Source organism: Lygodium microphyllum, chromosome 30, assembly GCF_053477565.2.
Source record: "Lygodium microphyllum isolate KBCC chromosome 30, Lygodium_microphyllum_v1.1.10, whole genome shotgun sequence".
NCBI lineage: Eukaryota > Viridiplantae > Streptophyta > Polypodiopsida > Schizaeales > Lygodiaceae > Lygodium > Lygodium microphyllum.
The window spans coordinates 3,741,147-3,813,235 of NC_141164.1; the positions used below are offsets into that span (position 1 = coordinate 3,741,147).

Below are 72,089 nucleotides of genomic sequence, written 5' to 3' on the forward strand. Positions count from 1 at the left end.
GATAAGAGTATCACAGATGTATATATTAATACCATCACTTCACAAAACTAAATGTTGATCATCATGGCCTAAAGCTATATGTAATAAATCTTTTTTTAGGTTGTTGAGACGTTCAATTATTCAATGCATGTAAATTCCCTCATGTTGCATTACTCCCCCCCCCTACACATGACACTTCCCTTCATGCAAGGCTCTTCATGGATCTTTGCACACTCAGCTCTGCATTTAATATAGGATGGCTAGGGAAGAGGGATGAGTAGATGGCAGATGAGGATCCTGACACAAATGACTCTATGTAAACAAAGGAAGGCAAGCAAGAAGAAGATGCATAGAGGCATGGATGTAGCATAACAAGCCTTCAATGGGAGGGAAACAAGCTTCAATTAGAGCTTTTGAAGGTTAGATCTCCATCAGGACCTAGGAGGAGGCCTACCTTCATTTGGAGGTGAACCCATAAGTGGTATCTAAGATTTTGACAAGCCATCTCCAACACAATATGGAAAACAAAAAAGACGGGCCAATAAGGAAGATCACACTTGATGCTAACAATGTTTGTGCAAATGTCCTTAAGCTTAACATTAGAGCCATTTTGGTATTCTTCTCATAGGGAAACCCCTACAACCTATAGAGGCGGCTGCATGGTTTAACAACATTATCAAAGGAGAGGGCACAATGGACCAAATAAACTATGGAGGTAGGGGGTCTTTGAAGTGGCCTTTGATAAACAAGAGGCAGTACAAAAACTTCAAAACCAAGGAGTGTATTTGTCACCCAGTGGCAATCTCTGGAGATGGGTCATAATCGACTCAAGAAGGATTGTGTTGTGTGTGGGTGGAGATTCTAGATCTTTTTACATATTTGTGTCTTATGCTTTACCGTACTGTGGTTGGTTATGTCATGCAGTTGGCTATGACTCTTCTTCATGTGGGAGCTTTTGCATCCTTGGTTGCCACCACTGATGTACTTGCAGATGATTGTCTTTATGAGCAAGTTCCCTCCATTGGGACAACCCTTGACTCCTTGAGCTCCGTGGATGCTATGGATAGTCCTATTCATGATGACTTGGATTCCTCATCGTCTTCTACAGGTTCTTCAGTTAAAGATGTTGTATGCTTCCATTGTGGAAAGCTTGGGCATTTTAAAAGAAAATGTTTTAGACGGATTAGAGAGCAGCAGAGACAGGGATGAACTCGACATGAGTAGAGAGTCAGCGATGGAGCGTGTATTACCACTCTTTCTATTGGTGAGGTACATGTAGTTACCCATGATGATGCAATTGAGCATGTCCTCCTATCATCTAGTTTCCCTATAGCTTACTTGCTCAATGATCAAGCCCATGCCTTTGATTGGCTTTTCGACTCTATGGCATCTTGTTATGTTACCCCTCATAGAGCATGGTTCTCTTCTTACAAGGAGGTTGATGGATGTATTGATCTGGGCATTGAGCAGTCTTATGCTATTATTGGTACAGGGGATATACACCTAGCTTTGGCTAATGGGACTTCTCTTATACTTAGGGATGTTTTACATGTTCCCATGCTCAGTAAGAGCTTGATTTTTATCAGTCAGTTGCATAATGCAGGATATACTATTTCTCTTCAGGATAGGTCATGGAAGATCTATCGTGGTTGCTTGGTTTTGGCCAAAGGTTCTAGAGTTGGTTCCCATTACCTAGTGCATGTCTCTCATGTGGGAGATTCTATGGTTGCAGTTATCCGAATACCACATGCATTGTTATGGCATTATCGCCTAGGCCATATGCACCATAGAGAGATGAAGATCTTGTCTCGTTTAGACTCATTGCTGCCTCCTATGTCACTTATAGATCTTGATGCTTGCCTTGATTGTACTCTTGGTCCTTGCACAACCCTCTTGGCTTATGGTGATCGTACGAGGCATGCTCCTCTAGATCTTGTCCATTGTGCAGTATATGGACCTATGTCTTCCCAGTCACTTGGTGGAGCGTCGTACTTTGTGACCTTTGTTGATCATGCTACCCACCTTGTTTGGGCTTTTCCCTTGGTGCAAATTGAGGATGCTGCAGATATGCTTGATAGATTCATGGATTCTGTTGGTAGCAGGCCTAGGTGCTTGCAGATGGATTATGAGAGTCATGCTCTCTCTCCCAGCTTTTGGACCTCTTGTCAGTAGTATGGCATTGATTTCTTGTGCCCACGGTATTATGAGATTGCTCATGGCATGTGCCTGACCTTATAGGCAAAGGTTGCTTTTATGCTTACCACAGTTGTGTTGTCTTATGCCTTTTAGGCTAAGGCCCTTATGACGACAGTCTATTTTGGTTAACAGGATGTCGTGCTTAACCTTGGATCAAGATGTTGGTGGTTAGTTGCTAGACCCCTTGCAGGTTCATGAGAGCCATTTTCTTGTAGTTTTGCAGGCTGGACAACCAGCCATATGTCAGTCTTTCACTTCGCTGAGGCCACACGTAGACTTGAGACCCTGTTCCAGGATGTTGGCTCTCTTTCAGTGATTGAATCTGGAGAGTTTGACTGCTTTCCGCTGTTTTGTATGCGCCATGTTGATGCTATTCGTGACTCTAATGCTTTACAGCCATGCACTGACAAGTTGTGCTTGCTTCATGAGAAGCATTCTTGGATTGCTTCATTGTATGGAGCTGTGGGATCGCTAATCTCTTGGATGTCATGGACTCGGGGATGTTTGACTCTTCTTCTGTAGAGGGTCCCAACACTTCTTGCACAGCTCGCTTTCCAATTGGGCGTTGGGTGAGATGTCATGATTCCTCACCTTGTCCTTTTTTTTTTTCCCTTTGTTTTCACTCCCGAGCCACATTGTCCTTTTAGTGGGAGGCTATTGGGGTAAAAGGCCTCTGGGCCTGCCCATGTACACAGTGACCGCCCATTCTTTATTCATATATAATATGATAGTGCAATAAGGCTATTAGTTCAGCTGGATAGCACCTATACTGTGTGTGCTCTTCTCTCTCGCATCTTCCTCTTCTCCTTCGCCACTGCCATTGCATCCCTTTCAAATGCAATGTCGTTGTACTTTTTGTCCTTTTAGTTAGTGTCATTGTCTACACACACAAGATTGTGTTTATGAGTCTAAGCTTCCATCTTGGAACCTAATTCACTTGTGTGACAGTCAGGATCTCTAAGTCAATGCTATCATGAGTCTTCTCTTTCTCTTTCATCTGCCGTAGCCATACTCTAGATCCATGCTTCTCAACAATATTTCCTTCATTGATGATCATACTCACAAAGTATGGGTTAACTTTATGTGTGAGAAAGTGAGGTATTTACTCACTTTGAAAGCTTTGGTTGAGAAGGATACAAGGTTGCATATTAAATGCTAAGGTCAAATGGAGGGAGAGAATGTCTCTCCAACGAGTTTTCTAAATTTTTGCAAAAAATAGTATATAGAGGAAGTATACATGTAGATATACTCTATACCAAAATGGAGTTGTTGAGTGGAAAAACATGCATATTGTAGAGGTGGATCATGCATTAATATTAGAAAGAAACTTGCCTCATTAGTATTGGGCTAAAGTAGTTGCTACTACTATATACATTATGAGCAGGACACCCATTGCTACTTTACATGTTATGACACTCAAAGAGAAGTTTGTATGTAGAAAGCCAAGTCTGTCCCATGTGAAAGTATTTGGATACATTTCTTATGTTCATATTCCTAATGAGTTACGTAGTAAATTGCAAAGCATAAAAATGTGTATCTATGGGATATTCTCTTGAGCAGAAGTGATATAGATGTTATAACCGTGTTACACATGAGTTGAGATAGCAGGGATGTTTTTTATGAAATGAGGAACTGGTATAGTAATGTGCAAAATGTAGTTGTGACTGATGAGCATGAGAGTATGGCTATGCAGAAAGCAAGTCAGCAATCACAGACATTGAGTGGACCACAAAAGTCTCCTAGTCATGGTTTTATTGATAAACCTTGGAGTAACAAATTGAGGTCATAGGTTACTCCTCCAAGTACATCATTGATGTCAAGAAAAGGTAAAGAACATTATATTAGAGAATTCAAGAATCTCCCAAGTGTCACTCTCAAATTAGAATAAAGATTTGACCATATGGCTAAATCTTAATCCCTTTATGATGGAACTTGGTACTATCATCTTTATAGTATCTAGCAAAAGTTTCACCTTCAAGGAAGGGGGTAACAATGTGACCAAATATTGACCATCCCATAAATTCCCAAAGTATATGAAAATTCTCAAACACCCTAATATAGTGTTAAAGAGAATGTTGACTCACCAATTACGACATATGTATCACCATGTTCCTCTCGCGTTGATGTTGTTAATTCAAATGGTTTTGAGTAGAGTTTGGATGAGCAGTTTGGGATTCCATCTATTAAAACACTTGGTGTGCAGAAGGCATAAGAGGATGCTAAAGCAACTGGTAGTAATCTAGGTCTATGCAGTTTAAGTAGTGTGAGAAAGCCAATGCATGGATCAATATATGATAGCTATGTAGCTCATCACTATACACACATGACTAAGGCTGTGTAAGATGTGGAAGCCACTTGTTTTAAGGATGTACTGGGTAATGAGTATTGGGATCATGTTATGGATAAAGAAATGGTTGCACTTAAGGATAATGACACATGGGAGTTAGTGTCTTCACCTAGATGCAAGAAAGCTATTGGATGCAAATGGATTTACAAGCACAAGTTTGATGAATCTATTCAAGATTATGATGCGTGGCTAGTTGCCAAAGGATATGCACAAACTTATGGTGTTGATTGTGAGGAGACTTTTTCTCTAGTAGCTAAAATGGCCACTATAAGGGGTGTCATAGTAGTGGCAACATCAAAAGGTTGGATCATGCATCAAATGGATATTAAGAATGCATTCTTACAAGGGGAGTTGCAAGAGAAAGTTTATCTGAAGCAACCATCTAGTTATGTGGATGAGAATTGTCTAGATTATGTATGCAGGTTTTGTAAGGCCTTATATGGGCTAAAGCAAGAAACCAAGGCATGGCATGACAGGAATGTAGAATACCTTGTGACCATTGGATTTTGTGGAGCACATACTGATCACTCACTTTGTGTTTATGAGAGTGATGTAGGTATTGTGGTTATTACTATATATATGGATGATTTATCACTGTGGTTGATAGTGAGATAGAGATTGACCATGTGAGGGTCTCCTCAAGATTAAATTTGAGAGAAAAGATTTGGGAGAGCTATGATATTTTTTTGGTGTAGAGATAATTAAAACTCTTGAGGGTATATGGTTGTCATAGAGACAATATGGGTTGGATATGTTGAAGAAGTATGGTATGGATAATTGCAAGTGTATTTCTATACCTTTGGATATTAATGCTCAACTTAGTGCATATGAGGGGTGACTTGATTGAGGATGTTACTACGTATCAAAAGTTTGTGGGAAGCCTTATCTATTTGACAATCGCTAGGCTAGACCTAAACTACACAATTAGTTTGGAGAGTCAGTTTATGCAGCTTCCATGAAAGCCACATTTGAATGTAGCATGGTGCACATTGCATTATGTCAAGTCCATATTGGAGAATGCCTTATTCTATGGTGTAGGCATACCATTGGACTTGCACGCCTACATAGATGCAAATTGGGCGGGTGGTATTTCAGACAAGAGATCTACCAATGGTTTTATGTTTTCCTTTGGGAATATTTTTGTTACTTGGAGCATTAAGAAAAAACTGATAGTTTCCTTGTATAGTACAAAGGTAGAGTATAGAGGTATTACAATTGCAATATGTAAGATAGCTTGGTTGTGCAAGCTACTTGGTCATTTGGGATAAGTGGACTAGAAGTTTATCATTTACTGTTATAACCTTAGTAGCATTCAATTGGCTAGGAACCCTATGTATCATGCATGGACCAAACATATAGAGGTCCATTACCATTTCATTCAAGAGCCAGTTTTGGCAAGTGATATTGATTTGGTTTATCTTAGCACAAAGGATTAAGCTGCTAACATTTTCACCAAGGACTTGGGAGTTGAGAAGATTCAATGCTTTAGGACTATGCTTGGAGTTCAGAAGCTCATGCTAAGCTTGAGGGAAAGTGTTGAGATGTCAAGCTCTACATGAGTGGCATCCACTACGCATCGCAATGATATGGTAGGATATTATTCACTAGCATGTTAGGTGATTGACATGAGGATATGTTAGTGATTCTAAAGCTGGACTATACCCATGTGGGATCCATGTAGTCCATCCTTGGTTATTGCACATTCATTGTGCTAACTTTTCTTTCCTTAGCAGGTTCACACTTAGTGACCACATGTATATACGTTGTGGTATCTTTATATCAGTCTTTTATAATGTTGTTGACTTAGTTTTTTTGTATGGAAGAAGAAGAAAGAATAAGAAGAAGATTTTAGCCCTATCTCTCTATGTGCTCAAGTCTCCATTGCTTTTGTGTGTGTGCTCTTGGTCTCTTCAACTCTCTTCCCTCTTGTTTGTTTTTATCAACAAGCTAATCACAGAGGAGAACAATGTTATGTCAACTCAAAAGTTCTCCCTTGAAAAGTTGGAGGCTGTTATAAGAGGTTTAGGTATAGGAAGAATTAACCTCGTTATGATGGAATTTCTCATAATCTTTTATAAGGAGAAAGGATGGCTTCCAAAATCATGGATGAGAAGCATTGTCACCTTAGTGCTAAAGCAAACTATGTGCATCCAATTGAATTATTGGCAACCCATCTCACTAATGGAAGTCATTTACAAAGTCTACACAAAGGCCTTAGCTCACACATGATAGGGCATATCATTTGGAAATATATAAATGCACATCAGTACAGATTTATCAAAGGTAGGAACCTACTAGATAATGTGTTCAATGCCTTGATGGCTCTAGAGTGGGCCTCCATCTTAGGTCTGAAAATTGTGTTGTTGTAGTTAGATGTCAAAAAAGCATTTGATAAGGTAAGCTACTAGGAATATTTGAAGCAAGTTATGCTATAAATGGGATTCCACCAAAAAGTTGCTAACCTGCCACACATACTATTTGAAGGAGGGCAAGCTTTTATCTCAATCGATGGGTCTCTCATAGAACCAATAAAAAGAAAAAGTGGAGTGAGGTAGGGCTGCCCATTGAATCCCCTACTTTTTGCTTTTGCTACACATCTGATGTTGTGTTTGGACAACATGGCACAAGAAGGGAGTCTTGTAGGAGTAAAATTCCAGGGCAAGCAGTTAGTGGGACAGGGGTTTGTAGATGATCTCTTAATGTTGTTACAAGCTAGTAAGCGGAATTTGGGAAGTGCAATGATGGTGTTAGAATGGTACAAAAAGGTGGCAGGGTCTAAAATCAATATACGCAAATTATGTCTAATAAGACTAATAGAGGATGATTTGTTGAATCTAGGTTGGAGAGGAAAGATGGTCAATAGGGGAGCAATCTTTATATACTTAAGTTTCCTAATGCAACACATGGGTATTTCACATGCAAGTGTCGATGTGGGGTTATTGAGACTATGGAGCACATGTTTCTTAACATATATATTGCCAACCAGTCTTGGATGTTCATTTTGACTCGTTTGCCTCAACAATAGTGTAGTGGGAGCTCACGATCAACCGCCAAAACCCACGGACCGCTTATTGCTTCAAGCGTTTCGAGCTGAATGATAATGGCTACCTCTCACATAGCCTACGCGCTCTCATGCCTACCGGGTGTAGTGAGCTTACCTCCATGCCAATCGAGTTGCCTCCTCTCCCACACACTCTGGTAGCTCCACGATCCAAGTGCAAGCTTCAAAGAAGCTCGATCCTCCCGCTCCAAGCTCCATCGCCGCGAGCAAGATAAGAGAAGTGAAGAAAAGAGAAGAAGAGAGGAGAAGATGGAGAGCTTCTCCACCCCACGGTCCCTCACCCTCACACACTCACTCCCTCACACTCTCATACTCCCTCTCTCAAGCACAAGCTCAAGCAAGCAAGAAGAAGAAGAAGAAGAAGAAGAAGAATAAGAAGAGAGCTACTTTTGGCCACACACAAGAATGAGCTTCTCATTCCACTTTTTGGCATTTATACATGCCCTACTTCTCCTTGGGCGGTCATCCCCTTTTTACATGACCGGCCATTGGCCTAGGTCCTCTTTTCCTATTTCCTTCCTATCCTTCTTGCTTCTTTTCCACTTCCCATCTATCTTTACAATTTGCACAGGAGAGAGCCTGGCACTCTTTTACAAGATTTCAAGGTGCGCCTTTGTATTTTAAAATGCACCTTCCCCCTTTTGCATTTGCCTTGGACTTTTAAGATTGCCCTTGCGCTTTTGGCCTTTTCTCCTCTTCTTTCTTCAGTCGGGCTACCTTTTTTCCACCTTTGCCCTGCATCCTTTTTATTTCCTTTTGCTTTCTTCATGTTGGGGTTAACATTACCCCTCTCCTAGACGAGTGCCAGTCCCATGGCACTCTTCGTCGAAGGTAGCATGCGGAGCTTGCACCGAAGACGTGGGTGGAAGGGATTGTTGTGGTTTGCCTTGGAGGAGTTCTGATGTTGGTGCGGATGAAGGTCATTGGTGGCACTTTGCTGTTCTGATTGGCTGGTGATATGATTGTTGTAGGTGGTGATAGGGCTACTCTTTGTTGGGAATGTTCACTCAGAGCTGGTACAGGTGTTGGTGTTCTTTGGATGCTCATGGTGGATTCTGCTCGTGATGATTCTCTGGTGGTCTTGCATGATGAAGTAAAGGACAAGAGTTTAGAGTTGAGTGTTGATGTAGAGCTGACGGCGCTTTCGTTGGAGTCTTTAATACCTACAATTGGAAAACCTCTCATGTGGTCTCTCCCTAAGGGGTAGTGCTAGTCTTCTTATCGTGCACACGACATATTTTGATTAGTTTGGGAGACAGGTCGAACTCTAAGCAAGCTTGGAGTATTGTCCTGCACTTGAGGACCTAACTCGTGTATAGGTTATAGTGTGAATATTAAGTGAGTACACGTGCGTATTTAGGTATTACTTAGTTAGAAGACTGTTGGCCTAGTTCCTTGTATAGCAATGGGTCAGTGAAGCAAGGGGCTAAGTTGATGGAAAAATTAGTCGATGAAGATGGGGAGTACACTTGAAGATTGCTTGAGACATCATTATGGTCTTGTCAAGGCAATGTAGCATAATTGAGCTTCTTGACGTCTTAGCTCTTGGTAGCTAGTGGCTACTTGTAGTGCTTGAAAAGTATGGTGTACTTTTCCATTGTCTTTCATGCCTTGCTTACCACTGTTGATTGTGATGGAATGCAAAAGAATTGTGTAAGTGGTTTTGGGTGACAGGTCTAACCATAGGCGAGGCAAGCTCCCTAGGTATGTCCTGCCCTTGATGTGCCCTGAACAATTGTGGGGGATGTACAAAGGGCTAGGGGATTAGGGATGGAGCGAGCCGACCAAGGTCACTGGACGTACCTAATTTGAGGACCCCTAGGTGCGGGTGCTATGATCGTGTGTGCCTTTTTTTTCTTTCTTTCTTTCTTTTTTTTTGGTGGAAAAAATGAATACAATCAATGCCATACATTGAGGCTGTTAGCCTTTCATTTGGATTGAGAAATGTTGGGATCCAAAGGCTATGAAGAATGGATATTACATAGATGATTGTGTCACCAACCTTGATGCTAGAGGAACTGTTATTCGGATGAAGAGATACACTTGAGATTTTGCAAACCTCTTTGTAATATGTGAGACATCGAACAATTGAGGTAGCACTTGGAGTGAGATGTGCATGGACAAGGGCAGAGCATCTTGCGAATTGAATCCTGGATGATGAAGAGACGTTCGCCCTTGTTGAGAGTGTGGCTCCTGCCCGAACATAGAGTTTGGCCAAGAAGGAGGAGGTAATCGATGATTATGCTTTGGCCATGCTCAGTTGCAATATGTGCTTTCTGCAAAGGTGTCCTTGGGTTCTCATCCAATGGCACTTCCGTCATGGCTTTTGTTTCTTGGTATTCCTGTCACTTCCTCCATAATGGTTCTTTGTGGGGTTGGTGGTCTTATGGTGACTTGGATATTAAACGCTTCTAGGCATTGACCTGTGCCATTCTACATTCACTTGGAAAGGCGTGAGAGTACATGCAAGTCGCATGCTTCAACCATAATGCAAATGTCTAGCTAAACAAGACATCGCCAACCTGAATCCCTTAGTTTTGACTTGATGCGTATCACCTGCACTTATTCATCATTGCTCATGGGGTGTGTTGGCCTTTGCTTCTTTTGGTATTATTTACATAGTCACAAAACACGTTGTTTATTTATGTACATGTTCATGAAACTATGTCACTCCGTGAGGATAAAAACCAATTGTAGAACTCAGGATTGTACTCGAGTGTGGCACACATATCTAGCTTCTGTGGTAGCCTACTTAGCAATAATAAATATTTGGCAACATCGAGTAGCATGGTGCCTTGTCCGAGTTACTAGAAACAAGTAGCTCCTCCTCAGTGAGAACTTTATCAATCAAAGGGCTCTCTAGGCTAGTTCCAGCTAGGTCCTTACCTCGAACTGTAGCTAGAATCCGAAATGAAGTTGGTGCCACATAGGTCGTGTCTCTTTGGGACCGCCATTTGGCCAGTCGCTCCTCTGAGACTGTCATGATTTGGGCTCCAAATTCGGCCATTGTAGCGCAGTTTTCAAACCAACGTTTTTCAAATTGGCTTCTACCCTTTGATTGTCGCTTTAGTTGCTCTATCTCTAAGAGATTTGGCTGGCAGAGCATTTCATTAAATGTCACGGTTAAGCGTAGTTCGTCAGCCTCCTCGTCAGAGATGAGTTGCATGCATTCATGTAAGAGCTTGTCATAATGTTTGTCAAGATATTCTTGCTCTTCCCACGATAGCGGATAAGGCAAATATTCCTCAAGCTGCTCCCTAGGAAATGTGCCCATGTCTACATGAACATAGAAACATGCGAATAATTTCAGTTTAGTGTCCCACTCGGTCAAGCACTCTGCCACATCTCTATGTTCTATGAGGGCTTGCTCGGTTGCTATCTCATGCAAAGTTCTAAGGGTTTCCTTAGGCTTTAGCATAGCTGGGGGCTCAGGCCTAGATGAGCAAGATTGATCAATGCCAGGATTGCTTATGCCTTCGAGGTTTTCATGTTTCTCATGAGGCTTTATGGTAGTTGTGTCATGGTTCTCCTCGGATGTGACCGGCGTGGTCTTAGCATCCTGTTGTGATAGTGTTGTATCCACTCTTGATTGATCAATGTGAGTTTCTCTATCGGTGGATTGAGTGTCACAAGCAACAATTGACGGTAATTGTTGCTTTGATTTATCAGAACACATGGATGTGTCTGAGATTTCACTACTGTTAGGAGAGATGGCAATGGGTTTATCTATGGATGAACCAGACGCTTTGTTCATCATCTCTTCAGTACTCTTAGTCCCAATCTTCTTGTCATCTGCAGTAGCTTGCAATTGTTGTTGTTTTTGTTGTTTTCTTCTCTTTCTCTTGGGCACTAGAGGTGTATCCTTTAAGGACTCAAGATCCTAAACTAGGTCAGTAGTTGATGTGCTTGGTTGGGCCTTAGCATTCTCTTTCTATGGCATGTCGTCATGGGATTTTGCTACGGCCTTACTAGGTTGAACAGCCTTGCTAGGTTGCGAGGGTTCAACTACCTCTCTTTTTGGAGAGTCTAGCTGTCCAGCTAATTCTCCTCTGTTCAGCCCCGCATTCGATTGCATTGACAGTTGCTCCTGGTTAGGTATTTGCTCTAGATTTTTGTCCTTATCTATTAGAACTTGTCTCCATTGCTTCTTGCCAAGGTGAGTGTTGTGTTTAGAGCTATTGTTCTCTTGCTCTAGAGGTTTGGGTGACTCTAGTGTAGAACCATGAGACGGTTTAGGGTTTTTGTCATGTAGGCTTGGAAGAAACCAATGGAAGAAGTCAGGGTTCTATTGATGGGAAGCATAGAGATCTAGGATTACAGGGTCTTGAGTGAGGTAGAAGACATATGCAATGACATCAAGTACCATGCTCCCTACTCCTAGCCTGCTAGCCACGTGTAGATCTTCTTCTAGAAGCACTTTATTATACAAGGGATGTTTTTGGACAGTGGTAGAAAGCTGGGCATCATGGGCAGTTGCCAACACTCTCAATGAGGTCAGGGCAACGTACGTGGAATCATGTATTGATGTCCAAAGGGCTTTCCTTTGCTCAGCAAGTGTCATTAGTCGGTGGCCAATTTTGGCTGCCAAACTTTGGTTGGAGTACCAATTTTGTGCAAAGGTACCTTGTCCTTTCCCTTTTTGTTTGATTGCTTCAAGATTTTCCTTGTTTGTCTCACATAGAGCTATATAAAATGAGGGTATCAAGCGCAATTCTCTAGCTATGGCTTTTGGGATGTCCTTCATGACTTCTTCAACAATAGTTGCATAGCAAAAACAAACATGCTGCTGCTCACACCAAGTCAGTGGTTCAGCTATGAGCTTTGTGTGCTCTGGTGTTGGCCTTCCAATGTCCACATGGACGCATGCACGTGTGATGGCTGTCAGCTTGTGATCAAGCTTCACCATGCACTTCATCTTTGATTCATTGGTCAGATGCACCATTTCTTTGGCCAAGTCTTCGAGAGATTTATCCTCAAGCCTATGCTTTAGGTGCTTTGGAAGGATTGGAGGTGTCAAGGATGTTTATTGTGACATCTCTTCCAAAGGTGAATTGCTAAGGACATGTTCCGCAATGGGTGTTGTCACGGCCAAAGGTTGTGGCTGTTGTGGTCCCTGATTCGAAGTAGTGGTGGCTAGTTTAGTGGACTGGCTACCATTGGTAGACTGCGGTGTCAAGTCCTTAGGCAGATCAGAAGTGGTCGTGTCTTTTGTTGCCCTTTGTGCATTCACTTGTGCAGATTGAGCAGTGGCACGAGGCTGCTGTTGCTATGCTTCCTTGTCCATTTAGGTGAAGAGGATGTAGGAGATTTGGGACTCCTATGTGGGCTTGGCACTGACTGGAGAATTTGCTCGTGATTGTTAGCTGATTCTGTCATTAGCTTTGTTGAGCAATCAGCCTTATCATGAGCAATGTTGTGCATGTGGTGCTCATTATCCTCTTGGGAAGTCAAAGGCTCCTTGGGCACCAGTGGACCTTTTGCATGCTCGACAGTTACCTCTGATATCTGCTTGCTAAGCACGCTAGGCTGAGGATCTAATTTTTTATAGGTCATGTTTGGTTTCTTGATTTCAATTGTGAGGGGCTCAATCGCTCCAATATTTTTGGTTCGAGACTTGGATTTTTGTTTAGGTTTCCTCCTACGCCTCTTTGCTTTTGACATAATTTGGGCTTCTAACACAGAGGTGGTTTAGCAGGGGGTTTTGGTACCCAAATCCATCGGTTGCCTGCATAATACCCCTGAGCACGAAGCAACGCCTTGGATATCCATCGTGGCGTTGTGCTAGCTCTCTATTGACGCTTTCGTCTATAAGGCTTGGGCTTCTTTCGTGGTCTTCTACGATATTTGTAAGTCCAAACCCTATCCTTGGCCTTGTCTCCTAACCTTTTTATTTCAAGTATGGCCTCACTCACTGGTTCTCTCCGTTCAACCTGCGCTTGCTTGCTTGGTATGTCAGAATGCTCCTTGCCCTTCCCTCGAGGTTTGGTGAGGTCACCCTTGCTAAAAGTCGTGATTATCCTCACACCTGGTAGTGTTAGGTGTATCCTATGTGCTATATAGTCGGCTTCACACTTCTTTGCATTTTTGAAGGGCCTTCCTAGGAGGATTTCCTTTCCACAATTCTCGCTATTTGGAGGAACATAGAACAGGACTGGCAAGCTTTCTGCTTCAATAGTTACAAGGATTCTGCACTTTCCTAGAAGTGCTTGTGGGTGCTCCCCGTAAGGATTAAGAGTTGCATCAGTCAGTTTGAGCTCTGGTTGACCTAGTAGAGTTCATGCTTCATAAGTCAAGATATTGAAATCTGCTCCTTCATCAATGAGAGCATCAACAATATGCTCTCTTTTTGCAGTGAGTTTGACCCTAAGATAAGTAGGTGGCACTATGTCTTCATCTTTTGGGTCTTGGTTTACAGCTTCAAGCCTTCTGATACATGCCTTTGAGTCCTTAATTGCACAGTCAGGCATGGATTCTCTACTGAGGTCTTGGGTCGTCTATGCAGCGCTGCTCAAGGTACATCTATCGTTAGGACTATCATGTCTAGTCATCCTCGCATTGATAGCTTGATGATGTTGCATTCTGCTTCGACTAGACGCTGTTTGAACACAATGTACATATGTTCTTGTGGTGTGGCCTTTTTTCCCTTGATGGCTAGATTGGCCCATTGAGGTTCTAGGGTCTTTGTTTGTCTTTGTTTGGGTATGGGCTTTTGTTTGCTGCTTTGCAAGTGAAGATCTATGCTTGTGTAGAGCCATTACTACACTAGGGCCTAATCTGAAGGACCTGTTGTGGCGCCCGTTCCGTTTTCTCTCCAGCCTACCGGTGGAGGTGCGGAGGCCCCCTCTACGAGGGTCGGGGGGGCCATCCCCCTCGGCCCGAAGGGCCGTTATGGTAAATACCATGCATGATTGGGAGGACCTCTGGTAGCTAATTTTTGAACTATTTGCTGTGGATTTTAGCCTAGTGATAGATCTATGATGTGTCTTTGGCTCTATACGATTTCTAGAGTCTATTTTGGTGGTGGCAACTCAGTTTTTGGCCAAAATGGAATTCTGGAAATTGCAGTTTTTGGGCCGAGCCCCAAATTTGGCCGGTCGAGGGCCAAGGGCCGAGTGGGCTGAGGGCCGAATCTGGATGACTGAGGGCCGAGTCGACCGCGCCGAGTGGATCGCTTAGACGGGTCGAGTCAATGTTAGGGCCGAGTTGTCCGGGCCGAGGGCCGAATGTGAATGGGCCAAGTCAGCCGGCCGGGTCGAGGGTTGAATGGGAGAGGACCAAGGGCCGATTCTGGGGTTCGGTCTAGAATGGCCGTCACTCAGACGGGCTGAACGCGGCGCAGTTTTGGCAGATTTGACGAATAATGCTTCATTTTTTATGATTTTGGTCCTGAGGGGTCACACAAACTTCTAGAATACAAGAATAGACATGAATGAAGGATTCTATACCCCTGGAATAGCAAATAACCTCCAAAGTACAAATCGACAAGTAAATCAAACCCTCTTTCCCTATTTTGACAACAGAAACCCTAATGCTTATTTTCTTTGTTTTTCTTTGTTTTCTCCTACTCTAATGCATCCAAATCACAAAGCAAATACCTACACTACTCCATCTCACAACATAAATCTCAAAAAGCAAAAAACCTACTTGCCAAGGAGATCGAATACCATCTTCAACCCCCTCACTTCCTACCTATCTCAAGCACCGGTTCGGGAAAAACCCTACTTCAATGCTTGATGTGGAGTGGGCAAGCACTCAAGGCTTGAATCCATTGGTCCCAGCAACGGAACCAAAATGTAGTGGGAGCTCACACTCAACCACCAAGACCCACGGACTGCTTATTGCTTCAAGCGTTTCAAGCCGAATGCTAATGGCTACCTCTCACATAGCCTACGCGCTCTCATGCCTATCGGGTGTAGTGAGCTTACCTTCATGCCGATCGAGTTGCCTCCTCACCCGCACACTCTGGTAGCTCCACGATCCAAGTACAAGCTTCAAGCAAGCTCGATCCTCCCACTCCAAGCTCCAAGCTCTAAGCTCCATCACCGCGAGCAAGATAAGAGAAGAGAAGAAGAGAGGAGAAGATGGAGAGCTTCTCCACCCCACGGTCCCTCACCCTCACACACTCACTCCCTCACACTCTCACACTCCCTCTCTCAAGTACAAGATCAAGCAAGCAAGAAGAAGAAGAAGAAGAAGAAGAAGAGGAGAGCTACTTTTGGCCACACACAAGAGTGAGCTTCTCATTCCACTTTTTGGCTTTTATACATGCCCTACTCCTCCTTGGGCGGTCATCCCCTTTTTACATGACCGGCCATTGGCCTAGGTCCTCTTTTTCTATTTCCTTCCTATCCTTCTTGCTTCTTCTCCACTGCCCATGTATCTTTACAATTTGCACAGGAGAGAGCCTAGCACTCTTTTACAAGATTTCAAGGTGCGCCTTTGTATTTTAAAATGCACCTTCCCCCTTTTGCATTTGCCTTGGACTTTTAAGGTTGCCCTTGCGCTTTTGGCCTTTTCTCCTCTTCTTTACTCAGTCGGGATACCTTTTTTCCACCTTTGCCCTGCGTCTTTTTTATTTCCTTTTGCATTCTTCGTGTTGGGGTTAACAAATAGTCAGAGACAAGTAGTCTGGAACTTACTGTACTCAGGGAGGGGTTAAAAGGGGACAAGTTAAAAGTGTTAGTGTGGCATACAATCTGCATTGCTACTGTGCATGAAATTTGGAAAGGCAAGATTAGTGGGGTCTTTGAAAACAAGAGGGTAGAATTTATGGTATGGTGGTATTGGCATATAGCCAAAGTTCTATGTCACATTAGCCAAATGGATCTAGCTAGAGTAAGCTTAATGTTGAACTAGATGGCCTATTTTATAAAATAGGAAGTTCTCTATCTTCGTCAATATTACTTTCTTTTGTCATCCAATACCATCACTTTAGAACTCCAAAGAAGCATTAAAATAACTTCATGCATTGAAAAGTTTTGAGAGACAAGAATGTATATGATAAGCACTTCTAGTGTTGATTTCATGTGACTATTGAAGCTATATGGTTTAATATCATTGCATTATATGCAAAATGAGTTAGATATTGTAGAGAGATTAATCACATATTTGCAAAGAATACAAGTGAAGATGCTCTTAGGTTGTGTTGATTGACTTACACTTCATGGATGTTTTGATTAGTGCTTGGCAAATGCAATAAATTTGCACCACACATATGGTGTACAAATTTCACTATATCTGACACATCACATAACATTGCTATTGCATATGTGCCCACCCTAAGTTTCACTCCTCAATATTCATATTTAGCCATTGACCTCATTCATTAAATGTAAAATGCATCCCTTTTGGACAACGTTAAAAGAGATGGTAAATTTCCAGCTATAAGAATTAAATGCACCATATGAAATCCGATATGTAAGGGCCAAGTTCATCTTGATTTTTGTAACATCCAATTTATAGGTTGCTTAGGAGTGATTTCCATCATATAGGATACCCCATGCATGTAACAATCTCAAGCACTTTCAAAACTTTTCTTGGCCAAAGGGAGTGTGCAGATCATATGATTTGAAAGGCAAAAGCTTAGATTCACAACATTAGTTTGCATGTGTAACTACTTAGACAACTTGAGGTTATTCTTGGGCACAAAAATGGAGTCATGAGTGTAAGCATAAGCCAATAAAGGCTTGGTGCCTAGGACTTGTAGCCCATGTAACAATCCTATATCTCTGAGCCTATCCATATTAGTGGGGTGTGTAGCAATAACATATAATAAAGCAATGCATGATAATGACAGTGAAACCCTATCTTATAAGGCCAATGATAGGTCCTTAGGATTGATGCATTAAGTAGTTGCATTTGAACGTGTCTAGGAAATTAGAAGTGCCAATTTGTGAGTGAAAGTTAACTTCATCATAGTTTGAAAGATGAAATCCAAATTGCAAATGTAGGAAATTACAAGTGCCAATTTGTGATTGAAAGCTAACTTCATAGTCCAAAAAAAGAACTCCAAATTGCATTGTATTTGGTGGTTTGCAGGACTTGCAAAATCAAGACATCTTGTTGAGTACCAATACTTTTGCTATAGCTACTCACATAATTAGCATATTTTGTTGAGTATACTCCAATGCTTTTATCATATCTACTTGCATAGTTAACACATCTTTTTAATATATTGAATAACAATAAGGGGCTAATATTCATTTACCCTCTAAGAGCAAACCCATCACACCTCGAACAACACAAATTTAGGGATCAATCCTTCAATGTTGCAAGCTTGGAACCATTGTCCTTCACTATTGCCACACCTACTTGCACAATCAACAAATCTAGTTGAGTATACTTAGTAACAACAAGGGTGTTCCACATTGACTTATGTAATCAACACATCTTTTCTATTAAATGATAAGTGTGATAAGTTGTATTTAAAGTAGAGAAAAAGGAAATGAAATTTTTACATGGAATGGGGCCTAGCCCACAAAACTAACCCACCATTGTGGTGGTGAACAGAGTTATTATGATTAATGGCATACTTAAAGTTACTATATATATATATATATATATATATATATATATATATATATATATATATATATATATATATATATAAGCTAGTTTTAGGGGTCGATAAATAAGGTCTCTTTGTGCTCCATATGCAAATTGTGCTACTCATGCACTTGGAGGCTTGCTAATCTAATCCTTTAGATCCTTGGCCACTACCTCAGGGGGGATTCCTCCAAAGAGGGAGTTTTTCATGTTGGAAAGAATGGATGCCATTTCCTTGACCTTTTGCTTCAAAATATATGCCTCATACTTGCTAAGCTTGTGGTAGGTCATTCTTGATCTTTATTTTTGCCTCCTGCTTGTCTGTATCCTCAGCTCAACATAGTACCTATGAAAAAAATTCCATAGTGAAATTATGGGTTTTGTCTTTATTAGATCATGCAAACAGTTTCTCATTTGTGGCCATCCAAGTATGCCACAAATAGACACCCCCTAATGTAGGTCCATATAAGGGGGGGATTGTTTGCTTCCCTTAATAGAATCTCTTTCCAATTGAGGGGATAAGGGTGGTACACTATTATAATTGAATGAAGCCAGTTGAGGCTTTTTTGACTTGCGGGGCAGGTAATGAATAGATGGGGGATAATTTCTTTCTCCTTCCCACACCTCGCACATAGGCGATTGCCTACACCTAGTCGACTGCTCATGTCCTGAATCTCATATGCACAGTGAGGAGAGTGGAACAACCCAACTTCTATAAAGCATTGTACTTGACTATGGACTCTTTCTAAAATCTATTGAGAAACAACAAATAATGTATGCTCATGTCCTGAATCTCATATGCATAGTGAGGAGAGTGGAACAACCCAACTTCTATAAAGCATTGTACTTGACTATGGAATGAATAAAATATCATGATGCTTTGTACTTTCACTTAGTGTCTTGTCAGTGTTAGTTTATTACACAAGATTGTCTTTATGAGTCCAAGTTAATCTATCTTGGAACCTAATTCACTTGTGCAACAATTGGTCTATCTTTGTCTATGTCAACATGAGTCTTCTCTTCATCTTTCATCCTCCATAGCTCCTGCCATGCTCTAGATCCTTATTTTTTAGTAGAATCTAGAGATTTTTATGCAATATCAACCAAAGCAAGCATGATATAAGGTTGGATACATTTTGACCAATTTTGATTGAAAAAGTAATTCCATTGAAGGCTCCACCTGTCATTCAGCTTTCTTACTAGATGCATGTTAGATGAGGGAAGGCTAGGCAAAGGAAAAAGCTTAACTTACGTTTTCTAGCAAAACTCATTAATATAAACCTTAAGATTGCACTAAAGGATAAGAGCGTTAGAATTAGACCAAGTATCTCTTCTATTATTTAACACTTGCAAATCTACATTGTTTAGCTTGAATTTGGCTTTATGCTATCTATCGGATAGCTATCTTTTGTTATTGAAGTCCCACAAGTCTCCCCATGTTTGGGATCCTTTCTTGTTTAATCTGGCTGCATTTTTGAATGAGGCCTCATCTATGGGGGGTATTGTTATGCTACACCTTATTGAGTCCTAGGTAGCCAAGGGCTGATCTTGGACTTTACTTGGAATTCCCAGTCTGCTTGTACCTCTAGCAAGCCTTCCAAATGCTTTTGACTAGAGGGGAGGCACATTTAGGGGAGACATTTGTTTTGGAAAGTATGACACTGTGGAGTGACAGTTTTGTGAGAAATGGGCACTAGTGACTTTGAATCAACTTAGATTATGCAAGAAAAGGATTGCCCATGTTTCATGTTGTTGCTACCATCACTAGATAATCCACGTTGCTGCTAGTGTGTTAGCCATCTTGTGAATGTCCATTATCTCTAGCCCCCCCATTTCTTGGTGGGTAGAATGTAGGTTTGTTGTTTTAGGTTGCTCTTTGGAGGTCTTTAGCATGCTAGATAATAGATGCTAGTAGGGAGGATGATATGGTTAAGTATCACAACTCTCAAGGCCATATTAAGTCTCATTTCATTCCATTTGTTGATTTTTGCATGCATTTTTGTCATAAACTAGTCCCACCTCTATCTCATTGTGACCCTAAACCCATCAAGATTCCTAGCAATCTAAAGACCTTTCCTTCCTCAATCTATTGGCATCCAACCTCAAGTAGCCATTGTGGAGGTTGTTTTATCAATGTCTTGATGCCCGTTCTATTGTGGTTTATCTTTGAGCTTGAGGCAATACAAAAGATTTCTAGACACTTTGAGAAGCCTCTAAGAGAGGTGGGATCATTGTTTAGGGTGGCATTAGTGTCATCTACAAATAGGTTCAAGATCATTTTGTTAGCTCCATTAGGGAGTTGGATTCTTTTTATTGTCCCAAGTTTGACTTGTTTCTTTATTAGCCATCCTAGACCATGCAAATAGGAGAAGAGATAAAGGGCACTGATGTCTAATTAATCTTCTGATAGGGAAAGGAGCTATTAATTCCTCATTTACTGAAATTTAGGTGGTGGCATTCCCAAAGAGGGTTGATACAAATTTCATAAATCATCTCCCTAGTCCCATGTCTAATAAGGATTGCAGCATGAAATTCCATTTTAGCCTACCATAAGTCTTATCAAAATTGACTTTTGAAAAAATAAAGTCCTGATTATTATTTTGGGAAAATCCCAACCCTTCCCAGAGATTGATTATTGCATCCAATATGTATCTCCCCATAATAAACCCTTTTTGTTCTTTTCTTATCCATTTGTTCATGTAACTGGCTAGTATTCTTAATGGGGTTTCAGCAAAGACCTTGTATGATGTGTTCAGACATGTTATTGGCCTCCAATTGTTGAGTATATCCTTGTCCTCTTTTTTGTGGATCCCCTCATTCTCAAATTCTAATAGTGCCTCGTAGTGGACTGCTACCTCCTTCCAAATGACAAGCAATGGATTAATGAGTTCCTCTCAGAAAGTTTGAAACAATTCGTTTGGGAGGCCATTAAGTCCAAGAGATTTTCATTTTGCTAGTGATGTAATGGTCTCCTTTAGTTCTGAAGGCAATAGGTCCACATTTGGCATAATAGCAATTTCCTAAGGGACTACTTTTTTGCAACATAGGGAGACCTTAGCCTTGGTTGATGTTTATTGGGATGAAGGTGAGTTGAGTTTGCTGAAAATAAAGTGGTCATGACCTAGGGACAAATTTTCATCTTGATCTTTTGCATAGGAACCATCTGGCTTTTTGAGGAGTGGAATCCTATCCTTGGCTTGCTTCTACGTTAAGAGGTGGAAGTTTTCAGGATGGTCTATTCACCTCATCTTACCACCATTCTTTAAAGAAATTTGAAGGCTTTCTGCTTCGATCACCTCTTCTCTCCTTAGTTTGGCTTTGGTCCTTAGAAGTTCCTCATGTAGGCAAATGTCGTGGTTTTCTAACCTAATCACTTCCAAGTAGGTATTAGCCCTTCTTTGTTGTCTTGTTTGGGTCAGTGTGATTGCTTAGCCTTCCATAGAAAATCTTGAGATTCTTTAATGGCTAATGTCCATGTGGGCTATCTTGGGTTGGGAAATGTATTCTCTAGATCTTAGCAATCCCTTTTTGGGTATGCTAGAATTGAAAGAGAGTAGGGTCAATGTGGAACCAACCTATCCTAATGGAGGTTGCCTTTGAGGAGTTGAGGACTGTATAGATAGGTTTGTGGTCAAACAAGGTGACAGTTTGCATCACTCTTTGTTTGCATTCTATTTGGGTCCTGAGTCGGGGAATTGAGGACTCACCGATAGGCATGGAACTACCCTATTGACATGCTGCATTTGGGGGGGGGGGGGGATGAGACTCCCCTTTGGCTTGGGAGTCCATTGGACTCCCTTGAGAGCCAGTATCCTCGAGTGGGGGATTCAGGTCATATTTGTTAACTCATTTTTTGAAGTCATCCTCATTGATTTTGGTATCCTCGAAGGACTAAGTCATCTACGAATTCTTCTTCATCGCCTTCTTCCTTTTCACTCCCTTCCTCAATTGATGAATTGCCTTCTACTATTTTCATGTTTTTTGTTTCTAGGTTAATTAGTAGATTCGAGAATCTATTCTAGTTTTGTTGAAGGTTCATTTGCTTCTTTTGTGAGTTCCCCTTCCCGTTTCTATTCTTTGTTTTCCTAGATTGAACCTTTTGAAAGCCTTGCTGCTCCTATTTCAAGGGGGTGTTATCTTGCTTTTCTGTTTTACTTTTGGTTTTGCCCGCCTCAAGACAATCTCTAATGAAGTGGCCCTACTTTAAGCATTTGAAATATGCATTCGGTAGATTCTTGTAGACAACTTGCTAGATGTGTATAATTTGTCCTCTTGGGTTCGTGATTACTATGGAATCTTTGAGTTTCCTACTAGCATCAATTTCTACCAATATTTGTGGATGCCATCTGGGGTTGAGATAAGTTTGTGGCCTCTGACCTAGTACTTTCCCTAGTGCAGTAGCAATAAAGCCTAGGCATTGGTAGAAGGGGTTTGGTAGGTCCTGGATTATCCTAATTCCTAATGGTGTAGAGAGATAGACATAGCATGTACCTTTTGCTTCAATTTTTGAATTTGAGGCTCCTGCTTTTCTACCTCCAGTTGCAGTTTGGCCTTGAGATGGCTAAGGGTCATGTCTCTTAGGCTCACCAAGAAGACTCATGTCTTGTCTTGTGCGACCTCCTCCTCGCTTTCCTTGGGTTGCCATTCTAGGTTGGGGGAGAATAGGGGATCTTTCCTTTTGCAAGAGTAGTTGGGAAGCATTTTTGGCCTTGGCATGCTTCAGAGGCCCTGTAGGACCCATAGATAAAGCTGTTGAGGACTCCATTTTGCCAGTAGCCTCCCTCTTCAGCCCCTTGGTGAAATAGAGGAATCCATTGGACACTAGGAAAAGAAATGTAGACTTGTGTGGATTCTATTGAAATGTAGACTTGTGTGGATTCTATCCCTTCACCCCAAATATTCATCTAGTCCAATCAACACATCTTATTTGAGTATACTGACAATAAGAGTGTGTGTTAGTTGTGATTTTTTGCCAGGAATCTCTGTTGCAAGCTTGGAACCCTATTTCTGAGAGAGAGACACAGAGCGAGGTAGAGAAAGAGAGAGGCAGAGGCCATGGATCCCTTCGCTCTCGCCCTCCGTCTTCCTTTTTCGGTGCTGCGGGTGCCGCGCATGCGCCTCAAGGTCCCCAGCTTCTCGTTACCGTCCCCCATGACTGTCTTCTCACTGGTTCTGCTCACCTACTTCATGGTCATCTCCGGCATCGTCTACGACGTGATCGTGGAGCCCCCTGGTATTGGCAGCAGGCAGGACCCCGTCACCGGTGCCGTGCGGCCGGTTGTCTTCCTCCCCGGCCGCGTCAATGGCCAGTACATCATTGAAGGCCTCTCGTCGGGCTTCATGTTCCTACTTGGTGGTGTTGGCCTCATCCTACTCGACCTCGCCGTTGACAAGACCAGGGCTAAGAACATCCGCCTTGCGTTCATTGGAGCTGCCACATCCTTCGTCTGCATCTCTTACATCATGAGCATTCTCTTTGTGCGAATCAAGATACCTGCATATCTCCGCTAAGCAATTGATCTACGCAATGATGGATCCCTGCAAATCTCTGACAATTTAGGTATGATTGATCCTGATTATGATCTACCAAAGGATCCGTACTTAGAGATCCTTGCCAATTTAGCCTGATTATCCTTTTGTGATCATACAAATCCAATGTGATCGCTCAACAGGATGACAGGGTTTGATTAGCTTTCACAACACTGATGAATATAATGCAATGAAGTGCTACTCAGCACAATTTTTCTTTTCCAGGACTTAAGTTTAAGCAGTGTGTCAGTAAGCAAATAGTTAAGCTCCTACATATGTCTGCCAAGTTAGGTATGATGTATCCTGATTATCCTTGTGTGGTCGTGCAAATCCAATTTGATTGCTCATCAGGATAGAGGGTTCTCACTGATAAGCATAATGCAATGATGTGCTACCCGGCACCTTTTTAAGTTCCACAGGGTCAAATTTTAGCTGTGTATCAGTAAGCAAATGTAATTGACTCAACAATCCGTTCCTACAGATCATCCATGCCAATTCCGGTATGATTTATCCTGCTTATCCTTGTGTGATTTTATGCAATGAAGTGCTATTCGGCATATTTTATTTGTGCCAGTAAGCAAATGGGATTTATCCTGCTTATCCTTATGTGATTATACAAATCCAGTGTGACTGCTCAACAGGATACAGGGTTGTTTGACCTTTACAACACTGATAAGTGCAATGCAATGAAGTGATACTCAGCCTATTTTAGTTTCAGAGGTTAAATTTAGGCTTTGTGCTAGTAAGTAAATGGGCTTTATCCTGCTCATTCTTTCGTGTGATCATACAAATCAAATGTGATTGCTCAACGGGACATAAGGTTCCTTGGTTTTTACATCACTTGACAAGTGTCATGGAATGAATTGCTACTTGGCACAGTTTTTAGTTCCAAGGGGGTTGCATTTAAGCTGTGTTTTAGTAAGCAAGGGTTTGGTTAGTCAGCATATGGGAAAATACCCAAGGTTTTTCATGAAAGATTGGAGGTAGTGCCTTATGATGCTGCACCAAGCAAGTCAATATGCAACTGAGTTTGCTTGCTGTGTAATTAATTGGTGTCAGTTTCACAATGTGGGGCAGGCAGCCCAAAGATTTATTGCAAATGTGGCCTTTGGTTGAAAAATCCTGCATCTGGATTCAGGGATTAATGCCTGCACATCTAGAGTGAGTTTGTGGTATTGATTGCCATGCCTGCCTGATCCTTGTTGACTTAAGGATATGGTTGCTTTGTTTTATGAAGCCAGTATATCAGGGTTGAATCAAGGCTGAGTTTTTGGTCAGTCACTTTTGAAGCTAGGGTGCTAGTGTTTGTACTTGCACGATCATTCAAGATAATGGACAAGGCAGGTGTCAAGCAAATGCGATGTGCCTTCACCAAGGCAAATATTTTAGCTTTGATACTTAAAAAGGCTTTGTACACCAAAGTTGTTAAAAAGAAGGTAAATGTAATCATTTGTAGTACTGTCAATATTCTTGACAGCTTCCAAAGGGAACTACATGGAGGGTTGTCAAAAGATAGTTGCACTGGCTTTTTAGCATTTTGACAACAAACCTAAACAAGATCTCTAAGGGTCTTCAAAATAACTACAAGAGACCATAGATAATTTCTGGCGTTCCAAATTTCTCTCAGATCTAGTGCCCTGAACACTTGCTTTGAACTTGACTTTAGCATGTGCCTGAAGGATATGCATAACACCCTCATCTCTTCTCCTGCATAGAGGGATGTATGTGATGCAGGCTAACAAATGCTCTGTTTATTCTCTCTCTGTGATGGGTTCTCTTACATCTCTGGTACACCTTTTAGCAGTTCTTAAACAGAGTTGATCTTGGGATGGGAGAACCTCCACAATGGCTATATGGCTTTAGTTATGTTGGTACAGGGCAGGTACTTAGCTTGTCCTCTTGGCTACTTCTCAAGAGTGAAGGGAGCCTAAATAAGTGGTTCAATTTAATTTGGCTAGTTGTTGACTTGCTTTTGCAGTCAAGGAAGAAAAGGGGTCTTGGTTTTTGAAGATCAAGATCTTTGTTTTTGAAGATCAAGATCTTTGTTTCCAAGCTGAAAGATCTGCCTGGCCTGAAAGGTGATGCATTGGGGGATTAGCCTGCTCGACGAAAAGCTTGCTGAGATGGGTGGATGCTTGGGAATCGGGATGCTGCAGGGCTATGCTTTAAGAGCTAGAGCTTTAAAGAAACTCCCAATGAAGGTAAAACTGAAGAACAGAACTTTTTACACTAAATTGCTAAGGTTGCTAGTCCGGATTAATAGCATTAATAGATAAATGGCAAGCTCATAAAATGACTGGTAGTTTGCCACAAAGTTTAGAGGGCTGTGCACACACTTATAAGAATGCCCTTCCCAACTCGTAACACAAGCTCTAGAATTTGTGTTGCATGTTTGTGGTGGGTGGATCTAGCTAGATTTACTTTTTGGGTTCCTTTTAGTGAGGGAGGGTGGTTTAGTAAAGGAAATGATAAGTTGGAAGGTTTTGCACATTTACAAAAAAGATATTTGAACCTATCTACATTTATGTTTTTGGCTAAATTTTAAGGAAATTCGAGCTATTACGTGCCATCTATGGGGTTTAACTTAGAGTGTTATTTAAGATGTATGGAAAGCCTTTGTAGTTGCATGAACCTTTTGATATTTCTTAGATCTACTAAATAAAACTCGCCAGTGGTACTTGGGTTGGACACAAAATTAAATACAATAAATTGATTAATTTTCCCTTTGAAAACAAGTGATTAGAAAGGAAAGTAGATGTGCAATCACTTAACACTTACTTGCGCATGCTCAATCGCCATCCACCCTTGGAAAGTAAAAGAGTTTCAAACTTGCTTCATATCAATGTTGCTTGGTTGACCTTAGCTCAACATGAAGAGATTGCATGCCATTAAAGGTTTTGTAAGTTGCAACATTATTAGGACAATGATTCAAATGTTAAGAGGATGTAGGAATGTTAAGAGGACAAAGGAAGGCAAGTAGTCTTCATATTTTGTATGAAGCTTCCCCTTGCAAAAGATAAATAGCTATTGATATATCATGCACAAATTTTCAAGCGTTTACCTTAGGGATCCCAATGAACAATATTCTAGAAGATTAGTAGCAATTGAAGTTAAGCAATTGGGGCTTTTCAAACTATGTACACAATACAATGACGAACATTAGATAATTGTAGTCTCTTCATTAACATCCTTGATGTAATCCATAAATTGTTATGTATGTATAAAGTATGCACATGATGGTTTGGTGGGCAAGATGACTTGTATAAGTGGTTGGTTAATGAATGTTTTCAAATGATTAGCCCAAAGTTGATTTGCTTACCATTAGGGTCATAAGGATTTGGATTAATTTCATCACATATCAACTAGATTAAAATAGAAGAGGAAGGACACCTCATTAATGGTTTGGTTTTCTCTAATTTTAGGGCTGAATTTGTATTAAATAAGGGTGGCAGTTCTCTCTTTTTTCTATTTTCTTTCAAGCTTAATGCGTATATTTTTTGAAGATTTTGTTAAGGACCTCGAAAACAATGTCCCATCTCCAAAGAAATTTGATTATGACCTTTAAATGCCAACTTAAATTCACATAGCTTTTCATTTTTTGGCTCAACTTTCTCAAATCTCCCTTTTTACCTTCTATATATTCTTTAGTTATTTTGTTCACTTTTTCATCTTCTTTTTCTTTTCTTCTTGAAATTTCTCTTGGTGTTTTTGTGTATTAATTTTCGTGATTAACAAAAGCTTGGCATGTTAGTTGAACTCTTAGAGGCAAGAAACCTATTAAGTTAATTGATATACTAAGGTCCAATTTTTCCATTCGAACACACAGACATCCCAAGCATTATTGAATTGTAAGGAGAGCCACTTGAAATAGAAGAAATAGGGTCATTTAAAGTAAAATGGCATTTAAGTGTTGACTCCACGGCTTTAGAATGCATATTTGGGATCTTAGGTGAAGCAACATTGCAACCCTTGAGCCATCAATATTGGACTTCTTTTTGCAAATGATCATACTTATTCATATGTTTCCTACCTTGCATGGACACAAGCTAATAAAGTGAACTATGGCTTTACACTTGTCATTACAAAAATTTCAAGGTTTATTATCAAATTTAAGAAGTTGTTTGACTCAACTTTGTAAGCATTGGAATTCAAATCAGCATTGTGAAAAGTCAATGTTAAGGCTTGGTTCACATAGATTTTGCATGGATGTGTGTCTACATAGGAAATCAAACACCCCTATTTAGGCTAGTTACACACCAAATGGCAGATGCCCAGCTTGCAAGTGTTAATAAATCAAAGTACTACTTTAGAGGTTGGACATCTATAGTTCTTTACACACTAGAGGAGATATGATTTGATGTTTACTTGCTAAGCATGTGAACTCCCCACCCACTTTTGGATGGGGAGTCTCCCTTGCCTAGTTTGTAAAGTGACATGGGTGCATTTTTTGCATTTGTGGCCAATAGGAAAAAAGAAACATTATTTTTTATTTTTTACAAAATGTGTCCTTTTAGTGTGTAAAGGCTTTGTGCCCACATTTGCGCCTAGTTTCCAAAATTGCATGCCCACACTCTGGGCAGGGGTTGGGTGTTTGTCATTTAGTGTGCAACCAACCTTCCACACATATCTTGACGTATGGTGTGAAATGGAGTTATATTGCCCATTCACATGACCTTAGTTATAGGATGTGAAAAAGAACTACTTTAGCAAGGTTTTGGGTAAGGCTCTTTTAGCAGTAAAAACTATCCAAGCAAGTGGATATTTCAATATGGAATTTCCTTACAACACATTGGTTTCACTACCCTTCCACGAAGAGTTAATAGAATCTATATGAAAGGGGCTTAGTATTGAGAAAATTTTATAAAAATGTTTGGAGAATATGTTAGGGTCAATGGGGTTGATTTTTGTACCATCTCCCAAAATGTTTCCCACGAACACTAGCCATCATGCTGGCTAGCTGTTTGTGTGATTTGAGGAGCCTTATGTGATTGCAATAACTTGGGGTGTATTAAGATGGGCCTCATGAGTCTTATGAGAGTTGAAAAATGTAATTGTTCAAGAAATTTCATTACCTAACTGCATTTCTCACACTAAGGTTCTCTTGGTCGAAGCTTTAAACCCAGTAAGAGGGAATCTATCCTATTATTGAACTAAGACAAGGTTCATATTTATGTGCAACTATGCTAGAATGAGGTAAGCTAAAAAGAAATGACAATTCAAAGCAAAGTAGAAGGTCATCTAGCCACAAAAATCATTAGGGAAAGAGTTGAACACAATATGTGATTTTGTGTCATTATAGTTAGAACATTTTTGAAGTTCTTTCACAATTTATCCACAACTTGGAGCTCATTCCATATGAAAGCCCCATTTATTATTAAACTATGCAACTTATAGTGCTATTTTGGATATGTCAATGGCTTGTAGAGCATAAGCAAACTTTTTGTACTAGTGCAAATAGAGTTGTTGGTAGCACTTTGGAATTTTGGAAAATCGTAAGTTGAAACCGTAGATTTAGTACATTATCCTCATTCTTTTTTGAGTCCAAATTAGTGTTTCAAAAATTTAGAGACTTGACAAGGCATACAAAACATCTAATATGCTACTAACTCTCCTAATGTTAATCTGAGCATGTTTTAAGTAAAACTACTTATTGAATCACATTTTCTCTCTTTAACCTTGTTGCAACCTACGCATGTCGTCCCTCTTATTGTCTCTCTCTTCACCCTTGTTATGATGGACTACCATACTCTTCTCTCTCCTTAAGCTCTGATGGGTAGGAGAAATTCGGCTTGTACTACATGGTAGCCAAAGCATGCCCTTTAAGCAAAGAGGTATGATCCTCTGCCAATGTGTGCATGATTTTGAGGTACACCATGAATGCACAACCTAAATGACCTAGATTTGTGTTTTCTCTTGTACATATAGATGTTGTTAAAGAATGTTTCCCTCTTAATCTATGAATGACAAGAAGTTTGCTAAGGCATCAAGGCATTTACCTTGGTTGTTTTGGAATATTACGTACATTTGTAAGGTTTCACTACAAGTTCTAATTTGTATGAGAATGCTACTTGTTAGTGCTCATAAAGAAGCTCTTGTATAAATGACATGAGCGATAGTTTAGTTTTTGGATTTTGAATATGAAAAGCTATTTAACAAAATATTTGCCTAGTTTAAAGATTTATGTGTGTGGGTGCATGTGTACCACAAGGTCCTTATACCAACTCAAGTTTGGAATCCTTTCATTTTAATATCAAAGTAGGAGCTCAAGGTATAGATAATTGATGCCAAGTTAATTGATTGCACATCTTAAAGGTCTCCAAAAAGGCTTAGTTGTGCTCTTTAAACTAAACAAGCTCAATTGATTCTCCATCCCCAAAGCTTTGTTTTTGCTTGATAGATTAGAAGAGCTTACATTAATATCTCCTATTTGAGGAGTTGATCATGGGATTGATCTAATTTCAATAGCAATTCATGTAGGAAAAATTCTATACATGATGTGCTTTCCTGAGTACGTGAGCAAGATAATCCATGCAAGTAGGGAGCCCATATAGACATTGAATCATAATGTGGGATAGGCTAAGACCACATGGCATGGGTTGGGGGTTCAAGAGTGCCTCTCATTGAAATGAGGCTATATATATATGGACCTCCTTGATTAGGTGAGGGGTTAAGGATAACATGATTGACACTAAACTCAAGTTGAAAGAGTCTATGTTGGGTGGAGAATGTAACAATTGGTGCTGAATAGTTCTCCCATTTATAGCTCCCACCATTCGAGTGTTTTGAACCATTGATTGAAAAATACATTTTATCATAAGGCCACAATTCATGTTATCCTTTGTTCCACAGCTTATTGTTATTAGCTAAGAAGCAGATCCAGTGCGTTGATGAGTGTGCGTTTTATATAGCTATCAAAGTTGACCTAATGTGGCTCAAATGGTGTTGATGATGAATCCAATTGGGCTGTTGGATATGTATCTCCACTAGTATTGGAATAATGGTTGCCTTTTGCTCTATCCGATTTGTTTGGCAATTATTGTAATGATTTTGATTTGCACAATGACAAAAATGGCATTGCTTGATGAGGACTTTGCTAAGGTTTAAGAAAACATTAATAAAGACTCTCTCTCTCTCTCTCTCTCTCACAGTGAAGAAAATTGGAATGCAAGAGTATAGAGAATGTAAAAATAGAAAATAAATAGGTGAGGTAGATAAGAGAAGAGTAGGTGAGAATAGGAGAGAGATGGAGGTAGTAAAGATAGCAAAAAAGTAGATGAAGAAGATCAAGAAAGAAGATTAGTACCTAACCATATCCTAATCACCAAAGCTTGCTACTAAGCATGAGTGACTAATAATAACATAAAAGAGAACTACATGTGCATAAACCCAGAACATGTGGCTTTGATATCATATTGGAATTTTAGTATTTCCATATGATCACAAGCTTGTAGACATGGCTATGGAGGATGGTACCATAGAGTGTTCATGGTTGTATGAGAGAGAATGTGTATATAGAGACAAAAGAGAAAGCAAGATAGACAAGCTAGATGTAAAGTAGAAATGTATTCATATCCAAATGTTGTTCAATGTTACAATGAGAATAAGCCTCTTATATATGTAGAGGCAAGTGGCTTGAATACATCATCAATGATGTCATGATCACATGGGTCCAACTACATCTCTTAAAAGAGTCTAAGTACATCTCCCCCTTTTTCCACCAACTAGAGGAGGATTCACATGAGCTTATTAGATATGAATATTTCAACAAGTTGGAATATAAGGGATATTTGGAATGGATATGAGGAAGCTAGTATTTTATGCTAGCATTAAGTGGCACAAGCTATGCATCATAACATTGTAAGAGATCAAACTCAATAAAGGTGTTGTTAGAAAAATATCATACAAAGGATATGTTGTGGTTTCAGATACTTGCCAAAGAGGGAAGGGGATCTCCTTTTTCTATTGAACAAGGCTAATGACAATGTTGGCTTGGCATGAAAGCTAGTGATGGCAATTGTGTCATACTCATATTACTCTTGTAGGCAAAGCCCTCACTATTATTTATTTTCATGGCACCAACACATTAATAATTAGGGCTAACCAATGGGCCAAAATTAAGGATATTATCCTAGATCATCCTCCATTTTTAGTTGGCAATTATAACATGACATGTTGATGGTGACCACTCATGTAAGGGTGGTTATATGATCACCAATGAAAGAAATGCTTGGATAATTTGATTCATATGCATGAATTACAATGACTTTTGGAAAGGAATTGAAATGCACGGAGTCCTACCTAGGTTGGCCTTAGAGGACACAACTCGATGTGTAGGGTTATTGTGACTAAAGCAAGTCTGACTATTCTAGGACACGTGGTCTAGCAACCATGGGGTAGTCCTCTTGTGGAGACAACTCCTTCAATATAACATTAGACAACATGACAAAAGCCAAGGCCTTTGGATTTTTAAAGGATTAGCTAGTGAAAATTTTAGGTGTCCAATTTTTGTGAACTTTATTGTTATGAAAGGAGTAGATTGTGACATCTTGCTTGGCAAACCATGGATGTGGAATGCTCAATTACTAAGATAATGGACTAATATTTTTTAAAACCTAAACAAAAATTAGAAGTAGTCCACATGGAAATGGATATGTGGAAGACTTCACCATCTCTATAATGCTCAAGCTAGATTTGTGAAGCATGCCTAATCATAGAACTCTTACCAAATATATGTCATGCCAAGTGGATGTGTGTAATCGGATGCATAATCTTGCAACCATCATCATGCCATTCTTAGAAGACCAGGATGAGTACAAGAAAATGAGCGAGGAAACAAACCAATTGAGGAAGGTTGTGAGCATGGATCAAGTCTTCAATGAAGTTCTATTCGCAATATCGAGTACGCAATGCAATGAATGGAAAAATTCCTAGCATGGATTTCCAAATTCCAATTTGTAACTTGGAGCTAAGTAAAGTCCTCAAGTTTCTTAGAGAAGCCATGAAAAACCACCCCATAGAAACTTTGAAGCTTCAAGAATAACTCTTGGAAGATCACAAATGGAAATGGACAAAAATGCATGACATAATCCTCATATATAAGTATGCCCTCCTAAATAGGGATGAAGCTCGACAAGTTGCTAACAAGTTCATCCAAAGAAGGGGACTCAAATGATAAGGCTATCATCAATGAAAAACATGAGGATGAAGTTTCAAACACCAAAGAAAAGTTGTTACATCCGGACATCAATTCAAAACCAAAGAAAAGTTGTTACACCCCCAACATCAATGCTAGACCAAAGGGACCTAGCATAATACTTTGATAAAGGAGCAAGCACCATCCTAATCTAGCCTTGAATATGACAAACCAATGTCACCTACCTATCTTAGGGTCAATGTAATAGAAATGCGAGAGCACACCCTTGATGCTCTCATTAACGAGGAAGAAAATTGCAATACTTCAACACACAATGCTTGGCTACAAATTAAGCAACCTCAATTGATTTTAACAAATGTCAAATTCAACCCAAATGGAAGTAAGACATGCACCTTTCTAGGAAAGTGTAAGGTAATGCTAAGCATCAAGACTCAAAGCCTTCCATATAGAGGTAAGACATCCATTTGTAAGGTAATGCTAAGCAATAAGATCGAAAGCCTCCCCATTATCTTTCATATGCTTCAAATGAAAAGGAAGATGAGAGAAAAATATTTTTAGATAGAACATTTAAGTGATAGGCCAACTGTAATGCTGACTACAACAATCCATGCATACACTTAGCCCTTTCCAATGTGAAAATTATCATAGTTTTTAGTAAGGGAAATTACTAAGCAAGATGTACAACAAATGACTTCAACAAAACACAATGCTGCCTCTAAAGAGAGGGGTAATATCCTACTTAAAGACCTATAAGAGATGGAGAAGGAAAAAAAAAAAGCAAGAAAGGTCACTAACCCTAAAAATGACTTGAAGAAGTGGATCTTGAAAGTAATAGGAACTAATAATGAAGGTGTTGCATCTGCAACTCAATGGTGTGGACGTACTTCCCATAAATTGAGATTAATACATTGTTGATATAGGAGGAAGACCAATGCTAAGCCATGATGGGTCCCGAAGGTCTTATTGTGTGCTCAAGGTTATTAGGCTAGAAATAGATGGATCTAGTTACCCAAGCTTCATCAATCATCTATCACCTCTCGAGTTTCCAAGACATCCTCCATAATGACCCAAACATCTCTATGTTATTGTAATGACCCCAATCAATTTCTTATCTCAAGAAAAATGAACCAATAAGAAAGAAATAACTTATAGCACCACCAATTTTGACACAACTCACTATTGTGTTAAGCTCTATTTAGAAGCAGGTAATTCCACCACACATGAACCATAAAGAAATTGGGATGAGAGCAATCTCAAGCAACTAAAGAAGTACCAAGCTATACAAGACAAGGCACCACATTAGCCACAAATCATTGCCAACACACAAACAAATAATTCTAAAGATGAAGAGAAGATAAAAAAAGAAAATGACTATCTCTTCTCATTCTTCAACAAGAATTGCTTATGGAAATCAAGGTTCATCCCAACAACAAGAATTGACAACGGTTACACCACCAACACCAACCACCACAAGTAATAACCAAAAACAATTGAAAGAGACTACATTCGTTGACAAAAAGCTAGTGTAGTACCCATCAAGGGTCCATCATCAATTTTGAATTTAGGTAATTGTAATTCCCAAGTATATACTTACACACTTATCCACCTCTGGGACTATGCCCACAAACTATCAATTTGGGAATTAGCCACCACAGTTGATATGGCTAAAAACATGAGTGGATATATTTCCACATGTGTAAAATGATTGGATAGTATCTTCACTTTTTTTTTCTTGTAGCTATGATCAGATGATGGACTTCGATCTTCTAGATAAGAAAATGGCTAAAGTAGTTAAAACCCTTCTATGTTCTTGGGAGGAGTATGAATTTATATTCACCAAACATACCATCATAACAAAGAAAGTGATAGTAAATAAAGTATTGAGATAAAAAGTGCTACATGAATCCTTGATCACGTCCTTCAAGCCTAGCTGCTTAGACACAACAAAAGAAGATCCAAATGATTTGGATCACTTAGAAAAATTAGAATAATCTTGTTTGCAGAAATGATTCACTCAGTAAACAAGCACAATGGGAAAGGATCAGCTACCATATCATGAATAGTGCGAAACAACAAAAAGAAATCAAGACAAATGAGTATGATCCAAAATTTGTCACTCTTATATCCTTTATGTTGCTTGCATTAACACTCACTAGACCCTTGGAGGACCATATTATATGCTGCATCCCTTTTTGGATAGAATGTTGAGTGCGAAAGAGCTTAATGTGGCCAATAGAACAGGAACATGCAACTCTCTAATGGATTTCCTAATGTACATTATCCATATTGACATAAGACTGTATGACATGGATCACTACGCCTCACTACAGTGCAATCCTCAGTTTTTTGAAAGGTTACAACAAAGAATACTAGTTGCTGCAAATAAACAAAACTCCACTCTTTTGTAAAAACTAAAGTTCCTTCTCTTTGTCCATTTTTTCATTAAATATAATCATAAACCACTACTTGAATGTATTGTTATACTACCTTCTCAACCACCCCTACAACACCTATAACATGCAACATTTATTGCACAAGGGAATACAAAATACAAGTGCAAAGCTCTTGCCTAAGGTACAATAGTAGAAACTAGAGTTATCATCAAAATTTTCCAATCTTTGTGCTAGAATTGTTTGCGTGGTGCTCTCAACTCTTCATCAAATGAATGCAGGATAAAAACAACTCACAAGATCGATGAATCAATGCTTGAAGAAGATAGTCTTCTTCTACAAGATTGATGAATCAATGCTTAAAGAAGATGGTATTCTTTTGCAAGATTGATGAATTAATGCTTGAAGAATTTAATCTTCTTCAAATAGGCCTTTACCAACAACAATGGCTCTTCTCCAACAAGTATGTCAATAATCGTGCCTTGACCTTGAATTCCCCTAGCTCAATATTCATCAGTTACATTGAAGGAATATTGGATGTATGAACTAGGGTTACGCTCTTCAAATAGGCTTCTAAGATCCTATACTTCCAAATCACTCTGTGTGAGGTTGAAAGCCTAAAGTATGACATCATAAGTATTTCCATAGAAAAATGAGCAAATGAGAAAAGAAAAGAAAAGGAAGATGTGTCCACGAGTACTACATTGCACCTAGGGGTCCTCAAGTTAGGTGTGCCCATGATGTGGGTTAGTGGGATCCATCTCTAACCTCTAGCCCCTCTTTATATTTCCCTTGTGTTTTCTCAGGGCCCATGTCTCCTTGAGTCATTTGCACTACCCCCTTCTTCCCCTTTTGCTTCACATAGTGCTAATACAACCATCATGAAAGCAAAGTCGATAAGCAGAGAGGAGTCAATAAGTGCTTCAACTCCCACTAGCTATTGCTTCATTGAGAAGCATCAAAATGTATGAGAATAATAATTATTCATTGTATCTTACCATACTTCCTAATGGTCCACTCCAAAAATTCATTTTCATTTAGCAATGGCAATGCTTCCCATCTTCATCCACCAACATGTGCCTTGGTTCATTGAATTGTTGACAAGAAGAAACCATGGAATTGTCTTCTAACTATATGTAAGCACGTGAACTCATGTAGTAATTGCACCATATCCTATACACGGATTGGGTCCTCAAGCATGGAACAATAGTCCAAGCTTACTTGGATTTCAATAAATTTCCCAATCTTGAAAAACGTTCTTTGCACTCAAAAGAGAACTAATACAAGAATGCATACGAGGATTTTCTTTGCAAGTACAAGAGTATGTGGAGAAGCACAACTTCTACTCCAAGATGAATGTTCCACTTGCTTCAAACTTTGACCATCCCCTATCTTCATCAAAGCCATATAGGATAAATAGGAATCTCAATATAATTGACTAATCCCCTACTAGTTTTTCACCAATAACAGCTTCAACAAAGACTTACTATATAGTAGTAGCACCAATGATAAAAACCACTCATTTCTACTATCCCCATATGGTTGCAACATTCCCCATCTATGGTGCAATTTGAAGCATGCTACCTTCAATGTCTAGGTAGTTGTATAGGAGGGGAATAATACAAACCCTTTTCCAATGTTAGCTATAAGAGTAAAAAGTAAAAGGTGAGGGGCGATGGGTAGTGGGCCTGCAAAGGCTAAAGTAAAAAAATTAGCATAATATCGACTTCTCAAAAGTACAATGACCACATAAAAGTGGTAGAAACCAAAGTTGATAGTGGAAGTAAATATTAAAGTGCAAAAAAGTCAAAAATGGCACAAAAGCATCATGTCACAATATAAATTAGGAAATTAAATTTAGTACCTATGAGACTTGAAGATTTATTACAAAACCATTCTTGAATGTCTAGATTACTCTTGTACAAGTGGTAATCAAAAAGTTGTATGCACATAAATGTAGTATGCATGTTCTAGTCAATGTAAGAGATGCATAGATAGGCCAAAAATCGAAGGTTGTAAGTGGTGAAAAGGCTATGTATGGTGCCAAGAGTAAGAGATTATCCAAATGTAAAATATCCCAACAATATTTAATGTGGAAAAAATTAGAATGAAACCATTATTATGGTTAAAATATGACTTATCCTTCTCCTTCTTCCATCTTCTTTGTGCTGCAAATTGTGAGCTCTCTGTTGAGTGGAATAGCTACCATTTTCTCTTAGATTGATTGAGAGGAGACGATAGAGATTTTTTCATTCATTTGAAGGTTCATTAATCTTCCTTGCTTCCTTCTTTTGCACCTTGTGACTAGTGAGGGTGAGAGAATGGGAGAGATAGATGTCAACACACATAGAGAGAATAAAGAGGACGAGAGAGTGAGAGAGGAAGAGAGAATGCAAGCTTACTTTTACTTGAAGGGCAAGTAGAGGAGATTGATTTCTTGCATGTGAGGGATGTGAGATTGAGAAGTATAAAGCTACAAAGAGGAGAAACAACAACTAAAATGAATGGATCTTAGAGCTCATTGATGGCTTCTAGACTATAATGCGATGAGTTTGTATTGCCATTTTTCTTCTTCTTTAATTGTCTCACTTGTTGAGCTTGAAAGAGAGTGGCATCTTTGAGTAGGTGAGGTTAGAGAGATGCAATGGTTGGACAAGTCATGGTGTGAGAGGCTGTGAGTGATTGAAGGATTGAGAGTGCATGAATCAATACTCATACATATATTAGGCACAATTGTAGTTGAAAGCTACATGTAACTTAGTAGTACATGCAATTACATAGTGGATCTATGCTCAAATCTAACCATTATAGCAAAATGAAATGTGAATTATATATTAATTATAGCAAAGACAAGCCAAAATGTTACAAATGCAAAAGAAGCTAAGACATATAATCATGGAGTGTTAGCATAACAAAAATGATGATAACCTAAATGTCTTCAGTAGCAAATTTGGAACTTTTTAGATTATTTCACCCCAAAATAATATAAAAATTTCACCCCCAATCGATCATAGTAATGGTGAATCCATCAATCAAATCCTAATAAGCGTACTTTAAGAAGTGACTTTTTTTGCCAATTCAAGATTAGGAACTCTAGGTGTTTTGTTTACAAAGATGCTGATTCACAATGCTACCCAAAGTGTATGGTAGGTACTAGAGGCTCAATGGTTCTCAAACTATGGAAAAAAAGGGTTGAGGTGATAAGAATGTAGTCAAGGTGGAACACCTTAAGAAAAGTTTCTTATTTAGTATATTGGTCTCACAAGAATAGGTCAAGTGACTTAGTCTACAAGCTCAACTCAAGACTATGCAAATTCTTGAAGGTAAGTGCACTAAGCTTGAGGAATCCAATGAGTTCTATATTGATCATGACGATGATGCAAAAGCAATGGCGGAGAAGAAACGACACCGATGATCATAGGTGGCGACCTCATTGAAGATGATGAACAAATAGATGAAAGAAATCAAAAGTGTTTCCCCCCTCCCCCCATTTCACATGGGTCAATGATCTTGGGGTCTTAAAACATTACATCCTCTCCCCCTTAGAGGAATATGTCCTCATCTCGAGCAAAGGTAGGGGGTTATAAGTTTCTAAAATAAGTTTTACTATAGGAATTATGGGTTAGGACTCAGCATACTTTGACTGCACTACTTAGATTCTACACAACTGTGTAAACTTTAAGATAATTTGATGAAAGTAAAGAAGAGTGTATTGTAATATAATATAACTCAACTTTTATTTGTGATAATAGGGGATCATTATAAGTATAGGGCTTTTTACATCTCATGAAGATCTTTCTAGGGCTTCTTATATTCTTCAAAGATTATAATGGGCTCTAGGCCTTCATCACTATATTTGATTCTTGAGGCAAGTCGAATGCTGAACTTGTGTAGATTTGCTTTTTTGCCAGTTCCTTCTCTTCTTGATTCAATCCAAGGTAATTGGCTTGGATATGTCCTAGCTCGTTACAAGGGAAGCATCAACGATTGAGACATGTGTTTCAAATGTGCCCTATCTCGTTGCAGTCATGGCATTCCTTTCCTTAGTCCTTTGATTCATCATAGTCTTATTCGGTGTTCGTAAGGAAGAAGTAGTTATCTTTAAGAAGTTGATCTCCATTAGGTCTGATTACAACTTTGGCTCATATAAGACAATCTTAGGAACTCTAGATGAGTGTCCTATTGAGAATAGAAAATGATACTTGCCCATAGAGGCTAGATGTATGCCTTGAAGAGGCTAGAAGATAGACAAATGATGTATGCTCTAGGAAGAGATGTTCAGAATCCCATATGCACAGCGACGAGGAGAGTGGTACTATCCAAAAATCCATAAAGACATGTACTTGGTTGACACTCATTACAAGTAATGGAACTATCAGTTTGAGTCATTGTCAGTGTCATTATCCATCTTACACAAGAATGTGTTTATGAGTCCAAGCTAATCTATCTTGGAACCTAATTCACTTGTGTAACAGTTAGTCTATCTAAGTCTATGTCATCATGAGTTGTATATTCATTTTTCATCCTCCATATCTCCTGCCATGCTCTAGATCCGCACTTTTGACATGGTATGAGAGCCTAGTCGGGCATGGCACCACTCCTCTAGCTCTGTTTCACTCTCATCTAGCTTAAACTAGCTTAGGAAAAATCGAGAACCCCATCTCCTACTCCTCCTTCTCACTACCCTTCTTGGCAGCCATAGCCACCCTGCTTTAAGCTCTTAGATCTCTTCAATGAGACAAGATCTTGACAAGCTTTCTTTTGGAGATATCTACTCCTGCTCTTGTAGCTCCTCTCTATCACCTTAGAGCTCAACATTAGGTCATCTGTAGCTCAGCATTGTCAATTGTGTCAACTTTTGTTCTATGTGTCCTCCATAGCCAAACAGGACCTGCAGCCAATTGAGCTACTGGATCTCACAGTAGAGGCCATATCTCATTATGATTTCTTCTGAGTAGTTGTTCAACAACTCAACGCACAACTTCCTGCCACAACAGCTCATGACATTGAGCACTTTATGCTCTAGCATTTCTAGAATTCGTGGTCACTGTTCAGAACTGCGCCTGTTCTGCTCGTAGAGTCGGATCTTCCTCTACGCAACATGGTGCTCTTTGCAACCTTAGGGCTTCTAAAGACCACCATTCAAGCCTTCTCCAACTCAAATATCTTACTGAATTATGTCCTTTGTGAGCTGTTATAAATAGAAAACTAGTTGGTTTGACTGTCAAAAATCCTTACTCCATATCTACTTTAACTCAAGATCCTTTCTCACTTCAAGATATCACATTTCTCAACTCAACTAGATCACTGGCTGCTAGATCTAAAGTCTTCAGCAAGTCAAATCTAAGGAAGAAGATTTGGAGCAACCCACCTCGGATTTGTGGTTTGGCTTTTCGCCAAAAAGGGGTTGTCAGTAGCCCCTTATTGGGCGAAGAAAACCCATAAATCCAGTTGGGTGAAAAGTTACTTTCGCAAGGAATGGGTCACCAGAAAAATTTTCATCCGATAAGGGGCTGCCAACGACCCCTTTCTGGCAAGAAAAAATTACACACATCATATGCCCTCTCTCTCATCACCCTTTCTCTCTCTCCCCTCCCATTATCTCAACTAATTAACAAATATTTACATAATTAACTTTATGAGCAAAAGAGAGAGATATAATTCTCTAAACAATAGATCTTTACACTCCTAGAAGCATAATATGAGATAGTCATACAAAGTAGAAGCTTATACACACTCGTTCAAACGTTGCTTTATTCATGTTGTCTCTCTCTCTCTCTCTCATCCCTCTCCCATCACTTTGTTACTTTCTTTTCCCTTGCCCAATTAGATTTGTGGTTTTTTTTTTGCCCATAAAGGGGCTATTGGCGACCCCTTCTTGGCGAAAAAACAAACCACGGATCCGAGAATATACAACATGGGGAGGATAGGGATCAATAGGGTATGGGTTTTTTTCCACTCTTAGGTGAAAAATAAACCCGTACCCTATTGGTCCCTATTCTCGGATTTTTGGTTTGTTTTTTCACCAAAAAGAGTCGGAAACCCCTTATTAGGTGAAGAAAGCCCACAAATCCAGTTGGGTGAAAAGTTACTCACATGGAATGGGTCAGAAGAAATTTTTTCGTCCAATTAGGGAACTATCGGCGACCCCTTTTTGGAAAGAAAAAAATACACACATCACATGCCCTCTCTCTCATCACCCTTTCTCTCTCTCCCCCCATTATCTCAACTAATTAACAAATATTTACCTAATTAACTTTATGAGCAGAAGAGATATATAATTTTCTAAATAGTAGATCTTTACACTCCTAGAAGCATCATATGAGATAGTCATACAAAGTAGAAGCTTATACATATTCGTTCAAACATTACTTTATTGCTTAAAAAACACACTTGTTCAAACATTGCTTTATTCATGTTCTCTCTCTCTCTCTCTCTCTCTCTCTCTCTCTCTCTCTCTCTCTCTCTCCCATCACTTTGTTACTCTCTCTTCCCCCATCACTTTGTTACTCTTGCTTCCCTCGCCCAACTAGATTTGTGGTTTTTTTCGCCCATTAAGGGGCTGCCCCACGACGACCCCTTTTTGGCAAAAAAACTAACCGCAGATCCAAGAATATATAACATGGGGAGAATAGAAAAAAAAAACTTGTACCCTATTAGTTTTTTCTATTCTCCCCATACTATATATTCTCGGATTTGTGGTTTGTTTTCTCACCAAAAAGGGGTTGCTAGCAACCCCTTATTAGGCGAAGAAAAGCTCGTGCCCTATTGGTCTCTATTCTCCACATGCTATATATTCTCGGATTTGCGGTTTGTTTTTTTCGCCAAAAAGAGTCACTAGCAACCTCTTATTAGGCGAAGAAAACCCACAAATCCAGTTGGGTAAAAAGTTACTCTCGCAAGGAATGGGTCCCCATTACTTAGTTTATTTTAATAAACAATGTGCGTATACATTCAAAAGAAAATTGATTTATGTTACACATTTTTAAAAACTAGCTCTAATTATGAAACTTACTCTACTTATGAAGATAATTGTTATTATTAATGAGGTATTATCTGCGAGTTCATGGAAGAAAGACTTGGGAAACCCTCCCAAGACTAGCTTATTAAAATTGTGTTTGTAGTATAGAACAACAAAAAGAACTAGCCTATTGGATAGTCACTTGGAAGTTAAGTGCACTTGGGTGATGACATTACCAGGATGGGTGACCTCCCTGGAAGATTTTCCTACAAGCTAGTGAGAGCTCCTCACGCGCAGCCAATGGTGCCAACGAAGCCTTCATAACTCGTTGCCAAGTATGCCAAGGCCAAGATGCCAAGGTCTATGCCTTGGTCGTTGCCTTAATCATGCGCCTTGGAGTGATGCTTGCCCGACGACATCAGAGGGGATTTGTTGGGGGGGGGGGGGGGGGAGGGGTAAAAGAGGACTTGTGGGTTGGTTAAGGGGGCGCACCAACGCCCCCTTCCTAGCGGATTTATGGGTTGGTTGGGGGGTAGGGGAGGGGGAAAAGGGGGCGCTAGTGCCCCTTCCTAGCGGATTTGTGGGTTGGTTGGGGGGGAAAGGGGGCGCGGGCCCCCTTCCTGGCGCTTACCTGCATCACGTCCGCTTGCCTGTCATGTTGCGTTCGTCCCCGCCAATGTCCGTCCATCCACACACGTTCTCTCTTTGGGTGGGTGGGGTGGGGGGGAGGGAATCTCTCTCTTATATAAAGACAAAAAAAAGCAAAAAGCATTATTAAATTTGTCCTAAATTGAGAAATAAATTAACTAACTACTCAATAGTGATTAATAATTAAGTAAGTAAATAATTAATTATGAATTAATTAGTTAACTATTAATAAATTAATGATTTTTTAATTTTAACAAGTTAATTAAAAAAGAAAAAGGAATTATTTAATTTTTTCTCAATTGAGAAATTAATTAACTAACCAATCAATAGTGATTAATAATTAAGTAACTAATTAATTAATTATAAACTAATGAATTAACTAGTAACAAATTAGTTATTTTTTTAATTTTAGCAAGTTAACTAAAAAAGCAAAAAGTGTTATTTAATTTATTCTAAATTGATAAATTAATAAACTAACTAATCAATAGTGATTAATAATTAAATCACTGATTAGTAAATAATTAATTGACTATGAACTAATTAACTAACTATTAACAAATTAGTTAATTTTCTATTTTAGCAAGTTAGCTAATTAACGAGTTAATTACTATTTGATAGTAATTAAGTAAATAATATTAAATATGCTAAATAACTAATTAGGTAAACAATTATTGAGTTAAAAAATAAGCGAATAAAATTAACTAATAACTAATTGAACAAATTAATTATTAAGCATTTAATTAAAATTTAACCACTTCACTTACTAATCAATGTATTGATTAATTAAGTATTTAATAAAAATTAAGTAATAACTCTTTATATAAATAAATAATTAATAAGTTTTAAATTTAATTATTTATTAATTAAGTAAATAATTAATCAATAAATTAATAACCAATTCGTAATTAATTATCTAATTAAAAACCAAGTGACTAATTAAGTATCCATTTAACCAATTAAGAAATTACTTATTAATTAACAAATAATATTATTTTTATATTAGTTAATTAGTTAAATAATTAATTACTTATTATTAATAATTAATAAATAAATAATTTATATATTAGTTATTAATTAATTACTTAGCCAATAAAATTATATATTGATCGATTAGTTGAAAGTAATAACTTTGAACTAAAGAAGAATTAGTAATAACCAATAACTAGTTACTTAAAATTAATAAATAATTCATTAAAATTAGTAACTTATAAAAAATAATTGATTATTTACTAATTAGTTATGAATTACTTAAATATCTTTAATTAGTTATAAAATAGCTTTTAATAACCAATAAATATCTTTTATTCAAGTAGTAATTGCTAATGGTAATACTATATATTATTTTATTTAAAAAAATTAAATAATTTTATCACATAGTTATTTATTAATTAAACATACTTATTATCCAACTAATTAATATTAATATATTAATTAAATATTTATGGATTTAATATAAATCAAATAATATTTAACAAGATGGTATTTGTTAGTTCATTGATTAGATATTTAGTGTATCAATCAAATTATATAAATTAAATTATTAATTGATTTCTTAACTCTATCATCACCTTCAGTCTCACTCTATTCGGCCATTTGCATGGGTGATAGCAAGAACAAGGTATCTATCATACACACACTCTCTCTATCTCCCTCTTTTGCTCTCTCCTTCCCACACAAGTCTTTATATCCTCTCTCTCTCTCTCTCTCTCTCTCTCTCTCATACACACACACACACGCACACACACACACACACACACACACACACACACACACTCTCTCTCTCTCTCTCTCTCTCTCTCATCTAGCATCCATATCCACACACACACACACACACACACACACACACACTCTCTCTCTCTCTCTCTCTCTCTCTCTCTCTCTCTCTCTCTCTCTCTCTCATGCCAAATACTTTATATATATAACACTCGCACGCACACACATGCTGCCTCTCTCTTGTGCACACACTTTATGTATCCTCCTCTCTCTGTCCCTCTCTTGTATATGACACACACCCCCACACTAGTCTTTCAATGACACCCATATCTGACATGAGTATTTGTCCATGTGTAGATAGCTTTGGAAATGGATCCAACATCTAGTGCTACACCAAATACCAAGGTCCGCATATATGTATCGTCCCTCTTTGCCAAACCTATTATGCACTACACAAGTAGTCAATTTTCCTGATGTTGAAGAAGGAAGACATTTGCAATGGCAATGGCTACCTTATTCTTGCTATCACCCATGCAAATGGTCAAATACAAAGCACACTGGTCCATTGTAACAATGACCATGAGGTTGTCTAGGTATATGTTATGGATACCTTGGTCTCGCAAGACTATCTTGTCGAATAAGAAAATGGGCCTACATTGTAGCCTTCCCCCACCATAGACCTCACCTAGAGCCCTTGTAGCATAGAGAAAACAACAATCATCGTGGAAGCAAGCTGTCATTGAGAGTTTAATAGAACTCTGGATGTCTTTACAAAGGAAAGGAATGGCATCCCTTGTCACTAAGCGGTTCAGCAAAGGAACTGATATATCCAAAGAACCCTCTCAATGTGCCCTGATAAGTTGTTGCATGTGAGGTAGGCAGGGATTTCACTTCGAGAGGTAGTAGGAATTGACACTGAAGGAATAATTGGTGGAATTGTCTCGGCTACACACTTCAAGTGCTTCCACTGAATGACCAATGGAGGAGGAGAGTCAGTATCCTCTATGTCAATGGGTTCTGAATCTTCTGAAGGTGGAGGTGGAGGAACTAGATCAGATGGAGGAGGAGGTAAAACACCCTTCTTAAGGCTTGAATATGTCAAAAAAGCATATAAATATGAACCAAAGGTTACATTGGTAACATTCCCTCTAGTCACCTTGACAAAATGTTGGTCCATCTTCATAAGAAGGTAAGTGCTCTAGTCAATGGTAACCCCTCTCAAAACCATCTTGGAAGCTGTGAAGAGCTCCTTGGACAAGTAGTGAGATGGTGTCTTGGTAGGCATGAATCTGTCCTGGAGAAATTGGCAGACTAGCTTCCGAAGAGGATCAGCGATCATTGAGAAAGATACTCCTGAAGTGTTAATCACGTTCTTGACATCAAGGATCTCTTTAGTCTACTTTTGTAATAGCTTGAGGATCTCTTCATTTGAGAATAACTGTCTCATTGTGACAAAGGGTTCCCTTTTGTAGGGAAGGGACAAAGCCTTCCCTAACCCTTTAGGTGTCAGGATCATGGAAGTACCACGAACCAAGCCCGATTTCTTACTGTATGATGCGAGAAACTCCACAAAGGGCTAGATCATCTGGAATCAGAGGGAGAGGAACAGCCACAAAAGATGCAAGGCCAGCTTTCGTAATAGGTTCAAAAGTCATAGGGAAGAATAATCCCTACTGATCAATGGGACGTACTGAATAGGAGGAGGTGTACGGGGTGCCATTCAGATAGTGAACACACAACACAACTCACAAACAAAAGAGATGCCTGCAGAACCAGCAAAAAGATCAAATATAAAATATCAACCAAGGTTTTGAAATGAGACTCAACCAGCTATCCCCAAGCAAGGCACATCCTAGAAAAAATTTGACATGACCTCGAGACAAATGCGATCGAAAGCTCTATGCTATGCAATAGACATCCATCCGAGATCCTGTATCAAGCAAATAAATTAAAAAATAAATTCAGAATGTACCCTTAATTGTATAAACCAACCAAATCAATAACCACACACAACATAACCAGAATATCATTGACCATAAGTGACAAAAAAGACCATTCTGAAGACTATATGTGCCCATCCCATGAAGTGTGCTTATTGAAAAAGGAAAAAAAGAAAGTGCAGTGAGGGGAATTATTTTAGTGAAGAGTTTGCTTTAATAAATTATTAAAAATGGGTGAAATTTTATTAGGATGTAAAGCTTAGAAAAAAAAAGTGTTTCGTTTTTAAATTGTTATTTACAATTTATTAATGTGGAGCGGTGCTTTTAACAAATCCCAGGCTTCGATACCCAGACTGGGTCTCTAAATGCAGATTCATTCATTAAGAATTTAATGTGTCTAAAGTGCTCTTCTTTTTCAGCATGTGCATTTTTGTGACAAATGGTTCATTTTATTTAAAATTAAGGTGCCTCTAAAGCAAAGTGAAAGGCTGGTTGATTTTTATTTAATTAAAAAGAAGGTGTATTTAGCACGGATGTGTGTGCAATGGTAGTGATTAAGGTCCATTTTAGAAATTAATATGTAAATTTTGGGGATAGCAAAAAAAAATGCGAGAAGGGAAAATAATTACTTGAGAGAGTGTACGTGTGTATGTAAGGATACTAAATGCACACGTATCAATCCCACAATGCAAATGAGTCTCAAAAGAGAAAAGTCAACAATTGAAAAAGATTTGAACATGGTAAGCTCAGAAAAAACCAAACTAACATCTCATTAAAAAAATAATCAAGAAACATGTGGTGTTTAGTTAGATTTTTGGCAAGACAATCCTTTTATCGACAAGATTAGGGTGGGTGCATTTAATTTGGTTGGGGTTAGTGTTTCAGTTATGTGTTGACTTTTGTTTTATTTTTTATTATTTTTAATGAAGAAATCCCAAAAAATATTTTGAATTTTAAGTATGATGTTTCAACCATCCATCATGACGGAAAACTAAACTAACAAATTTTTGCAAGGTGTCTAGATTTTTCCAACATTTTTTCGTTTATGTTTGGCATTTTAAGATTTTTTAAATTTTTTTGGCCAAAAATAAAAATTTATCCATTTTATAAAGCATGTTTAGCTTTAAAAAAAATAAAATTAAAGAAAAAGGTAGATAATTTTTGTTGATTTTTAAAATATTTTTTTGATGTTTACTAATTTGTAACAAAATTTTACCAATTTTAAATGGATTTTAAATGAATTTTGAAGTTTTTAAATTTTTTGCAGTTTTTTTTGTGGAATTTCAGCTTTAAAAAATAATTCAAAATTTATCTACTTGGTCAAATTAATTTTTAGTTATTTTTTGTAAGTTTTTATGATTTTTAAAGAATTATTATTATTTTTTTTCAAATTTTATGTGTTTTTAAAAGGGTTTTTGACAGTTTTTTAATGAATTGGGGTACCCGGCTACATGTGAACAGCAGCTCCACATACCCACGAACGAGGCCGACGTGCATCCTCGTGCGTGAACACCCGCTCAACAAACCTCACAGACTCTCACATGAACCATGCACACAATCACGAGATGTTCTCTTGCGCGACACCACGCGAACACGCTCATGCAAGCACACGAGCATGTGAACACGTTGTAGTGGGGGGGTGGGGTTAAGCCAATTGGGGGGAGGTTAAGGTGGTTTAGTTAGTTAGGGTGGGTGAAGGGTTTAGGTAGTGGGGGTTAGTAGGAATAGGGCTTAGGGGGGGTTAGGTTAGTGGATTTAGTTGGGGGGACTGAGTCTAGTGGGGGGGGGGGGGGGGTGGCCGAGTAGTGGATTTAGTAGGAATAGGGCTTAGGGGGGGTTAGGTTAGTGGATTTAGTTGGGGGGAGTGAGTCTAGGGGGGGGGAGGGGGGAACGGTCGGGTAGGGCTTAGGGGGGCTTAGGTTAGTGGATTTAGTCGGGGGGAGTGAGTCTAGTGGTGGGGGGGGGGGGATGGCCTGGTAGGGGAGGGGGGTGTGGTAGTGGGAGAGGGCCAGGCGGCACGGGGAAAGGGGTAAGGGAAGGGGGGGGGGGGGGGGGGGAAGGGGGTGGTGGCACGAGGCGGCGAAGAGACCTGGCGGTGGCGGCCAGAATTGCGGGCGGTGACACCAGTGAAGGCGGAGGTAGCGGTCGGGACGACGCGACCGGTCGGGTAGGGGAGGGGGGTGTGGTAGTGGGAGAGGGCCGGGTGGCACAGGGAAAGGGGTAAGGGAAGGGGGGGGGAGGGGGTGGTGGTGCGAGGGGCGAAGAGACTTGGTGGTGGTGGCTAGAATTGTGGGTGGCGACACCAGCGAAGGCGGAGGCATCGGTCGGGACAAAGCGACTAGTGGCGAGGAGGGCGGCGATTGCGGCTGGTGGCGGGGAGCCCAAGGAATGGCGGGAAGGAAGGCGGTGTGCAGATGGGCAGGAGGCCACCAGTGGCATGGGAGGGGGACCCGGTGGGGTAGGCGGCCGAAGAGGACAGGGTGGAGGAGAGGAGGCAGAGAAGGAGGGGGAGAAAATGGAAGGGAGAAGGAGGAAAGGAAGGGGAAGAGGAAGAAGGAGGAATGGAGAAGGGGGGAGGAAGAGGAGGAGAAGATGGGGATAGGGAGGGAGAAGAAGGAGGAGAAGGGGAGGAGGGGGAAGGAAGAGGGGGGAGAGATGGAGAAGAAGAAGGAGGAGGAGAGGGCGAGGAGGAGGGGGGAGAGAGGGAGTCAAGGAGAGAGAAAGAGAGGGAGAGAGAGAAGGAAAGAAAGAGAGAGAGAGAGGGGAAGGGAAGGGGGGGGGGGAATTGTCGAGGAGGGAGGGGGTTTTAAAAAAAAAGTTTGTTAAATAAAAAGAAAGAAAGAAAGAAAGAAAAAAACAAGGGGCCGCCCCCGTCCCGCACACATGCTCAGGGCGGGGGTAAAAAAAATTTGTAGTGACGGGAAGCAACGGGGGCCAGGACGGCGGCACGGGTGCGGGATGACGCGATGGACGTGACGTCATGAGTAAAAATTCATCAAACCCAAACCATGAGCCAGAACAAAATGTTGGAAAAAGGAAAACTGGGCCGAAAGTCAAGGGGAAGACATGGGAAGAGTGCAACGGTGTCTCCGGGAACGATTCAGGGCGTTTACATGGAAAAAACGCAAAAAGTGATCCGAAAACACATACAAAATTTAATACCGGAAAATCCAATCGTAGAAATGAAGCGTTGGAAAAAGAAAAAATGTGTGAAAAGTCATGCCGGACAGGCTAGCATTACAAAACACAATGCCGATGAAGATAAGACTCATTCACATGGAAAAAACCGAAAAAGTGTACCCGAAAAGGAATTCAAAAATTAATATAAAAATATCCAGGCACCGGAATGAAGGGCAATAAGAAGAAAAAAGATTAGAACATAGATGATCTATAGGGATGGCACATTAGAATGTAGTTCTGATGGGGTTAGGAGGCGTTCACATGGAAAAAAAATAAAATGGAGCTTAAAAACATCAATAAAAATTAATAACAAAAGATCCAGAGGTCAAAACAAGGTAGAGGAAAAAGGAAAAATGGGCAAGAAGGAGGGACAGACAAGGCTATCTAGTCAGAATTGAATTCCAAGGAGAATAGGGTAGGTTCATGGAAAAAGAGTGAAAATACGCATGAAAAAGACACGAAAATCCGCAAAAATTAGTAACGGACAAACCAGGCGGCAAAATTATAGGGTGTAAAAAGGAAAAATATCGTGTGGTAGGTGTAGAAGAGGGCTGGTACATCAGATTGTTGTTCTAGAATGATAAGGGAATGTGTGCATGGAAAGGCATCCAATTGTGCGAGAAAAGCTTAAAAAATTAATAGCTTGCAATTCGTTACACGGAATAGAGGATGGTAAAAAGAAAAAAGAGACAATTTAAAGGGAAAAAAATGACGATAAGGTTGAATTTGGGTTTTGGTGAACGTAGGTGTTGGTCACACGGAAAACGATGAAAACATCGTTTAAAAAGAAAGAACCATGTGAACCGCCGCTAGGAAAGGTAGACGAGGGCTGGTGGGTGGGCTAGTGACCCATTAAGGTAAAAGGAAGATAGGGGATAGACACAGATTTTGAGAATCACAAATGCAAGATGTATGCTCGGCAGATGTGTAGGGATGGGTCCCCACACTTAAAACGTTACTAGGTAAGGGTAAATGGCATTGCATGAATACAAGACTTGTCACCAGAGTGTATTTTAATGTCCCCACACTTAAAACATTGACCGTCATGTGCAAACATAAGGTGTAGGGTTAGAAAAGCTTGACCCGTTTTATCAAGAGGTGTGGTTGACTGTTCACAACGCGTCCTATGTCGGAGTCGGCTGCAAGAGGTACCCAGATATCTTCACAACATATGTCCAGCATGGCATGGACCACACAGCAACACCCAGGGAGGTAGCTTTGCTTATGAAGGTGTAGGAAATCCGATGATGATGAAGAAGGTTACACTTAGCGCACAGTCACTCAAATGGAAAGGGAGGAACAGTTGCTCACCCCATAACTTACATCACTCGAGGTAGTATTTATGGAAACCCAGATCTTACACCCAGTTTAGGAATCTACAAGGAGGATGGTGCAGAGGGAGTATGCCAGGGCGCACAATTGATGGTGTATTAGCGTGTCCAACCCGGTCTAGCATAGGTGCAAGCAGGAAGGCCATGGAGCCTTGTTGTGCAGTGTATAAAAGAGGATGACTTGTCTTGTAATGATGGAAGAGACCCATCCCGTGGTTGCATAGGGAAACAAGAATGTATCTGACTATTTTTGTCATAACATCCCTCAATCCTCACCTCTCTCTTGATGATTGTTTTGAGGACACACCAGTCACACTCTGACCTCCCTCTCTCTCATGCGTTGTTGATGAATACACGAGGGCAGCCCATTCCTTACACCCATTGATGTAATCCCCACAGTAACTTGTGTGAATGTTGAATGCCTTGTGCGCAATTGATGGTGCAACTGTGCATCCTGCATGTGCTAGCATACAATGAGAGAAGGAAGGCTAGGGAGCCTTATAGTGCAATGCATAGGAACATATCGTGCTTTGTGCATTGAGAGGCCCAACCCATGCGTGCAACACTCCATTCACACGTCACACTTCTCATTTGAATTGAAGGGAAATGACTAGTCACTCACCCCACCCTCTGTCGTTTCATGCTCAATGATAGATATAGAGGCCAGACCACACTCACGTCCCCATTCGGTTAGGATGAAATCTCGCATCACTCGAGGGGTTATCGATGAAGATCATTGGTTGGTTGTCAACAAGGTGCATATGAAGAGGCGTACCCATGGAGGTAGCCAACAGATATGGTATTTGATTTTATCTGTAGAGCATGTCGTCTGCTGTGGAAAAGGTAGTCTGTTGTAGGGAACTAGTTCTTCAAATGAGATTGCTGATACAACACACCAAGGGAGGTGGCACTAGAAAGTTGCATTTGAAAAGGCTTGGCTAGTGATTCAACTGCTCTGGACTACGGGGTGTTTTCACATTTTCCATAGCCAGCTTCCCATCCAAGGGTGTTTACCATCTTTTCTTGGAATGAGGCCTGCTATGACAGGGAATTGCTTCCTTTTCTCCCATAGCATTTTTTTTTCTTTTTTTTTTCACCCTACTCCCGAGGGTGTTTCCACCTTTTCTTGAAGAGTAGGTCGGCATGGCAGGGACCTAAGTCCTTTTCATCTTTTTTTTTTCCTTAATAAAGAGAATGGTCTAAATACCATATGTTAGGACCATCCTTATCACCACCGCTAGATCAGACGAGAGGAGGACAGAGTAAGGATGGGAGGGGTCTGGGAGGGGCTAGCAGAACGAGACTGCCTCATGAGGAAGATCATAAGAGCTATCAGGAGCACGAAGAGAAGGACAGTGAGATGCCCAAAAGGGAAAGGGTGGGTCGAGTGTGATTGTCAAGATCCCCACGGAGGGAAGTACTTCTTCAAGCAATAGCCATTGATCAAAAAGGGATTCTCAGAAGCATCAACAGCTTGCACTTGGATAGAACCATTTGGGTTGACAACAAGTACCTTATAGGGACCCATCCAATGTTGTTGAAGCTTGCTAGGAAACTTGCCAAATCGGGAATCATAGGCTAGGACAAGATCACCCTCCTTGAACTCCTTGTGCTTGCTTGATGAAACTGTCATGATAGGCCTTGCGTCACACTTGAGTGGTTTCCATCCACTGTAAGGCTATCCATCGAATCTCATCCAAACATTCCAAATGCAGCGAGCGGCGCTGGAGAGACTCATCATATCCGAGGCATTCTTTGACTGCCACTCGCAAAGAGGGTAACCCCAGCTCAACAGGGAAGACGGCTTCTGTGCCATTACACCAACTGGAAAGGAGTTTGTCTTGTAGCTGCCTTATAAGAGGTTCTGTATGCCCAGAGGGCCTCTATAAGTCGATCATTCCAATCATGGCGATGTGCGGCAATTGTCAAGGAGTGGACTTTTGATGGCAAATCTTGTATAGCTCTGTCAACTCTTCCATAATCTTGTTTAGGAAATGAGTACCTCTATCACTTACCAGCTCTAGGGGATTGCCAAAATGGGTGATGATATTCTCATACAAGAACAATGCCATGTTGTTGCCATCACCCCGCTTCAAAGCTTTAGCTTCACACCACTTGGTGATATAATCCGTACATACCAGGATGTATTTGTTCTGCTTCCATCTGGTGGGCAGATCAATGGGACCCACGAAATCAATCCCCCACTTCTCGAACGACATTAGGGGAAGAATGGGTTGCAAGGGCATGGCACTGGATTTGGTAGGCCTTCCCATTCGCTGACAAGCATCGCATCTCTTGCAGTAGTCATAAGAATTCTTATATAGGATTGGCCATTAATATCCTACAAGTAAGGCCTTTTTGGCTGTTGCTTCTCCTACGAAGTGTCCACCACATGGCTCATCATGACAAGCCTTAAGAACAATTCCATTCTCGTCTCCTGCAACACATCTTTGCAACACTTCATCTTTTCCCTTCTTGTACAGTGCATCGCCTAGTAAGGTGTAGGGGCTGATTTCAACATAAGCTTCTTCCTCTCTCTACTAGAGAGGCCAGGGGGATACTGTTGAGTTGCTAAGAGGTTGGCTATGTCTACATACCAGGGAGTTACAATCTCAACCAAGAATAAGGAAGCATCAAGGAGGTCCAGATCATCATGCTCCTCTTCTGTAGTTCGAGGGATCCGTGAGATAGATGATCGGCTAGGATATGGGAACGACCAGGCTTAGTGACCACTTCAAAATCAAACTCCTGGGAATAGGAGCCATCTCATCATTCGTCCTTTGACATTTGCTTTGTTCATCAGGAAGAAGGACATGGCTTCATGGTCCATGTAAAACTTGAGATGGGTCAATAGTAGGTAGTGTTGAAACTTCTCCAATGCAAACACCATTGCCAAGCACTCAAGCTCTGTCATTGTATAGTTCCGTTCTCTATCAGTGGCCTTTGGCTTGCATAATATATTGGTTGATCCAACTTGGAAGAACCCTTCTAACATAAGACAACGCCTAGCCCTTCAACCGATGCATCTGTGTGCACATGGAACTCCTTTGTCTAATCAAGAGGCTATAGGATAGGTGCTCTGATGAGGCACTGTTTTAGGGTATTGAAGGCTTCTTCGCAGTCTATCAGTCCAAAGGAAATCCGCATCTTTCCTTAGGAGCTTGTACAGAGGGGCTGCCTTGGTTGCAAAAAGTGCAATAAATCTTCTGTAGTAGCCCAGATGGCCAAGAAATCCCCTTAATTGCTTGAGGGTTGTTGGTGCTATTAGTGCTGCAATCTTCTCAATATTTGCCGGATCTATTGCTAACCCTTATGCAAAGACAATGTGGCCCAGAAGAACTCCTGATGAGACGCCAAAGACACATTTGTTGGGGTTGAGAGAAATCCCATACTCTCGGCATTTGTCAAAACATTTCTCTAGGTGTGCCCAATGCTCATGGATTAGGCTATAAACACAGAAGTCATCGAGATACACCTCAATGAAATCATGCAGATGGTTTTGGAAGGCAGCCATCATTACTCATTGGAAGGTAGCAGGAACATTACAGAGCCCAAATGGCATCACTATGTAAGCATAGGTTCCCCATTTTGTTGTGAAGGTTGTTTTGGATTGGTCCTCTTTTGTGATTTGGACTTGGTTGTATCCACCGAATCCATCCAAGAGGGAATACAACTCATGGTCTACCACTGTGTCCCAATAGTTGGTCTATGAATGGGATAGGGAAATGATCCTTCTTCGTCTTCGAGTTTAGCTTTTGAAAGTCCACACATATTCAAAGTTTCCCATTCTTCTTGGGTACGACCACAATGGGTGAAACCCATTCACTGTTAGCCACATGATAGATGAACTCAGCATCTAGAAGCTTCAATAATTCAACCTTCACTAGAGTAGAATAATTGGGATTCATACGCCTCTGTCTTTGCCTCATAGGTTTGGCATATGGTTCAAGGTCAATGTGATGTTGATAGACTGTAGGGTCAATCCCCTTTAGGTCTTTGTACGACCAAGCAAACACGTCTAAGTTCTCCTTTAGTAGGTCTCGCAGGATCACTAGTTCCTCTTCTAGAAGATTTAGACCCAATTTCAGGTGACGTTCGGTACCATCAGCATCTAGGAACGTCAATTGCCTTTCACCTTCCACTTCGCGGATAAATGTCCCACGGATTGCTTCTCGATAGCGGTCTGAATCCTTCAAGGGAGTAGTGTCATCGTCTGATATTCCATTAGAACTAGTGTCCTCCTTCTGAACAGATGACTCAATTGTCTGTTGTTGGGACTGCTGAAAGGGTATTAGATATTTGTTTGCTTCATTTTAAGTGGTATTTTCTTCTGGACATAGGGATTCATCTTCAAAGGATGCATCTATGAATGTCACAAAGCACGGAAGCCGTGGCTTTGATGGCTTTGGCTTCTGTTGACAAGGGGCATCATCATCATCTTTTCTCCAGAATGAATGGTCAGGGCGACAGGAGCCAGTGGTGAACTTAATTTTTATACCTTTGATCCATTGCTTATGCAGATTATGTATGCTTTATGGTCCATCGGTCAACTCAAATGAAACCATGGTCATTCCATCTAACACCTCGAGATCCTCGGCCTCTGAGGTCTCTATAGGGACATCAATAAGATTGTCCACTATCAGAGGAACTTCTTCAACTGCACTTTCATAACCTGCTTCTTTTGATTCCTCATCATTTTCATCCTCTTCCTCTGGAGGCTCCGTCTCTACTTTTGTAGAGGCTTTGTAGGAGAAGAACAGGTCCTTTGTCTTTGTGTTTGCTTCTGCTTCTGCCCGTGTCTTTGGCTTTGTCTCTGCTTCTAACTTTGTCTCTGACTCTGCGACTACCATGTAATGGGGAGAGCTGTACATCCGTGCTTCTATTTTGCTGTCAGAGGTGATTTCAGAAGTCAATTCAGGTTGAGAAAGGAGGTATTCTCTCGTGGACAAAGACTTTGCTTCCTTCGGTAGTTGGCTTACTATGCCCACTATCAGTGAACATGCCTCTATTTTATTGGGAAAGATCTATTTGACAGCCTCTTCATCTCTTGATGTACCATCTATTACTTCATTGGAGGATTCTATTATGACTTCGATGGATGTGGATGCATTGCCTTTTTGCGATCCATACAATTTCAACACCACTTTATTAGGTCCTTTGCCTAGGATTAGGGTTCTTTTGAACCAGTTCGTCCTTGCTCTTGCTTTGAAAAGCCAAGGTATTCCAAACATCAGAGGGTATGAGGTCCCGTAAGAATTTGGTTTGACCATCAAATATGTCAGCTAATAGTCTCTTCCTGCAAGGGTTGTTTTTATGTATGGGAGGATGCCCAACGGTTTGATTCTGCTTTGGTCTGCCAATCTGATAAGCCACTATGTAGATTGCATTCCTTGCAAATCTAGATCCTTCATTGTCACATCCGTCATTATGTTTATTGATGAGCCTCCATCAATCAATGCATCTAAAATAAAGCATCCTTCTATGCATACACCAATCTTTGGAGTTCTAGGATCCAGGAAGGTGTTGGCCACATCTACTTCCTTCATAGGTTCTGAGGATTTGCTAGACTTTGTTGTTGTTGGGGGAGCAATCCTTCGATCGTGTCTTCTTGTCAATATGCTTCTGAATCTTTTTTGGCAACTAGGAGACAACATCAATAACCATCGGAATGTTAGGTTTGGTTTAAAGGTGTCTAGGTCTTTGACCAAATCATGCTCTTTGATAGGATCCACAGGCTTTTCCAATTGACTGGAAAATGGGGCCACACCCACTTTTATCTTCCCTTTTTCTTCTAAGAGGGGCAACATCTGTGCTTCTTCCTCAGGAGGAGGAACTTCTGCATCCTCTATTTCCTGGACTTCTGATCATGTCTTTGCAATTGTCTCTGTAGCTCTCTGTGGCTCTGTAGTGCTCTATACTACATTGTTCTAGATTGCATTGTTTTGTTCTTCTTGAGGGAGGTTGAACTTCACAATCTTGGTAGAAGGAATGTTCTCTTTTGGAACTATGTGTTCTCCTTTCTTTACTCGTGTTATTGTGGCCACTTCCAATTCCACCAAATCGGAAGCAGGTTCTTGGGTCTTCAGTTGGATATTAGAAGTAGATTTCATAGGGACTGGACTTGGACAATCTTTTGTAGTGTGGCCTTCTCCTTTGCATTGACTGCATAAGGGCTTATAATCCACAGATCTTCTAGGGTTTGGACAATTTGGCGAGATATGACCATTTTCTCCACATTTGTAACATTCCATCTCTGATCTCTGACCACCGCCAGACTGTCATCCTCTGTAACTTTGAGAGGAAAATATCCATGGATTGAAATTAGGACCAACTTTTGAGAGGGAAACCTCATTGGACTCGAAGCAAGCACCTTAGGTGAAGACCTTGGTGTTGATGCCGCTTCCAATTGCTTCAAGTGCTCCTCCTCATGCGGATCATACTTGGTGTTGTCATCATCCTCCACACGAGCGCTTTTCTTCTTGGACAATGCTTTGGTGGATGTATGCCGAGTATGCGTCATAGTTGGCAATGCAAGTCAACACACAGACAAAAATGGAGAGAAATAAGAGGAAACAAAAGAAGAACTCTTCATCTCCATCTCGAAATTGAAGTCCAAGCCTATATAAGTTTGAGCCTTTTCGTGCCAATTGTCATTTAAGCATGACACACCTTAAACCACTCCACCCAATCACTGCATGTCCCATCTGAGTTAACAAACCATGATAAAATTAAATTAACTTGTGCATAATATGGTTGAATCAATCTTTTAAGTCTAAATCCATCGATTGTAGACCATAGCACCTTGCCTTGCAAATCTTTGAGCAAAAATGTGCCCTGCCCGACATCCTTAAACATCACAAATGGACCCGCATAACAGCGTTTTAATTTATTGAGAAACTTACAGAGTCGAGAATTACACACCACAACCCAATCACCTTCCTGAAAGATTTTCTTTGTGATATGCCTATTCACCCAAGCTTGTCTTCGTTGCTGGGTAATTCCTGAAATATAGGCAACAATAACCCTATCCTCCTCTAACTTCAAGAGTTGTCCTAATTTGTGTTCACTGATTCCTGAGGATCCAACTTATGTGTTATTCCAATCCTTAGACTTGGTATTACAAACTCCATAGGTACTACAACTTCCAAACCATAAACAAGCCTAAAAGATGTAAGCCCTATTGAAACCTTGTATGTTGTCCTAAAAGCCCACAATGCTGAATCGAGTTTTGCATCCCAATCATCCCTGTTATCCTCAAAAATCTTCTTCACGATGCAGAGTAAAATCTTATTTGATATTTCAGCTTGACCATTAGCTTGAGGATGATAAGGAGTAGACTTCTTATGCAAAATCGTCTGCCTGATAGTCAGTTTCCTGATAACTTGATTCAAAAAATGTTTTCCCCGATCACTTATCAACTCAATAGGACAACCAAACCTGGTCATAATGTTAGAATACAAAAATTTTGCCACACTAACTGCTTTATTGTCCTTAAATGCTTGAGGTTCCACCCATTCAGTACAATAATCCGTACAAACCAAAATATACCTGTTACAAGTTCTCTTAGTTGTTGGCTTAATCGGCCCCACAAAATCAATTCCCCACTTTTGAAAAGGCTCAAGGGGTAAGACAAGATGATCTTGCATTCTATCCCTGTTAAGAGGTTGACCTTCTTTCAAACATTACAAACATTCTTTAGCATACTGTGATGAGCATCCTTCAACATAGTAGGCCACCATAGAGCTCCATGCAATATTTTCCTGTCTATTATTTCCCCTGAAAAATGACCACCTGACAATTCGAAATGGGCTTCATGTAGAACTTCTGGTTGCTCATATTCAGGGACACATCTTCTCATAACATTATCTCCTCCTCTTTTATACAAAACATTCATAATAACCTAAAACGATTGACTTTTTAATGCTAATATTCTTCTTTTATCTACAATAAGGTGCATGGGCATAACTCCTTCCTTCAAGAAATGCAACAACTGATCATAATATGAATTAGGATTAAGAACCTATACTTCAAACAGTTCAGCATTTGGAAGCTTCTCAAGAACCCCAACTTCACGATCATCATTATCTAGTCTACTCAAATAATCTGCCATTGCATTCTCTTTGCCAAGAGTATGAACAACCTTAAAATCAAATTCTTATAATAGTAGCATCCATCTAGCTAACCTTTCAGTTAACTGAGGTTTGTTAATCAAGAACAACAATGCCTGATGATCCACATGAAAAATCACTTGGTTCCCTAACAAATAATGCCAAAATTTCTGCAAAGAGAAAACCATACCAAGTGATTCTCTTTTCCTAACCGAGTAATTCCATTCAGCAGCATTTAACCTCCTGCTAGCATAGTAAATGGGTCTAAACCATCTTGATACTTTATCCTGCATAAGCACTACTCCCACCGCAACGTCAGAAGCATCCACAAATACATGAAAAGGAAAATCCCATACTGGAGGTTGCAGTATTGGAGCCACTACAAGCATATTTTTGAGAACATTAAAAACCTTGTCCTAATCAGACCTCCACACAAATTGCATACCCTTCCTAGTCAATGTAGTAAGAGGAAAACAAGTATGAGACAAATATCTCAAATATCTACTATGCCATTTCACTTGGCCCACAAATCTCATAACTTCCTGTAATAGTAGTTGGAGCTTTTGCTTCTCAAATCACAGCAATTTTCCTTGGATCTATGGCCATACCTTCTTCAAAAAGAATATGCCCTAGAAGTACTCCCCGCTTTATAGAAAAAATAGATTTAAAAGGATTCAAAGACATACCAAATTTCCTACATCTTTCAAAACATTGTCGAAGACGCTTCAAATGATCACTTTTTAGGCCAAGCACACAGTCGTCATCAATAAAAACCCTCATAAAAGTTGTCAGATAAGGCTCAAAAGTTTTATGAGCAACTCCTTGAAATTCGAGAGGACCATTCTTCAAACCAAAATTCATTGTACTGACATAAGCTCCCCATTCAGTGATAAAATCAGTTTTATCCATATCATTAGAATACATTTTGATCTGATTATAACTTGAAAATCCATCCAAAAAACTATACATTTCATGTCCTACAAAGTAATGGGAAGGGATCAGTAACTATAGTTGCATTCAACTTCCTATAATCCACACAAACTCTAATCTTTCCATTCTTCTTAGGTACAACAACAATGGGGGACAACCAAGTCACCTCATTAATCAGTTTAATGAATCCAACTCTCAACAACTTATCAATTTCCTTCTTAACCTGCTTAGCATAGCTAGGATTCATTCGATACCGCTTTTGAATAAATGGTTTAGCATCCTTCTTCAAGTTGATTCTATGTTGACACACTACTGGGTCAAACCCTTTCATGTCTGTATAATCCCAAGCAAAAATATCCTGAAATTCCTGACATAATTTGATAAGGTCCAATTTGAATACCTCATCTACATAAATGCTCATTTTGATAGGTTTTCCTTCCCCTTGTTCATTCAAATTAACTTCATGCACCTCATTTTCAGCTACCCTTGCAGATCTTCTCATGGTATGCGTGTACCTTTGTTTAGCTTGAAGAATAGCTTTCTGTCCTTCCTCTTCTTGTATATCAGGATCATCCTTTTGCTGATCCTTTGTCAATTGCTGATTTTCAGATCCAATGGTGCATTTTTTTTTCAAGAGAACTACTTCCTGGGTCCTGAATCACTTTTCGCTGACCAATTTCTAGCCTCTCTTGAACATCAGGTTGATTCTACTCTTTAGGAGGGAATAGTTACATATTGATGTCAAGATAGATTTGAGAGTGCAAAATAAACAGTTTGTTGCTCCAAACATGCATTCCCCTTCACCAGAGGAAACTCTTGATATCCTTGAATAATACCATCAACATCAATCTAAAAAATTTGGACCACAGAAGGATTTTCTTGCAAAAATAATTCATCCTCATCATTTTCCACTTCATCCACCAAATTGATGGTCTGAGCCACTGCAGGTCTGGTTGAACTTTTCAATATAACTTTATTCACTGCAGACAACCTAACTTCCTTAATTCCCCTATGAATACAAACATAATCATTTCCCCAATCCTACTTCAAGCTTGCCACTTTAATCAATTGATTCCCTATAATACCCAATGCCATCCTAACCTAAAATGGAGATGGTAGTAATTGCTCTTGCTTTGTTGCCAGATATCTATGCTCAGGTAGTATATTCACTCTCAAACCACCATCCAACAATACATCTTCAAGATTCCTTCCAGAATATTCCACCTGAATTGTAGGAACTTGATAGTCCACCACCTCTTGCTGAATCAGAATAACTGCTTGACAATTAGGAAATTCTTGATTCTACACTACTGTACTATCAAACACCTCCTTATGTTTTTGTTTGAGCTTCAATAATACATTTTCCTTAAAACTGGGAATTAAATCCAAGATTTGTTCTAGGGTTAAGTCCAAGGAACACTTTGCTAAAGCATGAAGTAACTCCTTAGAGCCACCTTGCTGTGACTTTTCAAAAACTAAGCCTTTAGAAAACTGGTCCTAATATTCAGGGCACTACTCCTACAGTTCAGGAGACCATTCCTGTAGTTTAGGGTATTGTTCCTGTAGTTAGGAGACTGCATTCCAGAACCTCTACTATCATCCAGCTGCTCTAATTGAGACTTTTCAACAAGCTTATGACACCTTTTAACTTGCCTTATGGCTTTTTTTCTTGTCTTCTCTTGTTCTTGCTAGTCCAACTTTGGGCCTACTTGACTCCTAGTGACTGCTAGTACCAATGCTTCATCAGGACATTCTTCCACTTGAATGCAATTAGAACAATCACATTCAACATGCAAAATTATAGCATTTGATATTCTTGACCCATTTTCTGACCCTTTGGAAATTGTTTTAGGATACCTTTCCTCATAACCAGCAACATTTGAATCTTCCAAAGGCTACCTTTGCTCTTGTTGGTCAGAAAACTCTACGAGAACTGTTGCGATCGAGACAGGTGGTTGCTGTGGATGAGGTGCTCTGGTAAGTCTTCCGTCATTGTGTGACCTTGCTATTGGCATTCCTCATTCAGTTCTATGCCTTGCCCAAAGTTCACAGTTGGGTCAAACAAAACGCCCTTGCCCGCCACTATAATGGCATGCTCCCATTTGTGTAGGTTGTTGCTGTGCCTGAAAATTCCCCCTAGGTTGTCTTGCATGCATTCTTCTAGGTCCCCTAAAAGGTCTTTGAGGCACTATATCAGACAATCTGATTAATTGCAGCTGGCTACATAGGTCTAGGCCTAGGCTGCATCATTGGAACCTATTGTGCTATCTTGACATTAAGATTATACAAGCAATTCCAAGTCTCATGGCCATTTCTCTGGCAAATATCACAATACTTGTCTTTCTTCTTAATATTAGAAAGACTAAATTCTTGTAGCTTTTGTTTAATCTTCTTGTCCAATTTACTTTCCACAACCTTTGCTTTAATTTTATCTTTTGTTTTCTTACCTTTGCTTTTTACTGAAAGGGATTTCTTTTTCTTCTTTTTCTTATACTTCTTCTTCTCTGAATCATCCTCATCCTCTAAATCACTGAAATCATCTTCTGAATCCAAACTAAAATCACTTTTCTATTCTCCCATATCACTCTTTGCTCCTGAATCCGAATTTGAATCTGAATCTGAGTCTATATCTGAAGAATCATCATCTTTTTGAGACTTTGACCTAGAAGTGCCCAACCTCTTTTCCACTCTCATAGCATCTGTAATCATAGTATCCAAAGTATCATTCTGACCAAGTTCCAAATTGACTATAGGGTTCCTCACCTGACTTCTAAGACCCTTGATAAAGTAATTTATCTATATTTCTATGGATGGTACATCAACAACATCCAGCCTGTTAAGGAGATTTTTAAACTTCTAAGCATAATCCTCAACAAACATACTATTTTGCTTAATCTTCTTGATCTTCCTCAAAATGTCTACAAGAGTTTTATCCTTCCTAAACCTGCTTAAAAATGCAGTTTTTAGTGCATCATATGTATTGAATGCTCCCATTCCATAACTACTAAACCAATCCATAGCTTTTCCTTGAAATGTGGCTGCAAATTGCATTTCTTAACTTGATCACCATACATGTTAAACCCACTTGCTGTCCACCTAGTTTCAAACTGGGCTACGACAATCAGGGTCTTCTTTTTTCTTTCTTGAAAACTTAGAAGCTCTGACCTTTGGGTTGACAAGCTGATTGGGATTCATTACGTTTGGCTTAGAAGGCCTCCACAATGGTGGTAATTGGTTAAATTTTAAAGACTTCTTCACTTGAAAAGCTTTACTTCTTAGTAAACCTGCTTAAAAATGCAGTTTTTAGTGCATCATATGTATTGAATGCTCCCATTCCATAACTACTAAACCAATCCATAGCTTTTCCTTGAAATGTGGCTGCAAATTGCATTTCTTAACTTGATCACCATACATGTTAAACCCACTTGCTGTCCACCTAGTTTCAAACTGGGCTACGACAATCAGGGTCTTCTTTTTTCTTTCTTGAAAACTTAGAAGCTCTGACCTTTGGGTTGACAAGCTGATTGGGATTCATTACGTTTGGCTTAGAAGGCCTCCACAATGGTGGTAATTGGTTAAATTTTAAAGACTTCTTCACTTGAAAAGCTTTACTTCTTAGTAAACCTGCTTAAAAATGCAGTTTTTAGTGCATCATATGTATTGAATGCTCCCATTCCATAACTACTAAACCAATCCATAGCTTTTCCTTGAAATGTGGCTGCAAATTGCATTTCTTAACTTGATCACCATACATGTTAAACCCACTTGCTGTCCACCTAGTTTCAAACTGGGCTACGACAATCAGGGTCTTCTTTTTTCTTTCTTGAAAACTTAGAAGCTTTGACCTTTGGGTTGACAAGCTGATTGGGATTCATTACGTTTGGCTTAGAAGGCCTCCACAATGGTGGTAATTGGTTAAATTTTAAAGACTTCTTCACTTGAAAAGCTTTACTTCTTAGTAAACCTGCTTAAAAATGCAGTTTTTAGTGCATCATATGTATTGAATGCTCCCATTCCATAACTACTAAACCAATCCATAGCTTTTCCTTGAAATGTGGCTGCAAATTGCATTTCTTAACTTGATCACCATACATGTTAAACCCACTTGCTGTCCACCTAGTTTCAAACTGGGCTACGACAATCAGGGTCTTCTTTTTTCTTTCTTGAAAACTTAGAAGCTCTGACCTTTGGGTTGACAAGCTGATTGGGATTCATTACGTTTGGCTTAGAAGGCCTCCACAATGGTGGTAATTGGTTAAATTTTAAAGACTTCTTCACTTGAAAAGCTTTACTTCTTAGTAAACCTGCTTAAAAATGCAGTTTTTAGTGCATCATATGTATTGAATGCTCCCATTCCATAACTACTAAACCAATCCATAGCTTTTCCTTGAAATGTGGCTGCAAATTGCATTTCTTAACTTGATCACCATACATGTTAAACCCACTTGCTGTCCACCTAGTTTCAAACTGGGCTACGACAATCAGGGTCTTCTTTTTTCTTTCTTGAAAACTTAGAAGCTCTGACCTTTGGGTTGACAAGCTGATTGGGATTCATTACGTTTGGCTTAGAAGGCCTCCACAATGGTGGTAATTGGTTAAATTTTAAAGACTTCTTCACTTGAAAAGCTTTACTTCTTAGTAAAACTGATCTCCCAAGCACTATATGATGCAGCCTCTCCAGTGCCTACTTAGGAGGACTTTCCTGATCTTCAAGTGGCAGTAATGGTTCCTCATCTTCTAGAACATTAGGTGAGATTGAAGGAGTTGAATGAGTTGCAAAAGACTCTTAAAAACAGAAGGAGAATCATAAATGGTTGTTGTACCCCAAAGGGATCCACATCCCAATCTCCTTGACTATCAGGTATAGCATGTTCTTCATCCAGCCTGTCTAATGCCACAACTACCTCTACATCATTACGAAAACCTTCTTGTTGCTATGGCTGTGCCAATGCCTCCCTTAATTCTTGTGATCTGCTCCTGGTAAGGATGGGATTAGATAGATAAAGATAATTGTCTTTGACATAAATGCTGCCCATGGGAGGCACTTGATACATTACCAATGCCATCAGCATTCCTGCCGCCTAATCTTGCCATTGAATTTCCCAGAGATTAATTTCAGATCTGCACCTAAATCAAGAGATTAATTCCCTGAAATTGGCAGGGATCGCCATAGTGTTCTGGGAATTTACAAGAAGGAAGCAAATAATACATAAACATGCCATGGCATTAGAATGAAGAACACAAACATAGGCGTATTCTTTGCATAAACTTTAGCCCCCATAACCAAAAATCATTTATGGTTCTAGAATACATAAACATAGATTCAAATACTTAAAGAACATGACAAAAATGTTGAGAACAACCAGCAGCAACCATGAATACTAGGTGCTAACTCTCTTTATATATTCAAATCATGTGACTCTCTTCAAGAAAATACAACTATCTGCATATCAAAATCAACACCAGAAATACATGTATCTTGTCCTATGACATTTAAAGGCACAATCACATGGGTTGATCTCAAACCATTATATCCTTATATGAAAGTAAGAGACTAATTTCATAAATGGAACTCAAGGCCTTGGGATTTACGCCCCTGACATACACAAAATGAGATTGAGTTGTATTGCTTGGTTCCAAAAGGAAAGGGAAAACCAGCGAGCCCATTGAGGGCCTAGAAAAGGTCAAGGAGCTTAACCTTGTTGAACTAAGAGAAGTCCCTAAAAACCGATCTATGTAGCCAAGGACCTTAGTGGAGAAGACAAACAACAACTATTCGATCTACTCACTGAGTATCATGATGTGTTTTCTTGGAATTACTTTGACCTCAAGGGCATTTTGCCTCAATTATTAAAGCATACTATCCCTGCTACGACTCTCTTAATTTGAGAAGTGGTAGTTATACTCTTGGTACTAGACATAACGTTGTTAGATGATTTAGTGGTAATCCTCTCACACAACAAGGAAATAGAGGTATACTAATGGATGTTAGTAATGGGGTTTTCAGTGGGGTTGCTATTTACATCACTAATATTGTCGATATTAGTAGCACCAATACCAATAGAAATAGGATCAATATTAATGACGCAAATAACAACAGCATATTTACATCACTAATATTGTCAGTATTAGTAGCACCAACACCAATAGGAATATGATCAATATTAATGACGGAAATAACAACGACATAGTATGGAGAGAAAGAAAGAAAGAAAGTTATATTAACGTCTTCTAAAGACCAAAACTGGCCTATGAGACAAACTGTGATACAACTGATGAGGTCCAGCTATCCAAAATAAAAGTGTTGAATGAAAAGCTAAAAATTCGAAACTGAAAATACGGTGCTGTGAGTGTGATAAGTATCGTGTATGTGTATGTGCGTATGTAGCTCTGGTACTCCAGATAATGGCTACAAAAGGGGAACGAATGTCGGCTGTGATAGGGGAACAACTGTCGGCTGTGATAAAGTGGTGTGATGTGTATATGTAACAGATGCAGGGAGATATACTATCCTGGGATGTAGTAGCAGTCGTCGAAGTCGCTAATAGCAGGTGATCCCTCCTGGATGCAGGATGTGGTACATCGGCGGTGGAGAAAGAGCAAACTAGAGGTCTGAGATCCAGTGTGTCGAGTGTCATCGGATCTCAGTCTGCTGTCGATGTAGATCAAGAATCCTCCGGATCTCCTGTCGGTGTGGCTGTGGGGTCCGAAACCCACGGATCCTCGTGCGGCGTCGGGTACGCTGGTCCTCAGCCTGCTGTAGTGTGAGCCCGGAGGTCTGGCTGGAGGCTGGTACAATAGCTCTCACTCTGTCTGTCTAAAAGAACTGTGTAATAGTCGTCTGGGTGGGCCCCTCTCTGACTGGGACCCGCTGTGTGCTCTGCTCTCTGATGTGCCATGCCTCTCGCAGAAAATGGCGAAATGATCTCTGATCCATATTAGTCATACATCCCTGAAGTGAGCTGCTCAATGTGTATCTAGATCTCAACTCTGAGTATGCCGGGCATCTAAGAACAAAATGCTCCTCACTCTCCACCTCTGATCTGCAAAGGGGGCATATCCTCTCCTCCCGTGGGATGCCACTGGCTCTGCCACTCTCAATCATAAGCTGATGTGATGATACCCTGAGCTGTCCAATAAGAACTCTCAATCGATGTGGCATATAGATCTGCATATATCTCGGAATCTCTATGAATCCCGCTCTGATATGCTCAAGAACTGTGTATAATAATGTGCCATCTTCGATGGCAGTGGCTGTGCAGGGCTGACCCATGTCCTCTGTATATAAATATGCCATATCTCCTGTTTGATGACTCTGTTCCTCTCAGAGAGAGAGAGGGTGTAAGTGGGAGCCTGAGTATCATATAGAAGAGGTGGAAGTCTATCAATGTCCAGCCCATGTCTGTCAAACCAAGCTCTAGTCTGTGCATACCATGATGTGGTATCCCCCGCTCGAGCCATCTCCTGAGATGCCATATATGCTCTGTATGCAATGCGATCTCTGTCCATATCCTGAAATCTGTGTAGGAAGCAGACTGTCTGAAATAGTGCCTCTACTAGCATGGGCGGTGTGGCAAGCTCTGCTCGCACAATGTCATGTGGGACTGAGGCCTTGCTGCGAATCAATCTAGATATCATGATCACCTGAGGTCTCTCCATCAATGTCCATACATAATCGGCAAGGCCTGGCCCCCATATAGCTGCTCCATACATTAGTGCTGGAGTGACTAGAGTATTAAAGAGCCACCCCTTGGTGCCGGGCTCCTGGAAATGTGCCTGATGACACTGTCGCTCCATAAGAGCCAATGCTGAGTATCCTCTAGTGAGGCGGTCACGAGCTGCCTGTGTCATCGAGAAAATCCCTGAAGCTGCTGTAAAGGTGACTCCCAAATATACATATGATCCAGTGACCTCAATACTCCCTCCTGCTGCCATGAAAATACTCTGTCTGCGTATCTGAGCTGATGTATGGAATATAAGAACCTTGGTTTTACGAAGGTTCATTGTCATGCCTCTCTGTATGCAAAAATCATCCAATGCTAATAAATGCTGCTGTAATCCCTGAGCTGAATCTGAGACCAACACAATGTCATTTGCATATAGTAAGATATGAACTGTGGCTCCACTGAGATCTATACCTCCACCGGCTCGTTGTTGAATAAACTCTGCTATCTCATCAATGTATAGCCCAAATAGAGTCGGTGAGAGTGGGCATCCTTGTTTCACACCAATGGTGCTCACAAGGGGATCTGATATACCTCCCGGACATCTGACTCTGCCAGTGACCCGCTCATATAGTGCATAAATACCCCACATCATGTCATCATCCACCCCCAGATCAAGTAGGCGTCTGAAAAGCCTCTCTCTCGGAACCGTGTCAAAGGCTTTGCGGAAATCCACAAAGCAACAATACAATCTCTGTTTCTTCACTCGTGTCTGGTCGATCAGACAACGGAGAGTGAAGATGTGGTCTATGGTAGAAAATGCCCATCTGAACCCTGCCTGTCCGGGTGCGCGCATGCACTCTCTCTCTGCCAGCGTGCTGAGCTCCTCCTCCATCACCATGCCATAAAGTTTGGCCAAAACTGGCCCAATCATGATGGTCCTATACGTGTTAGGATCCATAGGATCCCCTGACTTGTGGATAGGTAAGAGAGAGAGAGAGAGAGAGAGAGAGAGAGAGAGAGAGAGAGAGAGAGAGAGAGAGAGAGAGAGAGAGAGAGAGAGAGAGAGAGAGAGAGAGAGAGAGAGAGAGATCCATGAAGAAGGAGAAGATGACAACGAAGGAGAAGAAGTAGTAGAGAAGGAGGGAGGTTGCAAAGGAGAATAAGGAGAATATTGCAAATGAGTCTTCTTTGAGCTTTGAGGTAAGTGCATTATCTCTTCTCTCTTGTGTTTCTCTTTTCTTATCTTCTCTTTTTGTTTTTCTTAATGGAGAGATGTATAGAGGGATAGAGGGAGGGAGAGAGGGATGGGGAGAGAGAGATAAATAGAGAAAGGGAGAGGGAGAGAGAAAAGGATAGAGAGGGAGAGAGAAATAGAGAGAGAGAGAGAGAGGGAGAGGAAAAGGGATAGAGAGGGAGGGAGGGAGAGAGAAACAGAGAGAGAGAGAGAGAGAGAGAGAGAGAGAGAGAGAGAGAGAGAGAGAGAGAGAGAGAGAGAGAGAGAGAGAGAGGTATAAAGAGAACTAGAGAGACATCGAGGTAGAGAGAGAAAAGGGATAGGGACGGACAGAGGGTGAGAGGGAGAGAGAAATACAAAGAGGAAGGAAGAGAAGTGGAGAGAGGAGGGATAGAGAGAAATAGAGAGAGGGGGAGGGGTAGAGAGGAAGACATAGAATAGAGAGAGAGGAAGGTGGAGAGATAGAGAGAGGAAAGGGATAGAGAGGAAGAAAGAAATAGAGTGAGGGGGGAGAGAGAAATAGAGAGAGGGAGATGTTGAGATATTTGCAATCACACCTACTTTAATCTCTTTGTAAGGAGCAGTGAGGGCTTAGGAACAGAATCCCATATGCACAATAGGAGAAGTGCTACCATCCAGTTTCCTATAAAGCATTGTACTTGCTCTCTTTTCTAAGGTAATGAAAGTACTCTTTTCTTTCTAGTAAAGTGTCCTTGTCACTATCCACACACAAGATTGTGTTTATGAGTCCAAGTCTCAATCTTGGAACCTAATTCACTTGTGTGACAATTTGACTTGTCAGTGTCAATGTCTTCATGAGTTCATTCTTCCTATTTCAACCTCCATAGCTTTTGTCATAGCCATGTCCTAGATCCGAGTTTTTCACATGGTATCAGAGCCCAGTAGGGCATGGCCTAGTTTCCTCTTTGCTCTTCCAGCTTCTCTTTGTCTTTTCTTAGCTCTCAACTTGAGTTCATGAGCTTATCTCTAGCTCCAATTCCACTTCCATCTCACTTTGACCTTCATGATAGCCATACCCTACAAGACCTTGCCTCCTTGGAGCTTCCATATCTCTCTTTATAGGCTGTATCATTAGGAGCTCTCCTCTAAGACTTTGTTCATCTACTGAAGGCGCTTCTCTGTATCACCTCAAAACTTGACATTGCCCTATCTACTACTTAGCAATGTCATTTTTCTCAGGTTCTGTCCTGTGGCCTCCATAGCTAGTCAGTACCTAGTCACCTTGGAGCCCTTGGATCTCACACTTTAGGCCATTATTCATCATGATTTCTTCTAGGGGAATCTTTCCTAACTCCAGGTGCATCTTCGTGGCACATCATGTCCCAACATTGGCGTTGCATTAGCTTAGCATTGCGCAAAAACGAGATCGCGCTAGAAACAGGCATCACTGTTAGGGGAGGAAAAGAAGCTAAAAACTAAGGAAGAACCAAGCACTTCTAAAGATGAACATGCATTATATGCTGGCAACAGGTACAAAGGCAAGAAGGACCAACTTTTTTGTGACTTCTACAAAAGGACCGGACACACCAAGAAGTTCTGCCACGCTAGAAAGAGGTCCCAAAAGGCCTATCTAGTTGCAGTTAAAGAAGAAGAAGAAAATGGAGCAAAAGAAGAAGAAGACCACCAGGAGAAGGACAAACCTCATCGGTCCTTCTATTTAGATAGACTTTTTTAGCCTTATGTTGACTAGCCCTAATGCTTCATACATAAACTTGTAAACTCCTCATGTTGCCTTGTACTACAGCCTCTGTACACTTTGTGAGGCCCCTGCTGCAACCTATGCATGTCCATCATGTTTGTGGTACCCACACTTAGCCTTTATGTGACAACCTTTGGAGTTTTGCCATGTTTATGGTGTGCTCACACTTTGCAGGAGTTGCTCTCACTAAAGCCTCTACACACTTTGTACTTCTAGCTATGATTGAGGAGGGGTGTTGAGATATTTGCAATCACACCTACTTCAATCTCTTTGTAAGGAGCAATGAGGGCTCAGGACTAGAATCCCATATGCAGAGTAGGAGAAGTGCTACCATCCAGTTTCCTATAAAGCATTGTACTTGCTCTCTTTTTTAAGGCAATGAAAGTACTCTTTTATTTCTAGTAAAGTGTCATTGTATTTGTCCACACACAAGATTGTGTTTACGAGTCCAAGTCTCAATCTTGGAACCTAATTCACTTGTGTGACAATTTGACTTGTCAGTGTCAATGTCTTCATGAGTTCATTCTTCCTATTTCAACCTCTATAGCTTCTGTCATAGCCATCTCCTAGATCCAAGTTTTTCACAAGAGAGACCTATTTCAACTTGGTTTAGGGTTTAGGGTCATGATAATTTAAATAATATATTGCTTGTTATATACAAAAAATAACCAAGGATGAGAGTTGCAATGCTAGAGATTGGATGTAATATGATCGATAGGAAGAATTTATGGTTATACAATAGACGGAGTACCCAAGCTAATAAACCTGCTAGAGCGCATTTCACCTAGTGCATCCTTTGTTGGAGAAGATATTAGGGACCTACCAAACCTTCCTCAAATTTTGGAGCTTGAGATGGAAGTAATAATCGATGCATTATTACTACCCATGGATGTTGATCTATTCGTTGAGAGAGGAGGCACCCATACCACTATATGATGGGTGTTGGGTATCTCACTTGAAGACACTCCTTCTGCTTCTAAGTATACAAGCAAAGTATAGATGATTGAGTTGTTCAGGTACATAGTACTCTTTTTTTCTTACATAAGAAAGTTTTTTGATCTCTTCAATGTCTTGGTATTTTTTTCAAACTTCTAAAGTGTCACATATTACCTTTTGAAAACATGATATCCAAGTCTCATGATGATGCAAAACAAGTGTTGCAAAAGCTAGGCATGGATTAAAACAACATTCATGCATGTGCCAATGATTGTGTGCTCTTTTGAGGAGAAAATGAGTCCATGGAAACATGTTCGAAGTATGATGCTTATAGGTATTGATAAGACCTACAAGATCAAACGGTCCCTCCAAAAGGTTCCTAAACACTTTTTGTTCATATTGCATGTCTATCACATGTTTCACACGTCAGATATGGCGAGCTTGGAAATTTGGCATGCACAAAATAGGTCCACAAATGGTATCCAACATATACTAATAGACCCATATGCATGGTTTCACA

At 40.1% G+C, this 72,089-nt stretch overlaps 1 protein-coding gene across 1 annotated transcript; it reads left to right on the top strand.

Moving 5' to 3' along the window:
* The first annotated feature begins 23,035 nt into the window (after nucleotides 1-23,035).
* On the top strand, nucleotides 23,036-23,881 carry LOC148009498 (uncharacterized). The gene has a single exon (XM_087673322.1). It carries the CDS (start codon nucleotides 23,184-23,186, stop codon nucleotides 23,637-23,639), a length of 456 nt encoding a protein of 151 aa, XP_087529448.1. The 5' UTR covers nucleotides 23,036-23,183; the 3' UTR covers nucleotides 23,640-23,881.
* The last annotated feature ends 48,208 nt before the right edge of the window (nucleotides 23,882-72,089 follow it).

What these genes read in the sequence shown, in the direction of transcription:
- LOC148009498 (XM_087673322.1), top strand. Translation starts at nt 23,184, where the DNA reads ATGGATCCCTTCGCTCTCGCCCTCCGTCTTCCTTTTTCGGTGCTGCGG.